Source organism: Phyllostomus discolor, chromosome 7 (genome assembly GCF_004126475.2).
Source record: "Phyllostomus discolor isolate MPI-MPIP mPhyDis1 chromosome 7, mPhyDis1.pri.v3, whole genome shotgun sequence".
In the NCBI taxonomy this organism is placed as follows: Eukaryota; Metazoa; Chordata; class Mammalia; order Chiroptera; family Phyllostomidae; genus Phyllostomus; species Phyllostomus discolor.
The window spans coordinates 64860610-64932698 of NC_040909.2; the positions used below are offsets into that span (position 1 = coordinate 64860610).

General features: G+C 36.8%; 1 pseudogene; it reads right to left on the reverse strand.

The window, feature by feature from the left end:
- Window positions 1–33049: 33049 nt before the first annotated feature.
- LOC114502140 lies at window positions 33050–57384 on the reverse strand (annotated as a pseudogene).
- Between the last annotated feature and the right edge of the window lie 14705 nt (window positions 57385–72089).

A 72089-nucleotide genomic window follows, 5' to 3' on the forward strand; every position in this document is an offset into this window, starting at 1 on the left:
ATTTTAATCAGAGTCATGTTTGTAAAGCAATTTAAAACTAAATTAAAATTTAACCTACAAAAGGGTTGCTTCAGAAATGAATTAACTCTGTCTACCATTTTATTTTTCTCTTGCTCTTTTACCTCAAGGGCCTAAAATAGGCTAAATAACCTAACATAGGCACTTTCTTTCAAATACCAGTTATCCACACCAATTTTTCCCTAAACTGTCATTCCTGCATTAGAGACAAGTTTGATTATTAAACACATTCAGATTCTTGGATTCCACCTCAGATAGGAATCACCAAGGATAGTTCTAAAATTGCATTTTATTTGCACATTGATCCATGTTATAACTGAACACCATTACCCAGTGACTATTCCATGCAAATAGCATGGGACAGCATTGCCACTGACAGTCTCATTATTCAACTAAAGGAGCACTACCCTGGTTTCTGTGATAATGCCCACAACAGCTCCCTCTAACCAAATGGTCAAGAACCTGCCTTATCTGCCTCTTACTCTCTATCTATATTCTCTGAGGCCTCTCACTACCTACTCATTTTCTGTTATGCAGATTTCACAAGAAGATTTTCCATTTTGTATCTTCTTTATTCCATATTCTGAGACATTCAACAATATCTGTATATAGGTCTCACCTTCAAATTTCTCCCCTGGGATGATAGTTTCAGGGAAATGCCTAAAATTGGATATGTCCTTTACCCTTAACTGAAAAACCAATGGCATGTGTTACTTCTGGTATGTGGTCACTGTGGTCAAAGTCAGGTCTTACCAAGGGATAAAACTCAAGGCCTGGAATGAAAAGTTTCCAATGAACCTGCTTAATTTTCATCATTCCTTCAACTCTGGATAATTGAAGGCAAGTGATGATCATTGAGAAGAATAAAGTAAACTCTCTAGACTAGTATCCAAAGTGGCAATTAACAGCAAGGCATTTGCAGTCAAAATGCCTTGATTTAGATTCTCCCTTTATGATCTTAACCAAGTTAACTAAACTTCACCAACCCTCCATTTCTGCATCAATAAATGGGGAAAATAATAATCCATGATCCCTCAAAATATCTTAATAAACTATTTTATTGAAGTATCACACATATAGAAAAGTACACAGATCACAAGCACAAAGCATAATGAGTTATTTACAAAGTGAACACAGCCATGAACCTAGCTCTGAGATTAAAAAACAAAATGTCCTCAGTCCTCCTTTTACCCCCATTTGGTCAATACCATTTCACCAAAGTTTACCACTCTCATGACTTCAAGCATCATAGGTCAGTGTGGCCTGTTTTTTACCTATTTTATATATTCATATAATATGGACTTTTTGGTCTAGTTTCTTTCTCTCAATGCTATGTTTAGAAAGAGCATCCTTGGTGCATGTAGCTGTACTTTTTTTCATCATCATTGTGGCATAGTATTCCTTTTTGTGAATATACCACAATTCATTATTTACTCTATTATTGAAGAGTATTTCTTTTTTTTTCCCAGTTTAGGATTATTTTAAATATTTTGCTATAGATATATTTGTACATATCTTTAGTAAATATATGTACACATTTATGTTGGGTATATACTTAGGAATAGGACTACTAGGTCATAGAGTATGTGTATATTCAACTTTGGTAGATATGTCAAACAACTTTCCAATGTGGTTATACCAACTTATGTTCCCACTAACAACATGTGAGAATGCCAGTTGTTCCACATTGTCATTAACAATGGTCATCATGGTCTTTTTATTTTAGCCATTTCGACATGCTGAGGTACTGTCTTATGCTGTTCTTTTTTCTTTTCTCTAATGGCAAATGCAGTTGAGTGCCTTTCACATGGTGCCATATGACTGTTGGGAGAATTAAGATACTATGTATGTACAGCTCTTTGCACAGTGCCTGGGACATAAAAAGTGCTCAATAAAACAACGTATTCTTATTATACCTTTGCTTATTTGATTACAATGAAGGGCCTGATGTGATGTCAATGGGTACATTCCTACATTTTAATAATTATTTTTCTCCCTCTTTGTCTTGCTACAGAATAAATAACACACACACAGTCTGATAAATCATGAAAGAGAATGTTAGAAAAGAAAGAAAAATAAATACTTTATCACTATATTTTTATTTTAACTAGTATACACAACCAAAGTTTATTTTACTGAGCACCACTGAATTTACACATAAAATATTACCTTGTTAATCACCATTTATTAATTTACACCTTACTAATGCAATCATTTAGGCAAATAGCTATTAAGTAATGGTGTCTCATTATAGTTTTTCTGTAATTTCCAGATAGGAATTATTATCAAGAGTGTCAAATGGAAATCCTGTGCACTGTCTGTGTGATAATACAAGTACTGAAATAGTTATGTAAAATACCACCAAGGATATTTTCAACTAGTCGATAATGAATGGTTTTCTTTTGCTATACTTTAAAGGGAGTTAACATTTGTGTCTTTTATCATTTTGTCTTGAGTTACAAAGGGATGTAGCAACCATTTCTGGCCACATTCTATTCTTTTGACTTCAGTAAGAAAAGCCAAATGAGCATGTATGTTGCCAACAAGGGAAAAAGAGGTTTCTGAACAGAGACTGCACATTCGTGTAAGTGAATGGCAGCTATCGAAAACAGAATGAGGCATGACAAGGCAGAGGCCACAACATGGCCTTGAATTTTGTGCTGTCTAAACAAGGCAGCAAGCTGGTATCAAGCAGTGTCATCCAGTACATGGACATGAAAACTTATCCCAACAAAATAGCTTTTGGGAGGCATTATTTGGTTAACTTGTTGTTTCTTTTGCATGAATACTGAGTAGGGAAGCTCTATAGACACATTCTGGTATAAATATTTAAAACAAACTCACAAACTATATATTTTAAGAAATTAAAGTTTTTCACTTTTTAGATTATTATGTGTTTGGCATATATTGCAGGACACATATACCTTGGGTTGTACAATAAAGCAATAATTTCACCACTTGATAAAGAACTGACTATAAAACCTAAATGCTTTTTGAGTCAACAAATATGTACGTAGTCATGTACTGGTGCCAGGCTGCACCTGGTGCTATGGTGGGTGCTAGGATATATACATAAGTAAACATATATATATAAGTTTATATCAAAGCAATGTTTTGAACATGTGATCATATCCACACCACCCTGAGCATGGGTGCAGTTGACTGTCTGGTTTAGAACAGTGATTCTCAACAGGGATGATTTTGCTCCTCAGGGGAAATTTAGAAATGTCTGGAGACATCATTGATTGTCACATCTACGCAAGAGAACACTGGCATACAGTAGGGGGACGTCAGGAGTGTTGTTCATTTTAGTATATGCAGGGCAGCTCCCACAATGAAGAACCCTCTACCCTAAAATGTTAATAATACTGAAGTTGAAAAGCCCTGATTTATAGCACTAAGTTTTATCCCTAGCACCTAGAATAAGGCCTGTCACATAATAGGCTATCAATAAATAGTATTAAAGAATGAGTATTACTATGAAGTTACTAAACTATTCAACAGTAAATTGTGTTTAGAACATAATAATCAAATGGTAGAATTGTGTGGTATGTGAATGTTATCTCAAAAACATTGTTAAAAACAGAGTAATCATTTCACTTTTTGTGAACATAATATTCACAATTTTAAGCCTTTTTATATAAGGTAGTCTTCTCTTTTAACTTGACAAAGAAGAAAATAGGTTTGCATTTTAATTGAGAATAGTACCTTCAAAACCAGACAGGCAGAAATTCAAGTCCTAAGGGACCTGAATCATCAATTAGGATAAAATTAATAAATAGGTGAAATTATATATGTAAAATATACTCATTTTGTAATAACATGAATTATAGTCTTCTAGCATAAGATATTTTAATGTGGATTTATCTGGTTTTATATTATCCTTTGGAAATATTGGCTGGCTAGCAGGGTTAATTGTTATTTCAGAAAGGAATCACTGTGTTTTTTTCTAGACTACTGCTCTCTAATCTTATTATCATGTACCTAAAAAGTCATTTTGTAGTAAAAGTAGAAGTTACATCAACAACGTCAACCTCTTCAATGCAGAAAATTTCTGTGTCAGGCACTGAATGAAATGCTTCTTATGTACTTCATTCTCCAACCTTCACACAACTTGAGGTTTGGGATATCAAGGTGCAAGGAGGATTGGCCACAAAGGTAGTAGGCAGCTGATCTGGGATTCAACCACATACATATCTAATTCCAAAGCCAAAACTCTTTGTCACTGGGAATGATTGTGGTTTTGAGCAATTAGGAGGAAACTTCATTAAGGATGTATGGAATTTGTATACATAGGAAGGAAATGAGTTCTGATGGAAACTCATGGGAAGATGGGAAGGAAATGAAAATAAACTCATCTCACAAAAAAAGCTTACATAATTTATAATGTACAAGTTGTTCAGTAGAATGCTCTTTAGTGCATCATTGGAATCAATTTTATGACCAAAATTAAGGGATCAGATAAATAATATAGAATAGTATCTAACCATTGCAGTTAATGAAGCAGATCAGTAACCACTGAATTAGAAAGATGTCCCATTTGTTACAAAGACGAAATCAAGTTATATACCAATGGGTACATATATTCACATGCTTGTATGTATCAGACAGAGTCACAAGTATGCACATGACTAAAAGTAGTACCTATAAAGATTATTGGGTGGAATGACAGTCAATGGTACTTTTACTTTATTTTTGTCAAATAGGCTTGTATTATATTTAAGAATTCACTAATTTAACTCACTAATTTAATATATAATTATTGTATGCATACTATGGCCAGGCACCACTCTTTTAAACTTTTGAGTCTCTATATTTAACCTGCAAACATCATATAAGATAGTTCCATTGATAGCCACAATTTGGAGAGTGAGCTATTAACAGCCTGGACTAAGATGTGTTGGGGCTGTAGGGGCAGAAAGGGTAAAGTTCATATAATATACTTCTTGTGGAGTCTACAATATGTGTCCCTCCCATCTGTCCCTTCCATGGCAACATTTGGTGAAGGCCTGGAGGGAAAAATTTAGTCCATATATCCAGTTCACAGAAAAAAATGCCCTTTCCTGATAGAAAAAAGGAGGGCTGAAGAGTCTTTCCAGACCACTGTTCCTGTTTGACTATAATATGACTATTTATTCATATAATACTTTCCACAGATTCTGATTTTTATGATGCCATAAAGTAAGATTTTCAGAAAGTTGATGGTGGGTAACATAATACCATCAATGACAGTATTAATTAATGAAGAATTCTACTTAGTGGGGGTGAGCATCATATTTTTCTGAAAATGAATCTTGAGAGCTTCCTTGATTATACTGTGATTCTGCTTCCATTATCATTTAGAGATTGAGGCATGAGATGGGTCTGGTGATTATAGTGATTTAGGAGGAGAAATAATATGTCAGAATTATGGAAGATTCTATAATTTCATGGTCTATAGCATAAAAAAATACATCACATCACTATATCCAGTGTGTTGTATTTTAATATTGGCTACTGTGGTACCTTATGCAAGATACCTACCTGATTGCAGATTTATACCTGACATCAGTAGCATACACATTGCAGTTTCTAATGAAGAAAAGAGAATATGATACACTTTTATGACAAATTTCTTTAGGGTCTAAATCATAATGGCACATATGAGGGGAAAAGAAATCACTCATTAAGTATTTTCTAGGAATTATTCATAATTTCATTGAACAATATGACAGACCCTAGACCTCATGGATGCTTCAGCCAGTGCTGAGCAAAGCTGTACAGCTCTGTGGTGCTGAGCCATATGGAGCACATTATACCTCCTATCTAAAACCTGCTCCCTGGAGCAACTACAGGTTCTGACAATTAGAACCTTTAACAATTTGGGCCATAACTTCTTTAGAAGCAAGAATTTTTATATATACCAAAATTTCTTTCTGACATTGTGTGGGTCACATGAAGATTCAAGGGTTTTGATACTTGACACATCAACCATTAAAATAAAAACTTTAAAACCAAGATGCTTTCCAATATAGAGAAATGTGGCATCATGAGTAGTAGTCAACCAAGAAGGTAAGTGAATTTTCAGTTTCTATTTTTATGTTTTTTAAATATATTTTATTTATTATGCTTTACAGTTGTCCCATTTCCCCCCTTTATTCCCCTCTGCCCTGCACATCCCCTCCCACTCACATTCCCTCACCCGCCTTTAGTTCATGTCCATGGGTTGTACATATAAGTTCTTTGGCTTCTACACTTTCTGTACTATTTCTAACCTCTCCCTTTCTATTTTCTACCTGCCATTTATGCTACTTATTCTCCATACCTTTTACCCTCTCTCCCCCTCCCATTTTCCCACTGATAACCCTCCATATGATCTTCATTTCTGTGATTCTGTTCCTGTTCTAATTGTTTGCTTAGTTTGTTTTTGTTTTGTTTTGTTTTGGGTTTTTTAGGTTCAGTTATTAATAGCTGTGTTTGTTGTCATTTTATTGTTCATATTTTTTATCTTCTTCTTTTTCTTAGATTAGCCCCTTTAACATTTCATATAATAAGGGCTTGATGATGATGAACTCCTTTAACTTGACCTTATCTGGGAAGCAGTTTATCTGCCCTTCCATTCTAAATGAAAGTTTTGCTGGATAGAGTCATTTTGGATATAACTCCTTGCCTTTCATGCCTTTGAATACTTCTTTGCAGCACCTTCCTGTCAGTAAGGTTTCTTTTGAGAACACAGCCAATAGTCTTATGGGAACCCCTTTGTAGGTAACTCTCTCCTTTTCTCTTGCTGCTTTTAAGATTCTCTCCTTATCTTTAATCTCAGATAGTGTCATTATGATGTGCCTTGGTGTGTGCTTCCTTGGGTCCAACTTCCTTGGGACTCTCTGAGTTTCCTGGACTTCCTGAAAGTCTATTTCCTTTTCCAGATTGGGGAAGTTCTCCTTCATTAATTTTTCAAATTAGGTTTCAGTTTCATGCTCTTCCTTTTCTCCTTCAGGCACCCTATGATTCAGATGTTGGAATGTTTAAAGTTGTCCTGGAAGTTCTTAAGTCTCTCCTCATTTTTTTGAATTCTTGTTTCTCCATTCTGTTCTAGTTGAATGTTTATTTCTTCCTTCTTCTCCAAACTGTCAATTTGAGTCTCAGCTTCCTTCCTGTCACTATTGGATTCCTGTATATTTTCCTTCATTTCCTTTTCATAGCCTTCACTTTTTCCTCTATTTTGAAACCATACTCAACCAATTCTATAGAGCATCCTTATTACCCGTGTTTTGAACTGTGCATCGGATAGGTTGACTATCTCTTTGTTGCTTAGTTGTATTTTTTCTGGAGCTTTGATCTGTTCTTTCATTTGGACTTTTTTTGTCTTGTTACACCTGTTAAGTAGTAAGAGGCAGAGCCTTAGGTATGCGCCAGGGCAGGGCAACCCATGTCTCTGTGTTGTGGTGCTCTATGTGGGGGAGGTTTCCAAGAGGGAACAATGACACTTGCTCAGCTCTCTGCCCAATTTCAGTCATTACCTCCACTATGCACAAGGAAATTGGGCCCTTCTGGTGCTGATTCCCAAGTAGGTAGGCTTGTGTACATTCCAGGACCCTGTGGGTCTCTCCAACAAACTCTCCTGTGAGGCTGGGAGTTTCTTCCACCACCTCAACCCCCACAGGTTTTTCAGTCAGAAGTTTTGAAACTTTATTTCCCTGCACTGGAACCCTGTGTTGCATGGTCTGTCTCACTCCCTAGTTGTTCCCCCTGCTTTATCCACTTGCAAATGTGGGATTCCCAGCTCTACCAGCCACTGTCTTGCCTGGTCACCTAACCACTGCCTCACCTATCCCAGTCCTTCAGCTGCTGCCTTGTCCCAGTCCCACTTTGACTTCCCACCTCCGCCCACCCCACCAGTCTGGATGAGTGTGTCTTCTTTAACTCCTTAGTTGTCAGACTTCCGTACAGTTCAATTTTCTGTCAGTTCTGGGTTATTTTGTTTTTAAATTTGTTGTTGTGCTTCTTTTGATTGTGAGAGGAGGCATAGTGTGTCTACCTATGTCTCCATCTTGGCCTGGTTTTTCTTAATAAATAGATAAATTCTAAGAGACATAACTACCAGATTATTTTCCTCACACATCACATGTCAAAGAAATGAAATAATATATTCTTTTTAAATTTTTTACTTTTAATTTTTTGTGCATTGTTTTTTAAATTTTATTTTAATCATTCTTCAAGTACAGTTTTCTCCCTTTTACTCCCAATCCAGCCCATCCTCCCAAACCTCCCCACTTACCTCCCTACCACCCTCACCCTAGTTTTTGTCCATGTGTCCTTTAAATTTGTTCCTGTGAGCCCTTCCCATTGTCCCCTGAAATTCCCTCTTCTCCCCTGTGGTCACTGTCAGCCTGTCCTCTATTTCGTTGTCTTTGGTTATATTTTGCTTGTTTCTTTCTTTTGTTGTTTAGGTACCTGTTAAAGGTGAGATCATATGCTATTTGTCTTTCACTGCCTGGCTTGTTTAACTTAGCATAATGCTTTCCAGCTCCCTCCAAGCTGTTGCAAAGGGTAGGAGCTTCTCCTTTCTTTCTGCTGCATAGAATTCCTTTGTGTAAATGTACCATACTTTCTTGATCCATTCATTTACTGATGGGCATCTTGGTTGCTTCCAGCACCTAGCTATTGTAAATTGTGCTGCTATGAACATTGGGATACATAGGTTCTTTTGGATTGGTGTTTTAATGTTCTTAGGATAGAGTACCCACAGTGAAATTGCTGGGTCAAAAGGCAGATCCATTTTTTGTTTTCTGAGGAAGTTCCATACTGCTTTCCATAGTGGTTGCATCAGTCTGCAGTCCCAGCAACAGTGCACGAGGGACCCCTTTTCTCCATAATCTCTACAACACTTGTTTGTTGCTTTGTTCATGATGGCCATTCTGACTGGTGTGAAGTGGTATCTCATTGTGGTTTCAATTTGCATCTCTCTGATAGCTAGCGATATTGAACATCGTTTCATGTGTCTTTGGATTTTCTGTATGTCCTCCTTGGAGAAGTGTCTGTTCAAGTCTTTTGCCCATTTTTTAATTGGATTCCTTGTCTTCTTAGAGTATAGTCGTGTAAGTTTTTTATATATTCGGGAGATTAAACCCTTATCTGAGGTATCATTGACAAATATGTTTTCCCATACAGTGGGTTCTCTTTTCATTTTGATACTGTTTCTTTAGCTGTGCAAAAGCTTTTTATTTTGATGAGGTCCCATTTGTTTATTCTTTCCTTTATGTCCCTTGCTCTAGGGGACAAGTCAGTAAAAAAGTTTCTGTGTGAAATATCTGAGATTTTCCTACCTACGTTCTCTTCTAGGACTTTAATGGTGTCAGGTTTTATATTTAAGTCTTTTATCCACTTTGAATTTATTTTCGTATATGGTGTAAGTTGGTGTTCAAGTTTCATTTTTTTGCACGTGGCTGTCCAGTTCTCCCAACACCATTTGCTGAAGAGGCTATTTTTACTCCATTTTATGTTGCTGCCTCCTTTGTCAAATATTAATTGACCACAGAGACTTGGGTTTATTTCTGGGCTCTCTGTTCTGTTCCATTGGTCTATGTGCCTGTTTTTATGCCAGTACCAGGCAGTTTTGATTACAGTGGCCTTGTAGTATAGTTTAGTGTCAGGTATTGTGATCCCTCCTACTTTACTCTTCTTTCTCAAAATTGCAGCAGCTATTCAGGGGCGTTTATGCTTCCATATAATTTTTTGAAGTGTTCTATATCTGTGAAATATGCCATTGGCATTTTGATAGATATTGCATTGAACCTGTAAGTTGCTTTGGGTAGTATGGACATTTTGATGAGGTTAATTATTCTGATCCATGAACATGGTATACATTTCCGTTTGTTTGTGTCTTCCTTGATTTCTTTCTTCAGTGCTTTGTAGTTTTGTGAATACAGGCCTTTTACATCTTTGGTTAGGTTTATTCCTAGATATTTTATTTTTCTTTTTGCTATTTCAAATGGGATTTTTTCCTGATCTCTATTTCTGCTGTTTCATTGTTGGTGTACAGAAATGCCTTTGATTTCTGGATATTGACTTTGTATCCCGCTGTTTTGCCAAATTCATTTATTAGGTCAAGCAGTTTTTTTGGTAGAGTCTATAGGATTTTCTATGTACACTATCATGTCATCTGCAAACAGTGACAGTTTTGTTTCCTCCTTTCTGATTTGGATGCCTTTTATTTCTTTTTCCTGTCTGATTGCTGTGGCTAAAACTTCCAGTACTATGTTGAATAGAAGTGGTGAAAGTGGACAGCCTTGTCTTGTACCTGATCTTAGTGGAAAAGATTTTAATTTTTGCCCATTGAGAAAGATGTTGGCTGTAGGTCTCTCATATATGGCCTTTATTATGTTGAGGAATGCTCCCTCTATTCCCACTTTGCTGAGTGTTTTTATGATAAATGGGTGCTGTACCTTATCAAACGCTTTTTCTGCATCTACTGATATGATCATGTGGTTTTTGTCTTTGCTTTTGTTTATATGATGTATTACATTTACTGATTTGCAAATATTGTACCATCCTTGCATCCCTGGAATGAATCCCACTTGGTCATGGTGTATGATTTTTTTAATGTATTGTTGCATGCGGTTTGCCAGTATTTTGTTGAGAATTTTAGCATCAATGTCCATCAGTTATATTGGCCTGAAATTTTCTTGCTTTGTTGTGTCTTTATCTGGTTTTGGAATTAGGATGATGTTGGCCTCTTAAAAAGAGTTTGGGAGTTTCCCATCTTTTTGGATTTTTTGGATTAGTCTGTGAAGGATAGGGGTTAGCTCTTCCTTAAATGCTTTGTAGAATTCTCCTGTAAAACCATCTGATCCAGGGCTTTTGTGTTTGGGAGTTTTTTGATTACTGCTTTAATTTCTTTTGTTGTTATTGGTCTGTTCAGGCTTTCTGCTTCTTTTTCATTGAGTTTTGGAAGATTATATTTTTCTAGAAATTTGTCCATTTCATCTAGGTTTTCAAATTTCGTGGCATACAGTTCTTTGTAGTAATTTCATACAATCTTTTGTGTTTCTGTGGTATCTGTTGTAATCTCTCCTCTTTCATTTCTGATTGTGTTTATTTGGGTCTTCTCTCTTTTTTTCTTGATGAGTCTGCTTAAAGGTTTGTCGATTTTGTTTATCTTTTCAAAGAACCAGCTCTTGGATTCATTGATCCTTAGAATTGTGCTTTTAGTCTCTATGTTATTTAACTCTGCTCTGATCTTCATTATTTCCTTCCTTCTGCTTGCTCTGGGCTGCCTTTGTTGTTGTTCCTCTGGTCCTTCTAGATGTAGGGTTAGGTTGTTTGTTTGGAATGTTTCTAACTTTTTTAGGTGGGCCTGTATCGCTATGAACTTCCCTGTCAGGACTGCCTTGGCTGTGTCCCATAACTTTTGGGTTGTTGTGAGTTCATTTTCATTTTTTTCCAGAAATCTTTTGATTTCTTTCCTAATATCATTCTTGACCCATTCCTTGTTTAATAGCATGCTATTTAATCTCCATGATTTTGAGTGTTTTGGGTCTTTTTCCTTGGGGTTGGTTTCTAGTTTCAGTCCCTTGTGGTCTGAGAAAATGCTTGGTATGATTTCAATTTTCTTGAAATTCTTGAGGCTTGTTCTGTGTCCTATCATGTGGTCTATATTTGAGAATGCTCCGTGTACATTTGAAAAGAATGTATATTTAGCTTCTTTTGGATGGAGGGCTCTGTATATATCAGTAAAGTCAATTTCATCAAGGTTATTGTTCAATGCCACAATATCTGTGTTGATATTTTGTTTGGAAGATCTGTCCATTTTTGACAGTGGTGTGTTAAAATCTCCCACTATAATTGTGTTGCTGTCCATATCTTTCTTGAAGTCCTCTAAGATTTTCTTTATGTATTTGGGTGCTCCTATATTGGGTGCATATATATTTACAATATTTATGTCTTCTTGGTGGGTTCTTCCCTTGAGTATTATGAAGTGACCTTCTGGGTCTCTCTTTATGGACCTTTTTTTGAAGTCTATTTTGTCTAATATGAGTATTGCTACCCCGGCTTTTTTTTTCCTGTCCATTTGCTTGGAAGATTTGTTTCTAGCCCTTCACTTTCAGCCTGTGTAGGTCTTTTATCCTGAGGTGGGTCTCTTGTAGGCAGTATACATGTAGGTCATTTTTTCTTATTCATTCATCTATTCTATGTCTTTTGATTGGAAAATTTAATCCATTTACGTTTAAGGTTATTATTGTTAGGTACTTATTCATTGTCTTTTATGTTCGCGTGTTTCTCTCTCTCTCTCTTTTCCTTTCCTTCCTTAAAGCAGTCCCTTTAGAATCCCTTGCAGAGATGGTTTGGTCGAGGTGTATTCTTTTAGACTTCTTTTGTCTGGGAAGCTTCTTATTTGGCCTTCTATCTTGATTGAGAGCCTTGCTGGATAAAGTAGCCTTGGTTGCAGACCTCTGGTTCTCATTACCTGGAGTATTTCTTGCCATTCTCTTCTGGCTTGAAGTGTTTCCATTGAGAAGTCAGCTGTGAGCCTTGTTGGGGCTCCTTTGTATGTTTCTTCCTGTTTCTCCCTTGCTGCCTTTAAGATTCTCTCTTTGTCTTGAAATTTTGCCATTTTAATTATGATGTGTCTTGAGGTGGGCCTCTTTGGGTTCCTCTTGATTGGGATTCTCTGTGTTTCCTGGATGTGTGTGACTTTTTCTCTCATCAAATTAGGGAAGTTCTCCTTCATTATTTTTTCAACTAGGTTTTCTGTCCCTTGCTCTTCTTCTTCTCCTTCTGGTATCCCTATTATATGGATATTATTACGTTTCATATTGTCTTGCATTTTTCTTAATCCCACTTCATTTTTTTCTGAGCCTCTTTTCCTTTTCTTGCTCTTTCTGGGTGTTGTTTTCTACTTTGTCCTCCAGCTCACTAATCTGATCTTCTGCTTCATCAATCCTGCTTTTCATTCTTTCTACTGTGTTCCCCAGTTCAGAAATGGCATTCTTCATTCCCTCTTTGCCCTTGTTGAAAGTTTCTATTTCCTTTTTCATGTTTATATATTTTGCAGTGAGATTTTTGTATCTTCCCTCTAGTTTCTGATAGCTCATTGTGAGTTCATTGAACTTCCTGATAATCATTGTTTTGAACTCACTATCTGATAGTTGAGTTGTCTCTATTTCATTTAGAATTTTTCCTGAGGCTTCCTCTTTTCTCTTCATTTGGGGGTTGTTTCTTTGTTTCTCATTGTTCATGGGTTTCTTCCTGTTAGCCTATGTTTCTTAAATTGATCTGTCCATAATTGATGTAATTACATAATTGATCTGTAATTATGGTGTGAACTTCTGTGGTAGGATACTTGTGACATTCATTGGTGCAGTCTCCTTCGTGTATCCTGGTGTTCACAACTTCCCCCTACTCTTTTTTGTGATCAGTTGGAGGAGTAAGGTAAAATGGCTTAAGATAGCAAGACAGTATACTATGCTATTCACATTAGCAGCCAGTAGAGAAGAGATGGGTTTTCCTTTGGCTCCTTATAGTGTTAACCGTGATCCTCCACCCCACTATCCATGTTTTAGAAAGGATGGAAAGAAGGTAAGACTCTTATTGGGGACAAAAGGATTGTTAGTTGGGTCTAGAAAGCTGTGAGGCTGTGGGAGGTCAGATTCTAAGGTAGGGTTGGAATAAATATTAGTAAATAGGAGTAGTGTGTAAAAGAATAGAGACAACCCCCACAATAGTATAGTTCAGAAAATTGCAAAGTGGGCTGAGATCAGGTAGGGGTGTTGAGTAGTATTTACAATTGTATGAACTAGGTCTTATTAACAGTAATAGTAAAGTGACAGTCTTGTGGCAGAATTGATGAGATCTAGATAACAAGAATAAGGAGTATAGAACCTTGAGAGGTATATTAATGGAACACAGATGAAGTATAGTAAATTATCAACACACTGTTACTGAGATACCAGGGGGAGCCTATCAAATGACAGTATAACCAGCCAAGCAAAGAAGATTATACAGAATGAAAAAGACTACCAAAATACTATTAAAATAAAAAATGTTGGAAAAGTGTGAAAAAGATAATACAAATTTACAGTATGTTGCAAGATAAAAAAAAGGCAAAAAAGCAGAAGATGGAATGCAGGACAGATAAAGTTGGAGTGGAAGGAATAGTACTAGGATGAATGGAAGAAAAACATAAGGGATTGAGAGATATAAAAATAATAAGATTTGAAAAATAAAATGTCACTTAAAACACAAGATAAAATCAATCAGCCAACAACAGCCACAAAAAAAAACAAAACAAAACAAAACAAAACAACAAAAAAAAAAACCTCTTGTTGGTTTCTAATTGGCCAGACCAGTTTTTCTGATCTTGCTGGCTTCGGCTGGCTGAGGGATGTTTGAAATGCGTATCACTCTTCCCAGCCAAATCGCAGTAAGTCTCTAAGGTATTATTCCCAGGGCCAATCTGACTTTCCCCTACAGGACCCTCAGTGCTCCCAAGCACACTTGCTCTCCTCTCCAGAGCTCACTGCCTTGTTCTCCCAGGCTCCGGGGTCCCCACAGGGTTCCTGCGACTTTTCAGTTTCAGGATCCAAGCTCCCGGAATTGCATGGAGACTTGCCCTTCCACCAAATTATGCCACAGAGAGCTCTAAGATCTCAGGAAGCACCCGAGACATTTTGGGATTCCCTGTGCCATTTTTGGGGATCGTAAAAGGGTGCATCAATCCACCAAATTTTTGAGTTTCGACCTCTAGGAATGCACTAAGCACCTCATCCCTTCCGGGTTCACAGTGAAAGAGTCAGGATTCCCAATGGGGTGCGCACTTCCACAGTTCAGCACCACAGGCTCCAGAACCTGAGAACGCTGGAGCCCTTTCCTGGATCTGGGTTGCGATGTCTGGGTTTTCCACTGATTAAAATTCCCACCGGGCTAGGGGTGCGGGCGGACTTCCAGGCCACCCCTTGTCCTGCAGGCTGGAGGCACTCACTTATCCCATGGCTAAGGGTGGGTGTTCACAGTCCCTGGGTGATTTTTTTCCCCAGACCCACCGGCCTCTCTGTGCCTTCAAGCAACAAGGTCTCCCCTGGAGTTGCTCAACCCCCATATTCCGGGGAGGGAGCAGTGACTCCCCTCTCCTGGGAGCCCTGAGGCAGACCCGGGAGCACCGGGCCTGGGGACTGCAACCCCGCCGGTCCCCAAGCTGATTCCTGGGTCCCATTTGTCCTGAAGCAGTCTTCTTACCATCTGGTTTTTCAATGATCGCTATAATTTTTGATGTCCTGTTTTCAAAAATGTTTCAGTAACCTAGGCCACTTGCTCTGTTCCTCCACCTATCCTCAAGTCTCCCTCCTCTTCACAGAAGCCGAGAATCGCGCTGCCTAGAGTAAAGCCGCCATCTTCCCTCTCCTATTTTTAATTTTTTAAATATTACATTGAATCTAAGATGCATTGATTATATACCATTATTTTGTGTACTGATATGAATTGTAATTGTAAGCTTTATCTCAAATTTTAGAGAGATTTTATTTATTTAGTTTTAGAAAGAGGGGAAAGAAGGGAGAAAGAGAAGGAGAAAAATATCGATGAGCAAGAGAAACATGGATCAATTGCTTCTTGCATGCCTCCAACTGGCTACTGGGCCCACAACACAGGCATGTGCCTTGACCTCAGAATCAAACAGGTGAAACTTTGGTTCACAGGCCAGCTTTCAATCCACATAGCTGCATCAACCAGGGTTGCCTCAACTCAATTTTGAGAAAGGTAGAAAAATATATCTTAGAATCAATGAAATTTGGTAATCACAAGTGACACGGGTTGGAAAAAAGCAAACAGCACGCATGTATGTAGTCATGATCCATCCCCAAGCCTCAATAAATAATTTATTATATATCTCCCATAATTGCGTATGCTGTATTTTTACAACATGGAACCATGCAATATATTTTGAATTGCAAATGACTTTTTTTCATTCAACAATATATTATGGACATTTACCCTATGTTTTTTAATGACTAAAATGTTGTCCAGAAATGTCTTTTTTAATCTTCAAGTCAGAAGTTATAAACTATGACCCAGAACCCATTGCCTTAAATATCAAGACATTTTGTATACATTCCTGCTTTTCAGCTTCTCTTAAAAATCAGGTGAAGTTCATGCTTTTGCATGTGGGCAGTCTTCAGTCAGTTAGTGACTGACTCAACTGAAGGGTGCATTCCTTTACTGTTCAGCATGTTCCTGGCAGTTTCCTGTTCTTATATACATAGCCTGCACCTCTTGCTTACATTCTACTTGACCCCCTTTGGGTTTTGGGTTTGTAACGCTTACTTTAAACATTTAGAACAAAACTTATTGCACAAGCACAGAAAGGGCTCTTGGTTGCATTCCAATACACTTAGAAAATTACACAATTTCTCACTGTCTACCACCTTCAGTACCTAATCTTCCCTCCTGCCAACAGTTAGATATCTGATGTAAAACGTTTCAAATTTCCCACTTCCTTAAAGCTACAATTGAGGAGTTATCAGTTCCAATTATAACCCCAGATATTTTCACTATTCTTTTTCTATCATGTGCATCTCATTTGATTATCATAGACACAACACTTTCACACTGGGATTTCATCATTAAATCTCATTCATAATGATCTGCCATTGTTCATCCAAAATGGAAATGTTTCCTTTGTACTGTTAGCTCTACTTCATTCCTGCAGTCCAACCTGACCATTGTTTTTGTTGTTGCATGCCTAGAGTTTGGGAGCTAAACTCACCCTTTTATCCTCACCATTTTCTTAGTTGGCAAAGAACATTGTGGAAATGTTTGAGTGAGCCTCAAGAATAGGAAGAAATCTAGTGTGCCATTAGCTAATGTAGCCCATTGTCCAGTGTTATGTTTTGTATAGAGTATATATTGAGTAGTAACATTAAGCAAGATGACTCTGTTCTTCTTACTATACTTCTTGGAATTATTTTATCGCTTGAAGAGTTTTATTGAAGAGATTCTTAGTATGACCAATGAACCACTATTTTTTAAATATTATATCACAGAACAGACAACAAAATAATATAAATGTAATTCCATTTCTGGAAGACATGCATGCACATTTCTAGTCTGCTTCAAGCCTAAAATAGAAAAATAAAATACATAGCACTGAATTTAGTGAAATTGTTTGACTACCAAACAATGAATAACATGAAGAATTTAGTACTACTTTAGAGTGCTAGTTTACATATGTCACAATGAAATAAAAGACCTCTCCCCCCATGTCAGCTGGGGGAGCCAGCAAGTGTTATTCCCCTAAAGAATGATATGGTAGAGCTGAAATGGAAACTTGTACTAAGACCTGGGTTATATAGTGTTATCTTTTAAAAACACCTATGTCTTATAAATAAACCTCTTCCCATGGGGATACATGAGAGCATAGAGCTTCCCAGGTGGCTTGCTGTTAGATTGTGTCCTCTGCAATATAAATTAGGTGCAAAGATGTATAAACCAGGAACTTTTCCAGATTTACTTTTAAAGAAATAATGACATTCCCCAAGACTTTAATGACAGCAAAATGCTTTGTACTATCCCAAAGTTCAATACCAGTGAGAAAATTCTATATGCTATTTAAAGGTGTTGAGTATTGGACAGTCAGGAGTAGAACCAATTTTGAAGAAGCTGGTTGGATGCATCTACATTTAAATAAATCTTTAAACCATTTTTTTAAAGTAAGCCCCCCCAAAAAGCAATATATCCTAATCCTGATGGCTATTTATAAATTTCTGATTAAAAAATAGATGCTAATATAGAAATTTAAAAATATATAAAGAAAAATAAAATAAAACTCCCATGATGCCAATATCCAGAAGCTACCTCTGTTAATATTTTTATATGTTTTAGGAGAAGTAAGGTGTGGTTTTTCTTAACACATTTAAAATTTTTGAAATTATTCCATATATAAATATCCTGCTCTTTTCAATTAATTTATAACATATACACAAATACACATAATGTATAACACAGCAAATAATATATATCAGAGCTATTTTCCCTGGTTTGTTGAAAATTCCTAAAAGCATAATTTAATGGTATTGTGTGGCTTTCCATTGTGTCAACCTAATAAAATCTGATGAACTATTTTATTGTTGGCTATTTAGTTTGTTTTCTTTTTGCAAACATAAATAATCATTTTGGGAAGCCTTTATATTGATTCTGGGTGAATGAAATAAGTGGATAAAAAGTATTAAATGAAATACCTAGGAATAAACCTAACCAAAGAGGTAAAAGACCTGTATTCAGAAAACTACATAACACTGAGGAGAGAAATCAAGGAAGACACAAATGGAAACATATACCGTGTTCATGGATTGGAAGAATTAATATCGTTAAAATGTCCATACTACCAAAAGCAATTTACACATTCAATGCAATACCTATTAAAGTACCAATGGCATATTTCACAGACATAGAACAAACAATTCAACAATTTATATGGAACCATAAACGACCCTGAATAGCTGCTGCAATTTTGAGAAAGAAGAGTAAAGTAGGAGGGATCACAATACCTGACACTAAACTATACTACAAGGCCACTGTAATCAAAACTGCCTGGTACTGGCATAAAAACAGGCACATGGACCAATGGAACAGAACAGAGAGCCCAGAAATAAACCCAAGTCTCTATGGTCAATTAATATTTGACAAAGGAGGCAGCAACATAAAATGGAATAAAAATAGCCTCTTCAACAAATGGTGTTGGGAGAACTGGACAGCCACGTGCAAAAAAAAGAAACTCGAGCACCAACTTACACCTTATACAAAAATAGATTCAAGGTGGATAAAAGACTTAAATATAAACCGTGACACCATTAAAGTCCTAGAAGAGAACAAAGGTAGGAAAATCTCAGATATTTCACACAGAAACTTTTTTACTGACATGTCTCCTAGAGCAAGGGACATAAAGGAAAGAATAAACAAATGGGACCTCATCAAAATAAAAAGCTTTTGCACAGCTAAAGAAAACAGTATCAAAATGAAAAGAGAACCAACTGTATGGAAAAACATATTTGCCAATGATACCTCAGACAAGGGTTTAATCTCCAAAATATATAAAGAACTTACACGACTCCACTCTAAGAAGACAAGTAACCCAATTAAAAAATGGGCAAAGGACTTGAACAGACACTTCTCCAAGGAGGACATACAGAAAATCCAAAGACACATGAAACGATGTTCAATATCACTAGCTATCAGAGAGATGCAGATTAAAACCACAATGAGATACCACTTCACACCAGTCAGAATGGCCATCATAAACAAAGCAACAAACGACAAGTGTTGGAGAGGTTGTGGAGAAAAGGGGACACTAGTGCACTGTTGGTGGGACTGCAGACTGGTACAACCACTATGGAAAGCAGTATGGAACTTCCTCAGAAAACTAAAAATGGATCTGCCTTTTGACCCTGCAATTCCACTGCTGGGACTATATCCTAAGAACACTGAAACACCAATTCAAAAGAACCTATGCATCCCAATGTTCATAGCAGCACAATTTACAATAGCTAGGTGCTGGAAGCAACCAAGATGCCCATCAATAAATGAATGGATCAAAAAACTATGGTACATTTACACAATGGAATTCTATGCAGCAGAAGGAAAGGAGCTCCTACCCTTTGCAACAGCTTGGATGGAGCTGGAAAGCATTATGCTTAGCAAAACAAGCCAGGCAGTGAAAGACAAATACCACATGATATCACCTTTAACAGGAACCTAAACAACAAAACAAAGAAACAAGCAAAATATAAGCAAAGACACTGAAATAGGGGACAGGCTGATGGTGACCAGAGGGGAGAGAAGAGGGAATTTCAGGGGGGAATGGGTAGGGTTTACAGGAACAAATTTGGAGGACACATGGACGAAAACTAAGGGGAGGGTGGTAATGGGAGGGAAGAGGGGAGGGTTGTGTGGGTGGGCTGGAATGGGAGTAAATGTGAGAAAACTGTACTTGAACAATGATTAAAATAAAATTTAAAAAAAAGAATTGTTGAAAAAAAGTATTAAATGTTTATTTTTTAAAATTTTTATTTATTTATTTTAGGCAGAGGGGAAGGGAGGGAGAAAGAAAGGGAGAGAAACATCAGTTCAAGGTTTCCTCTTGTGTGCCCCGTATAGGGGACCTGGCCAGCAACACAGGCATTTGCCATGACTGGGAATTGAACCAGTGACCCTTAGGGTCACAGGCTGGCACTCAATCCACTGAGCCACACCAGCCAGAGCTAAATGTTTGATACTCAACAGATGTATTGCCAAACTGTATGACAAAGGTACTATTGCCATGTTATTTATATTGAATGAGTCCCCATTTCAACACAATCTCATTGGCACAAAGTAACCTTATTTTTAAACTATTTTTCATAAATAAAAAGGGTATCTCTTTGTCACTTGGAAATGCATTTCTTTTATTCCTGGTGAGGATGAATATTATTTCACATAAACATTTTCTTTTGTGGAAATTAATAAATTGCTACAGGTAAGGGTGGCCTTACACAGAAAATGTAGTCTATGCCTATTTGAACATCAGCTTTATTTTAAAATATGCTTTTAATTTATAAAGTCATGTCATATACATAATTAACCTTATAGATATGAAAGATCAGGTATTAATTATCTATTAAAAACTGAGATAAGTGAGGCTCAGAAAAAAATAGTAATTAACCCAACTTAATTCAGTGAGCAAGCAGAAGAGTCGTTTTTGTTTGTTCTACTTTTTACTGTTGAATCAGCGAGTTTCAACAAAAACTACTGTTTGAGCAAGTAATGTCCAGTACTTACAAAATACAAGAAAGCAAAGTAAGAATTACTATTTAACAACCTTACGGCCTAAAATAGAGTATAAGACATCAAGAAAAATGCTGGTATCATTTTTTACATGATGCTAAGACACTCTAATTTTGAACAAGAACATAAATGTTAAATAAGAGAGAAAAGGAAAAAAAGATGAGTTGAAGGGCTCTTTCTCTAGCTGTTTTCTCAGAAAACATTAAGTACTCATGAGCTTAAACATAAGGTGATAGAGACCCAAGATGGCAGAAGAGTAAATAGAATCTCCACTAACCTACTCTGAGGACAAATCTGGAATTACAACTAAATCATGGAGAAATCATCCTGAATAATCAACTGAACACTAGCTGGAAGAAGTTTTATAACCATAGACAGAAAAAAGTACTTCACCACAGCATTACTGGTAAGGTGTGTGGATGAGGCCTAACAGGGCTGACTGGGCTTCCACAGCAGCAGCTAAAGTCCTGGAGGGATATGTCAGTGCCTGGAGGGTTTCCCCTGGGAAGTGTTTGGTCTAAACCCTAATCTGGGCTCCCTGGGCTACAGCACCAAAACCAGGAGAAAACTGACATAACATATGGCTATGAAAAGCAATGGAGTTTCTTTCCATTAGGGAGAGAAGGCCAGAGATACAGACAGCCTCTTAGAGGACCAACATACAAAAATTCATTTGCAGCCACTTACCCTGGGCACCATCAGAAGGAAGGCAAAGTGGACTAGAGACACATGAGGAGAGTTTGGAGCTGGTGGCTCTGGGGAGAGAATTGAAGGAATACACACCAGGATCCCTGTGCTAAGTCATTCACCATACTTCAGGGGTCACCTTTCTCAGACAGAGCAATACTTTTTAAATGGTATCAGCCTATGGAGAAGCAATAGCCTAACCCACAGGAATTACTCTTCCTCACCATGTGGTTCTTCAGCCCTACTACTGAAGAATATACCTAGAAGACTTTCACTCTTTAAGTCTAATAGAAAGCCTGTAGGAAGAGGTGGATCTCTGGGAGCTCTGAGATTTTAGCTGACCCTCCACAAGTCCCACTGCTAGTAAAAAGGAGCCTTTGTGTTTAGTATGATTCTTTCTGAGCCATACTAACAGGCTCAAACAGGCTCAGCACAGGAGCTGAGCACAAACAGGCTCAGCACAGGAGCCATAATTTGTGTATTTCTGATAACTCCAAACAGATGTCGCAGGCCCTGTCACATGTAGGGTTTGACTTAGGCCTGCACTAGAATCCTTGCAGATCTACTTATTACATAGAAACAAATACAAAGAGGCAGCCAAAATGAGAACATAAAGAAACAGTCACCAAATGAAAGAACAAGAGCATTCTCGAGAAGAACTAGATGAAATTGAGGTGAGCACTTTATCAAATAAAGAGGTTAGAGTAAAGATTATAAGGGCTACTCAACATCATAAAACAACATAAAGACCATAAAAAAGGACCAGTCAAAATAAAGAATACAATATGTGAAATAAATAATACACCAGAAAGAAAAAACAGTAGGTTAGATGAAGCAGAGGACTGAATCATTTCAGAGAGCAATTTGGAAGACAAGGCGGAAAAAAACACACAATAAGCAACAAAAAGAAAAAAGAATTTTTAAAAATGAGGAGAGCTTAAGAAACATTTGGGACAATAAAGCATAACGACATCCTCATCATGACAATACCATAAGGAGAAGAGACTAATCAAGGGATCAGGAACCTATTTGAATATATAATGACCCCAAACCTCCCTAATCTGGTGAAGGAAAAAGACCACAACTTCAAGAAGCATAGAGAACCCCATACAAGTAGGACCTAAAGAGGCCTACACCAAGACACATCATACTTAAAATGGCAAATCTTAAACTCAAGGAGAGAATCCTAAAAGCCACAAGAGAAAAGAATGTTATTTATACAGGGAGCCCCAATTACACTGTCATCTGACTTCTCAATAGAAACATTTCAGGCTAGAAAGGTGTGCATAAAATATTTAAAGTGATGAAAGTGAAGACCTACAACCAAGGCTACATTATCCAGCAAGGCTATCATTTTAAATCAGAGGAGTAAGGAGCTTCCCAGACAAGCAAATGCTAAAGGAGTTTGTTAACACCAAAACAAATCTTTAAAGTTCTTGCTTTAAGACGAAGAAAAAGAAGGAAAGAAAAAGAAAAGGGAAGAGGGAGGAGGAAGAAGAGGATGAGGAGAAGAAGAAAAGAAGAGAAAAGAAGAAGAAAGAAAAATAGTTAAAAATAAAATGTCAAAAAATACATTTTTTTCAATAATCACTTTAACTGTAAATCGTGTAAAGTCTCCAACCAAAAGACATAGATTGGTTAGCTGAATAGATAAGAAAACAAGACTAATATATATGTTGCTTGCAAGTGACCCACCTCAGATCAAAAGATATACAAGATACACACTGACTGAAAGTAAAAGGATAGAAATATATTTCATGAAAATAGAAAGAAGAAAACTGCTGGGGCCGCAATACTTTTATCTGACAAAATAGACTTAACACCAAGTCTATAGTAACAGACAAAGAAGGACACTACATAATGATAAAGGGAATAATCCAACAAGAGTATATAACCTTAATAAACATTATGTACTCAACATAGGAGCACCTATATATGTAAAGCAAGTCTTGATGGACATAAAGGGAGAGATCAACAGAAATACAGTCCAGTCAAGGATTTTCACACCCCACTGATTTCAATGGATAGATCTTCCATATAGAAAATCAACATGGAGACAGCAGCCTTAAATGATAGTCTAGGTCAAATAGATTTAATTGATATCTTTGGAGTATTTAACCCCAAAGCAGCAGAGTATACATAATTTTCAAATGCACATAGAATGTTTTCTAGGATAGACCACATGTCAGGACACAAAACAAATCTCAATAAATTTAAGAACATTGGATTCATATCATACATACTTTCTGACAGCAATGCCATGAAACTAGAAATCAATCAAAGGAACACTGAAAAATACTCAAGACACAGAAGCTAAATAAGTTATTAAAAAATGAATGGGTCAACAAAAAGATCAAGGAAGAAATCAAGACACCTTGAAACAAATGAAAATGAGAATACAACAATGCAAAATCTGTGGCACACAGGGAAATCAATCCTAGGAGCATAATTCATGGCATTTTCATGCCTATCTCAAAAATGAAACAGAAAGGAAAGAAAGAAAGAAAGAAAGAAAGAAAGAAAGAAAGAAAGAAAGAAAGAAAGAAAGAAAGAAAGAAAGAAAGGAAGAAAGAAAAAGAAAGAGTTCAGATAAACAATCTAACTTTACACTTATAGGAATTTGAAAAAGAACAACAAAGCCCAAAATGAGTAGAAAGAAGGAAATAATAAAGATCTGAGCAGAAATAAATGAAATAGACTATAAAAATGATACAAAAGATCAATGAATCCAAGAACTCATTCTTTGAAAAGATAAATAAATTGATAAATCTTCAACCAGACTCACTAAGAAAAAGGAGGACCCAAATAAATAAAATCAGAAATGAAAGAGGAGAAATAACAACTGACACCAAGAAATACAAAGGGCTGTAAGAAAATATGAAAAACAATGCCAACAAACTGGACAACATGAAAGAAATACATAAATTTCTAGAAACACACAATCTTCCAAAATTAAATCAGGAAGAATCAGAGAATATGAATGGACAGACTATACCTAGTAAAACTGAAGCAATAATCAAAAAACTCCTGACAAACAAAAGTCCTGGACTGGGCAGCTTCACAAGGGAATTTTACCAATCATTCTGAGAATAACACCTCTCCTCAAACTATTTCAAAAAATTCAAGAGAAGGGAATGCTCCCAAACTCATTTTATGAGACCAGCATTATCTTAATTCCAAAACCAGATAAAGACTATATAGAGAAAGAAAATTATAGGTCAATATCCCTGGTCAGCATAGGTGCTAAAATCCTCAACAAACTATTAGCAAATTGAATACAGCAATGAATCAAAAAATCATACACCATGATCAAGTGGGATTTATTCCAGGAATGCAAGGTTGGTACAACATTTAAAAATCAAAAAATGTGATTCATCACATACACAAAATGAAGAATAAACACCGCATGATCATATCAATAGATGCAGAAAAAGAATTTGATGTGATCCAGCACCCATTCATGATAAAAAAAAACTCTCAGCAAAGTCGGAATAGAGGCAGCATATCTAATTATGACATATGACAAACCCACTGTCAGCATCATTCTCAACAGGCAAAAACTACAAGTGTTTCCCTTAAGATCAGGAATAAAACAGTGATGTTCCCTTTCATCTCTCTTTTTCAACATAGTACAGGAAGTCCTAGGCACAGCAATCAGACAAGAAGAAATAAAAGGCATCCATATTGGAAAGGAAGAAGTAAAACACTATTTGCAGGTAACATGATATTATACATGGATAACCCCAAAGATTCCACCAAGAAACTACTAGATCTGATAAATAAATTCAGCAAAGTAGCAGAATGCAAGTTAATATGCAGAAATTAGTTGCATTCTATATACCAATAGCAATCTAAAAGAAAGGGAAATTGAGAAAACAATCCCATTCACAATTGCTTCAAAAAGAATAAAATACTTAGGAATAAATCCTAACCAGGGATGTAAAAAAGCCTGTACTTGGTAAATTATGACACTCAAAAACATTTGAAGATGACACAAATAAGTGGAAAGACAGACCATATTCATGAATAGAAAGAATTAACATCAACACAATGTCCATGCTAAGCATGCAGTCTGTAGATTCAACACACTTCCTATTAAGATTCCAATGGTGTATTTCACAGAACTAGAATAAATATTTCAAAAATTTATATGGAATCACAAAAGGTGATCCTGAGACAAAAGAACAAAGTTGGAGGAATCACACTACCTGTATCAAACTATACTATAAGTCCAGAGTAATCAAAAGATCATAATACTGGCATAAAAACAGACAGGTCAATGGAACAGAATAGTGAACTGAGAAATAAACCAACACCATTATAGTTAATTAATATTCAAAGCAGGAAGCAAGCACAAATAATGGGCAAAAGGTAGTTTATTCAGTAAATGGTGTTGGGAGAATTGGACAGATACATGCAGAAAAATGAAACTAGACAGCTTTCTTATGCCACAAAAAATTCAGGAAAAATTCAGAATGGATTAAAGAGTTAAGTTTTAAACCTGAAACAATAAATATTGTAGAAGAAAACATGGGCAACAAAATCTCAAATTTTGGTCATAGCAATATCTTGTCAGATATACCTCCCCAGGCAAGGGAAACAAAAGAAAAAAATAAACAAATGGGAATACATCAAACAAAAAAGGTTTTGCACATAATGGGAAAACATCAACAAACTAAAAAGATAACCCACAGAATTCAAGAACATACTTGTCACTACATGTGATAAGGAGTTAATATTCAAAATTTATAAAGAATTTACATAACTCAACACCAAACAAACAAAAAAACAACCCAATTTAAAAATAGGCCAAGGACCTGAATATAAACACTTATCCAAATAGGACATACAGAGGGCCAATAAACATGTGAAAAATGTTCAACATTAGTAATCATTACAGAAATACAAATGTAAACCACAATGAGATATCATCTCACACCTGTCAAAATGGTCATCGTCAATAAATCAATAAAAACAAGTGCAAACCAGGATGTGGAGAAACAAGAACACTTTTGCACTGTTGGTGGGAATGTAGATTGGTGCGGCCACTGTGGAAAGCAATGTGAAGATACCTCAAATAATTAAAAATGGATCTGCCTTTTGACCCAGCAGTCCCACTTCTCAGAATATGTCTGAAGGAACCCAAAACACTAATTTGAAAGAACACAAGCACCCCTATATTTATTGCAATGTTATTTATTATTGCCAAGATGTAGCAGCAGCCCAAGTGTCCATCAATGGATGAGTGGATAAAGCATCTCTGGGATAGTTACACAATGGAATACTACTCGGACATAACAAATAGAAAATTTTATCCTTTGCCAAATATGGGTGGGCCTAGAGAACATTATCCTATGTAAAGTTAGCCAGTCAGAGAAAGACAAATACCATATGACTTCACTCACCTGTGGAATCTAATGAACAAACTGAAATAACAAGCAAAATAGAGACAGATTCATAGATAGAAAGCAGGATGATAGTTAAGGGTGGGCTAGTGGGTGGAGGGACTGATCATAAAAGGAAAAGGAGTCATGGACATTGACAACAGCGTGGTGATTGCAGGTATGGGGAGGAGAACGTAAGGGAATGAAACTGTAGTGGAAAAAATAAATAAAAACCTGGAAAATAAAAGAAAAAAATAAACATAAGAAATATTTGAAAAGTATGCAGAGAACTGGAAATACTTTTGAGGCAATATTTTTCAAGGTACCACAAGGCAAACAAACAGAATAATGAGTGTATATTCAGAATAAAAATTTTGTTTCTCCTTCATATTTACAGAAAAGTGTTTACTAATTGCAAAAAGGTGACTACTTTTCTAAGTTAATCATCTAAAGGAAATAAAGTCATAAAAATATCTAAAGTGACTGAGTAGCTCATTTATTATATAAGCTTACAAAAATTTTTGGATTTGAAATCCTTTAGGCTGATCTTCCCACTGAAAAAAATTCACACAACTTTCTGAAAAGCATATCTCTGAGAATTTATTTTTAATTAGTTTTATCAATTTTATTGACTATAAAATTTGTTTAGGCACCATATAATTTTTAAACCAATTGTACATGTATTTGAGTGAAATATGACCACATAAAAACCTTCAATAATCATGTGGAACTTAGGCACCATGAAACTTCAGATGTAGCTGCTGTGTTAGTTACAGTTTCTTGGTTACAAGCAACAGAAACTGATCTGGTAATCTCAGGCAAAAAGAGAATTTATTGGCAGTCTCTAAGAGGCTCACAAAAAATTAATGTTAGCCTGGAGGACCATTTTTGGAATGCAGGCATAAATCTGAAACTGTCTAAGTAGCCCTAAAGGGAGAACAAGAGAAAATATTCACACCAAAGAACAATTAGACTTGTGCAACACTATTCATAAATGTACCTCGAGATCCTCACATTCTGCATCACTAGTTGAGAATTCCTTCAGGCGAGCCTCTGGTTAGATGAATTTGTGTGCATATTCCATGGCAAGAGGGAAAAGAAACCCATTCCATTTTTGTGGTCAGCAGCAGCCAGTAATGTCTAAAACTCTTACATAACTTGGAATTTTAAAAAAAAAGATTATAAAACAAAGGGATTTTGGCTCAGGAGGTGAATTTCTGCATTAAAATTATAGAAATTAAGGGTCTTTACAGCTATTAATGTTGAGATTAACCACTCCACAAGTCCTCTTCATCCAATTGGTCAGCAGAAACCTTAAAGGCTGGAGATGCAGTATTTCTTCCCCAGCGAACCTGACTAGTCCAAGAGCAAATCCCTAAGAACAGTGACACTGCAGTTTTCTCAATGAACCAGCCTAGATATATCAGTCCATAGTGACTGATTGTCAGTAGATGACTATTCAGGTACACAAAGCTTTCAATCCACTTTTTAGTCTCTTGCTCTTAAAATATGAGCAGATGGGTAAAGATTGCCCCATATCTTACTTAGCAAATCCTCCAATATGAAGGGTACTAGCCTAAACATGCAAACAGAAATAAGCAAGTTGTTGGGAGCAGGAATACAATTTTTTTAAAATTATATTTTATTGATTATGCTATTACAATTGTCCCAATTTTCCCCCTTTGCACCCTTCCACCCAGCAGCCCCCACTTCCTCAGGCAACCCCTCCAGCATTATTCATGTCCATGGGTCATGCATATAATGTCTTTGGCTACTCCATTTCCTATACTGTTATGTTATTGGACATAACCATGGTTATGTCCCATGATTATTTTGTAACTACCTATTTGTACTTCTTAACCCCCTCACCACTTCACCAATTCTCCCTCTCCCCAATCCCATCTGGCAACCTTCCGGTAAATAACTTCTTTTCTCTTGCTTTTAAGAGTCTTTATCTTTAACGTTTGGCCTTTTAATAATAATGTGTCTTGGAGTGGGCCTCTTTGCAACCATCATAACTGGGATTCTCTGTGCTTTCTGGACTTGCACATCTATTTCCTTCACCAAATTACAAAAGTTTTCTTTCACTATTTTTTTAGATAAATTTCCCATATCTTGCTCTTTATCCTCTCCTTCTCACACCCATATGAGGCAAATGTTGGACTCTTAAAGTTGTCCCAGAGGCTGCTTATACTATCTTAATTTTTTTGGATTCTTTTTTCTTCTTATAATACTGTGTGGTTGTTTTATGGTTCCTTATGTTCCAAATCATTGATTGGACTCTTGACTTCATCCATTCTACTATTGTTTCTCTGTTAATTCTTATTTATTTCAATTAGTGCATTCATTGTTTCTCACTGGGTCTTTTTTATGCTGCTGAGGTCCTCACAAAGTTCCTTGAGCATCCTTATAACCAGCGTTTTGAACTCTGCATCTGATACATTGTTTTTATCCCTTTTGTTTAGCTCTTTCTCTGGAGTTTTGATCTGTTCTTTCATTTGGGCCATATTTCTTTGTCTTCTCATTTTGACAGGCTCCCTGTGTTTCTATGTATTAAGTAGAGCTGTTTTGACTCTGTATCTTGATAGTATGGCTTAATGTAGTAAGTGCCCTATAGGGTCCAGTGGCACAGCCTCCCCTTTCACCCAAGCTGGATACTTGAGGTGCGCCCTTCACAAGGTCTGAATACAGCCTCCTCTTGTAGTTGAGACTTGGTTGCTGTTGGGAGATCAATGGGAAGGATTTACCCAAGCCAGTCACCTGCAAGGACTGGCTATGACCACTGTCCAGCAACCTCCACCTTTTGTGGATGATCATCTATGCAAGGATAAGGTGCTGGTGCTCTGGTGTGGTCTATAGCTGTCTACTGGGTGCACTGGCCTTGAAGTTTCTGGGGTGGTGCAGGCCAAGGTCAGCCCCCACCTGTGTTTTGTCTGGGGCATCCTTCCTGGGCTATAAATCAATCTGCAATGGCTGCTACTTGTGCTGGGCTTGGAGATTCCCAGGTGAGGCGAAGCTATGACACTAATCTGACTGCTGCTATGGCTCACTATAGCCAGTTGTTTGTTTGATAGGATTTAGGAGTGAAGACCAGCCATTCACATGGAAAAGCAGCTTGGGTGGGCCCATAAGTTGGGTAGGGCAGAGACTCTGTGGATCTCCAAGGTGGGTCACACAGTGTCAGCCAATTGATGGAGCCTCACATATAGTACCAGCCTACCAGCTCTGTGGGGAGAGGGCTCAGCAAAGAACAATGGCCTCTGCTTGCCCCTATGGCAGACACTTCAGTCTCTCCCTATATACCACTGGTGCTCTTCAAGTTGCCACCCCAGTACTGGAGCTCAGAGGGAGCAAGTCTTATAGCTAAGTCTTACATGTGTTCCCCAAGAGGAACTGCTTAGGGCTCCAGCAGCCTCCTCCACCAACTCAATCCCTGCTGGTTTTCAGAACAAGAAGTTGTGGGGACTTGTCTTCCTGGAACTGGAATCCTGGGCTGCATGTCCTGGTATAGATCTGGGACTCCTCACTCCTGAGATATCCCTCCCAAGTTTTTATCTACTTAGGTGTATGGTCATCCTGTTCTGTATCCATGTCCCTCCTACCAGATGGATGAATGTGGTTTCTTCAATTCCATAGTTGTCAGACCTCCATTAAACTTGATTTCTGATGTCCCTGAGTGATGGTTGTTCTATATTTTAGTTGTAATTTTGATACATTTGTGCAAAATGTGAGCCATGTCTGCTTACATCACCATCTTGATTGGAAACCCATCCCAAAATCTTAAAATTAAAGAAAAATCTGTCATTAGTATCTACAGAGGTAGGAGACAATATTAAACCTATAAAACAAAAAGAGAAATTTATAGAACAAAAGTAAAGGTGTTAGAAATTGAAATTAAAGTAGAAGAAATAAAATTCTCAGTAGAAGGATGAGATTATAGAATTGATGAAAATCTCACAGAAACTGAGAAAATGCCTCTGAAATTAATGAAAAGTCATGGAGCTGGAAAGTGGGAGGGAAAGGGTGAGATAATTAGAATATCTCACCAGGAAGTCCCACACTCAAATGTTCTTTATAGAAATAAACATTATGAAATACAAAATTTGAAAAGCCTGCTTATTTTTCAGTGCAATGTATGAAGTAGAACCATACCATAACACATCATTACAAAATGACAGAACCCTATAGACAAAAAGAGGGATCTAAAAACCTCCAGAGATTTATGATACATCAGATCAAAGGAAAGATAAAAAACAGAGTCCCAGTGGATGTATCAAAAATAACTATAATATAGAATGAAACAATAGATCAAAAGGTAAAATCATATGTTTATTTTTAGAGACTTGGAGGTAAATACAAAAATAAATAGCTAGGAGTTATTGCCTCAGGAAATTGAAAAAGTGATGTACATGCACATGGAAGCTTTTCTTAAAATAATAAAACTTACAGAAATTATTATTTTTAAGTATGTTATATAGAGAGAAATTAAAGAGAGAGAGAGAGAGAGATTGATTCACTATTGTAGGACATATACCCTGTACTGGAGTACCCAAGAATGATTTTGTGACTAATCTGATGAAAGTGTTTGAAAACCAACTCAAATTTGTTTAAAAGCAACAAGTTGAAGTTGGAATATTTTGGTTCTCATTAGTTAGGAAGGATTCTGGGACATACCAGAATATCAAAGGCAGGGTTGCAAGAATCTAGACTCCATGTCTTTGCTCGGCTGCATCACAAAGACAAGGATTCTACATAAACCATATAAAAAGGCCATTGGAAGTCCCACATTTGCAGTTTTCCACCTTAGCAATCAAGTGGAATGAGAGCTTCTTTGTCCCAGTGTTCTGTTCATATACCAGTTAGTTAGGACAGACCTCTAAGAGTGGCTGAGCCTGGGTCAGATATCCTTCCCTGGCTAAATTGGACAAGGGTACAGGCATGGTGTTGTGATTGACTTTATCCTTCCTTGTCCCCCACCTCATGTCTTCTTCACCTACCTTTTACTACAGATAACACTGAAGTAACTACTTGTGTGTACTTAAAACCTGCCACTCCTTTGCCTCAACTGATCCAGGTCTTCTGCAATGCCATCAGAAAAATTCCTGCTGCAAAGCCTGGTTGTGTAACAGAGTGAACATCCTATGAGGCACCTCTTGATCAGTGGAATCTGGGAACCTGTGGATAAAAGTTTCTCTCTTCTGTCCCTCTGTCCAGCCTTCTAACATACATTCTTCATGGATCCCCAGAAGATGTAGTGGTATTAAATACCAGTTGCCCTCAATAGTGACTAACTTAAGAACATACAATTAGTTTGTTTATCCTTCCTTGTATGCTTCTCTCACCTACTTCCACTCCTCTTTCCCTCTTCCCTAAGATTATGTCCATAATCTAGACTCATGTTTCAGGTTCTTCTTTCTGGGGAGAATTCAGAAGTCTACTTTAGATGCCCTGAGCTATAGATTTCAGATACATCATCAGTGTCTTCTGACTGTCACCTGAGAAGGTGTAAAATATAGATTTTACCTTCATAACCATTCATTTTTATATGGACTAATTTTCCAGTAAATCCTAATGAAATGTAAGCTGATTCTTATGTAGGAGACAATTAGGCAAACAAATGTAAAAATTACTTTCATATATATTGTAAAGCAACAGATGATATAGAGTGTCATTAGACACTCTAGCTACTGGGAATATGATGTGAGATGTTCTTAGGGTAAAGCATGTTAAAGTGATGGTAAATATGAGTGTTAATTTATAAGCTCATTAATAACTGAGTGATTTTTAAAGGAACTTTTTAATTACACCCAGAATCAAAATATAAGATATTTTGTCCTTGGGTATTTCTAAAGTTAGCCCATTTAGACAGTCTTTTTAAAAGAAATTGTTTAAATTATTATCTTTTACTTTATTTTTTTAAAGATTTCATTTATTTCTAGAGAGAGGGCAAAGGAAGGAGAAAGAGAGGGAGAGAAACATTGATGTGGAAGAGAAACATTAATTGGTTGCCCAACCCCCTCCATGTGTCCCAACTGGGGACTGAATTGCAAACCTAGGTATATGCCCTGACTGGGACTCAAACCTTTTGCTTTTCATGACAAGTCCCAACCAACTCAGCCACACTGACCAGGGCTATTTTTTTTATTGTTGTCCTACTTTAAGTGTTTTTTTTTTTCAGTCAATGATAGGGAAACCTTACTGAGGCCCCAGGGTCACAGGGTTTAGGCAGAAGACTGCCTTATAAGCCAGAGGAGGTGATGGAGGGGCTTTATTTAACCTTCTTCTTGGGGTGCAGGTTGTTGGTGTGGCCACATTTCTTCATACCGCAGTTGACAGCGTGGGGGTGCAGGTGGGCATAACACTTGTGTCAGATCATTTTGTTGCAGTTGTACTTCTGGGTGAGCTGGTGGAGGGAAGGCTGGATGATACCACCATGCAGATGAAGCACCAAGTGCAGGGTGGACTCTTTCTGAACATTGTAGTCTAAGAAAGTGCTGCCATCCTGCAGCTGTTTGCCCACAAAAATCAGTCACTGCTGGTCAGGTGGGATGTCCTCCTGTCTTGGATTTTAGCTTTGACATTCTCAGTGGTGTCACTGGGCTCAACCTCTAGGGTGATGGTCTTGCCAGTCAGGGTCTTCTCAAAGATCTGCATCTCTGTCTGCTTGGAAGGCCACACGGTCGCCACAACCAATGCAGTCTGCCACCTCGTTGAGAAGAAAGAGCTAAGTAGTTTTGAAATTGCCTTAGTTCTCTTATTACCTAAACAAATTCAGTTTGGGTTGTTATTTTTTGAAATATTCAGATTGTACATGGATCAAATAATTTAACCTTTATGTTTTACAAAAATGGTAGTATTAACATGACAAATCCATATCCTTAAAAAGGTGTGCAATGATTATTCTGAACTGCTGTAGAATCATCATTTATATTCTTTATACCATGTGTTATAATTTTTCATACTTACATAATTTCTCCATTAAATTATAATGATCTTGAAGACAGAAACTCTTTCTTCTTTGCATCTAACAATGAGTATTGGTGTCTAACAATGAGTATTACACATAGAATGTAAGCAACAAATGTTTTATTCTCTTATTTTTATTGAATTTGACAATTACTTGTTAATAAATAATTAAATTATTTTCATTGCAAACAGTACAAATAAGTAAAAAGACTAAAATAAAGAAATAATTGCACTATCCAGGCATAATCAACAGTAATGATTTAGTGTACATTCTTCTAGTCTATTTTTTAATTTTATGCACTTAAACATAACACACACTGATATGCACTGATATATATGATACATATAGAATAAAACAACATTATATTAAACATATTTTCATTCCCTGATTTTTAATGATATTGCAATGATTTTTAGTATTTTATTGGATTTTGTACTTAAAGTTAATTAAACTTAACTGTAATTAAATCAATTTTAAAAATGTGTAAAGAAAGATTATTTCCCCATTCAACCCAGTCCATATCTCTGAAGTAAACTATATTAATAATTTAATGTCTAGTCTTCCACACCTTCCCCTATATGTTCCTACAAACATAAACAGAAGCACATAAACATGTATAAGATTTTAACTCATTAAAGGCATTTTCATATGCCCTTTGGATTACAGTATGGAGAAGTGAACTTAAAAATATCAGCATTTTGTTTTCAGGAGTTTGATTGATAAGATATACACAATTTTTACTCATATTAGACTACTTTTATTAGTACTTAGATTATGAATCTACACTGTCAGTGTGTCTTAGAAAACATCTCTGGTAAATATGGTTTCTATATAGACAAAAGATAAGTACATGGCTTCTTTTGCAAATATTAACGTTAAAGACCCAAAGATAAATATCTGTTAAATTTAAATACCATTCAACATTGAGTAAAATTATTTCCTCTCAAGTGCCAAAGAAATATTTGTTGTCATCTTATCTAGAATGTGGAAAATTAGACTTCCATTCTCTCCAACCTTTTTTTAAAGGAGCCATGGGAAAATAACTTGAAGGTTAAAGCAATAGTCCTTGAGTTTACAGAAAGAGACACCTACAAAATTATTAAAAACACTTAAATTCACTAAGCTGCTTGTCAAACTTACATTAGTCTAATTAAATGGTTGTTTTCATCACTTCCTATAATTTATTTTACCCTAGATAAGAGGCAAATATATCAGCCTCTGAATAGTATTAAATATTTCTCTCATAATATACCATCGTCAAAGTCCTGCTGAATTAATGAATTGTGTGCATGTTTGAAAATGGGATTGTACTTGTCTAATTGTGGCATCAGTTGTCATGGTAACTATCAGCCAATCAGTGAATAAGTGCCTTTACTTGGAAGTGTTTCGTTGAAGAAAGCTTTGTGCAGTTGTCAGCCTGAGATTTATGATGGTAAAACTATATTTGGCAGGCAAATCAATGTGTTGTCCACTCTTTTTGTTTCTGCCCTCATTTTAAGTCAACTCCTTGATATTAAAGTAGAATATTAAGAGGCCTTAGGTCTTTGGAGCAGTTTTGTTATTAACAGATAACTTTTTATAAACTGTGTATGGGGTGACTAGCTCTTTGTATACATATCCAATGAAGGCATCCTTTGGTATTTCTTTGTATTTGTAACTGCAAATTTCAGATCTTGAAAGCAAGTGGGTATTAGAGGATATCTTTTTATGTGTACTATTAAAACATGTCGAGTGATCTATAAATTACCCTACATAGATAAACAGTGGATTAAAATTAGGCACTCTCATCCTGTCATCACTATAATATTAATCACTGGAGTTTGGGTCTTTAATGTTAATATGTACCTTTTAACAGTATATGTCACTACATATTAAATTACATGATAGCTGACAGATTTTTAAATCAAAACATTTTTTCTCTCCTTATGTCATAACATGATAAGAAAGAGTAATTTTGCTTATATAGAATATTGTTTAATTTTGCACATTTTTCACAGTTTATATTTGCAATGAACTGAGATGTTTTTATCAGTACCTATTCTTGCTGACATGCATACAAAAACAGGTGAGAAACATTTTCATTTATTGTACATAGAGCTAAACAAAGTAATTCCCATAAAATCAATACTATTTCATTAATGTTTAGTAAAGCAAAATTGGGATAAAATACCAAGACTTCTAAGTTATTTATTTTCTTTCACCTGGAATGAATTTTGTTATCCAAAACACATTTTTTAAATGGTGAGGAAACACATGGCTTTTATGTCCTAATCAATCCAAAATAGAAAGACTTATTACATGTCTTAGAGTTTAGAATGAGTCATTTACTTTCACTCCTCATAAATTTTTAATATTCAGAGATTTATGGATAAATTGCATATAGCTAGTTGACATAAAATATTATATATCCATTGAAGAATGAGCAGGTGAGGTTGTTTGTGTATTAGTTAATGCTAAAAACAAAACCCCTTCTACAAATCCTCAGTCATCTTAATTTTGTTATCTGCTACTGCACAAATCCATTCTAGAAGTGAAAATTGTGTGGAGTAGGCATGTAGCAAGATGATACTTTGTCTAGAGTAAGCAAATAAATCAACTAACCTTTCTTTAGCTCACTGGATTAAATGTAAAGTAAATCTTTCTTCACTAGACTGTGTTTCTATTATAATTTGTATAGTTATTGTGATGATACATTTATCTCCTCTATTAGACTATAAGATCCACAAAAGTAGAAACCATATCCTATACATCATTGTGTGGTTAGCATTTTGAACGATCAACGTTGAGTCACAAAAAATTTAAGTGAATATGGGTGAAGCTGCTTATTGAGAATATATTTATGGAAGTTGAAAATGTAGAGATTTTTGTCCTGGCTGAATAGCTCAGTTGATTGAAACATCATCCCACGCACCAAAAAGTTTCGGTTTTGATCCCCAGTCAGGGCCCATACCATACCTAGGTTGCGGTTCCATGTCCTTTCAGGAGGCAATCACGAAACAATTAATCAATGTTTCTACCTCTCTCTTTCTCTATCTCCCTCTCCTCCTTCCTCTCTCTCTAGAATGAATTAAAACATATCCTTAGGTGAGGATTAAAAAAAAAGAAAGAATGAATATGTAGGGCTTTATTAGGTTTCTTTAACCTCTCTTAAAATCTTTTTTAAATTATTTTATTGTTGTTCAATTACAATTGTTTCCATTTTCCCCCACCACTCATCCCCCACCTCAACCAAACCTCCCTCCCTTCCTTCTTTCCACCCTCTGCCTTTGTTTTTGTCCACAAGTCCTTTATAGTAGTTCCTAAAAGCTCTTCCACCCACTCTCCCCTCCCCCCTCCTCTCTGGCTATTGCTAGATTGTTCTTAATATCAATGTCTCTGGGTATTTTTTTTGCTTTTTTCTTTTGTTGATTGTGTTCCAGTTAAAGGTGAGATGATATGGTATTTGTCCCTTACTGTCCAGCTTATTTCACTTAACATAATGCTCTCCAATTCCATCCATGCTGTTGCAAATGTTAGGAGCTCCTTCTTTCTCTCTGCTGTGTAGTATTCCATTGTGTAAATGTCCATTGTTTTTTGATCTACTCATTTACTGATGGGCACTTAGGTTGCTTCCTGCATTTGGCTATTGTAAATTGTGCTGCTATGAACATTGGGGTACATAGGTTCTTTTGGATTGGTGTTTCAGGGGACTTAGGATATAATCTTAGCAGTGGAGTTGCTGGGACAAAAGGCAATTCCATTTTTGGTTGTCTGAGGAAAAATTCCATACTGCTTTCCACAATTGTTGCACCAATCTGCATTCCCATTAACAATGAACTAGGGTTCCCTTTTCACCAGTAGGTCACCAACACTTGTTTCTTGATTTGGTTATGATGGCAATTCTGACTGGTGAGAAGAGGTATCTCATTGTGATTTTAATTTGCACCTCCCTGATGGCTAGTGATGCTGAGCAACCTTTCATATGTCTCTGTGCCTTCCATATGTCCTCCTTGGAGAAGTGTCTGTTCAGGTCCTTTGCCCGTTTTTTGATTGCGTTATTTGTCTTCCTAGAGTAAAGTCATGTGAGTTCTTTATATATTTTGGACATCAAGCCCTTGTCTGAGGTATCGTCGGCAAATATGTTTTCCCATATAACTGGTTCTCTTTTAATTTTAATGTTGTTTTCTTTGGCCCTGCAGAAGAATTTAAATTTGATAAAATCCCACTTGTTTATTCTTTATGTCCTTTGCTTTAAGGGACATATCAGTGAACATGTTGCAGTGTGGAATGTCTAAGATTTTCCTGCCAATGTTTTCCTCTAGGACTTTTATGGTCTTACAACTTATATTTAAGTCTTTTATCCATCTTGAATTTATTTTTCGTGTATGGTGTAAGCTGGAGATTGAGTTTCACTATTTTGCATGTAGTTGTCCAGCTGTCCCAACACCATTTGTTGAAGAGGCTATTTTTACTCCATCTTATGCTGCTGTCCCCTTTATCAAATATTAATTGACTGTAGAGACTGGGGTTTATTTCTGGGCTCTATGTTCTATTCCATTGGTCTATGTGTCTCTTCTAATGCCAGTACCAGGCTGTTTTGATTATAGTGGCCTTGTAATACAGTTTGATATCAGGTATTGTGATCCCTCTTACTTTGGTCTTCTTTCTCAAAATTGCTGCCAGCTATTTTGGGGTCCTTTATGGTTCCATATAAATTTCTGAAATGTTTGTTCTATATCTGTGAAATATGTCATTGGTACTTTAATAAGGATTGCATTGAATCTATAAATTGCTTTGGGTAGTCTGGACTATTTGATGATGTTAATTCTTCCAATCCATGAACATGGTACATGCTTCCATTTGTTTGTGTCTTCCTTAATTTCTTTCTTCAGTGTTGAATAGTTTTCTGAGGACAGGTCTTTTACCTCCTTGGTTAGATTTATTCCTAGGTACTTTACTCTCCTTGTTGCTATATCTAATGGGATTTTTTTCTTGATTTCTGTTTCTGATATTTCATTGTAGGGGTACAAAAATGACTTTGATTTCTGAATATTGAATTTGTATTTCACTGTTTTGCCAAATTCATTTATAAGGTCGAATAGGTTTTTGGCAGAGTCTATAGGATTTTCTATGTACACTGTCATGTCATCTGCAAATAATGACAGTTTTAATTCCTCCTTTCTGATTTATATGCTTTTTATTTCTATTTCTTCCTGTCCTAGGACTTCCAATACTATATTGAATAGAAGTGGTGAAAGTGGGAATCCTTGTCTTGTTCCTGATCTTAGTGGGAAAGCTCTAAGTTTTTTCCCATTGAATATGATGTTGACTGTAGGTCTTTCACATATGGCCTTTATTATGCTGAAGAATGCTCCCTCTATTCACCCTTTCTAAGTGTTTTTATCATAAATGGGTGTTGTACCTTACCAAATGCTTTTTCCTCATCTATTGATATGATCATGTACTTTTTGTCTTTTGTTTTGTTTATGTGATGTATTATGTTTACTAATTTGCAAATATTGTACCACCCTTGCATTCCTAGGATGAATCCTACTTGAACATGATGTACGATCTTCTTAATGTATTGCAGGATGTGGTTTGCCAATATTTTGTTGAGAATTTTAGTGTGTATGTTCATCAGTGATAATGGCCTGAAGTTTTCTTTCTTTGTTATGTCTTGATTTGGTTTTGGGAATAGGACGATGCTGGCTTCATAAAGAGAGTTTGGGAGTCAACCATCTTCCTGAATTTTTTAGAATACTCTGTAAAGGACATGGATTGGTGCTTCCTTAAATGCTTTGTAAAACTCTCCTTTGAAACTGTATGATCCAGGGCTTTTTTTGTGTTGGAAGCTTTCTGATTACCACTTCAATTTCATCAGCTGTAATTGGTCTGTTCAGGCTTTCTGCTTCTTTTTCATTGAGTTTTGGGAGATTATATTTTTCTAGAAATTTGTCCATTTCACCTAGGTTTTCAAATTTCTTGGGATACAGTTCTTCATAGTAATTCTTACAATCCTTTGTATCTCTGTCGTATCAGTTCTAATCTCCCCTTTTTTCATTTATGATTGTGTTTATTTGGTTCCTCTCTCTTTTTTTCTTGATGAGCCTCCTTACAAGCTTGTCATTTTGTTTATCTTTTCAAAGAACCAGCTTCTGATTTATTGATCTTTTGAATTGTGCTTTTAGTCTCTATGTCACTTAATTCTGCTCTGATCTTAGTTATTTCCTTCCTTCTCCTTCCTCTGGTCTGTCTTTGTTGTTGTTCCTCAAGTTCTTGTAGGCATAGGGTTAGCTTGTTTGTTTGAAATGTTTCTGGGTTGGGTTTTTTTTTTTTTGTATTTTTTTTGGTAGTCCTGTATTGCTATGAACTTCCCTTTCAGGACTTCCTCGCTGTGTCCTGTAAGTTTTGGATTGTTGTGAGTTCTTTTTCATTTCCTTCCAGAACTTTTTGATTTCTCCCCTAATCTCATTCTTGACCAATTCATTGTTTAATAGCATGGTATTCAATCTCCATGAGGTTGAGTGTTCTTAAAATTTTTTTCTTGAGGTTGGTTTCTAGTTTGACTCCCTTGTGGTCAAAGAAAATGCTTGATATGATTTCAGTTTTCTTGAATTTTTTGAGGCTTATTTTGTGTCCTATCACGTGGTCTATCTTTGAAAATGTTCCATGTGTATTTGAAAAGACTGTGTATTTAGCTTCTTTGGGATGGAGGGCTCTATATATATCAGTTAAGTCCATTTCATCTAGGGCATTGTTCAATGCCACAATATCTTTCTTGATATTTTGTTTGGAAGATCAATCCAGTTTTTACTGTGGTTTGTTAAAATCCCCTACTATAATTGTGTTGCTGTAAATATTTTCTTGAAGTCCTCCAAGATTTTCTTTATGTATTTGTGTACTCCTATGTTGGGTGCATATATAATTACAATGTTTATGTCTTCCTGATGGATTGTTCCCTTGAGTATTATTAAGTGACTTTCTGAATCTTTTTTTATGGCTCTTTTTTTGAGATCTTTTTGTCTCATGTGAGTATTGCTACCCCAGCTTTTTTTCCTGCCCATTTACTTCAAATATTTGTTTCCAGCCCTTCACTATCAGTCTGTGTAGGTCTTTTGTCCTGAGGTGGGTCTCCTGTAGGCAGCATAAGTGTGGGTCATGTTTTCTTATCCATTCAGATATTGCGTGTTTTGATTGGAACATTTAACCCATTTACATTTAAGGTTATTATTGATAGGTACTTATTCATTAACATTTTTTCGTACCTGTGTTTCTCTCTCTCTCACTGTTTTTCTTCCTGTTCTTAAAACAGACCCTTCAGCATCTCTTGCAGAGCTGGTTTGGTGGAAGTGTATTCTTTGAGGCTTCTTTTGTCTGTAAAGCTTCTTATTTGGCCTTCCATTTTAATTGAGAGCCTTGCTGGATAAAGTAGTCTTGATTGCAGGCCTTTGTTAATCATTACTTGGAACATTTCTTGCCATCCCCTTCTTGATTGGAGCCTTTCCATTGAGAAGTCAGCCTCTAGTGTTATCAGAGCTCCCTTGTATATTACTTCCTGTTTCTCCCTTGCTGCCTTTAAGATTCTCTCTTTGTCTTGGAATTTTGCCATTTTAGTTTTGATGTGTCTTGAAGGGGGCCTCTTTGTGTTCCTTTTGATTGGGACTGCCTGTGTTTCCTGGATTTATGTGACATTTTCTCTCATCCAATTAAGGAACTTTTCCATCATTCATTTTTCAAATAGGTTTTCTATCTCTTGCTCTTCTTCTTCTCCTTCAGGTATTCCTATTATATGGATATGATTACATTTCACATTGTCCTGCCTTTCCATTAATCCCTCTTCATTCTTTCTGAGCCTCTTTTCCCTCTATTGCTCTTTCTGAGTGTTATTTTCTACCTTGTCCTCCAGCTCACTGATCCAATCTTCTGCTTCATCGATCCTGCTTTTGATTCGTTCTACTATTTTCTTCCATTCAGAAATTGTATTCTTTATTTCCTCTTGGCCCTTGTTGATAGTTTCTATTTTCTTCTTTATGTTGATATAGTTTGCAGTGAGTTAATTGTAGTTTCCCTGTAGTTTCTGGTAATTTTCTGGGAGCTCATTGAGATTCCTGATAACCATTGGATTGAAATCAATATCTGATAGTTTATTTCCTTTAGCATTCTTTCTGAGGCTTCCTTCTTTCCTTTCATTTGGAGATTGTTTCTTTGTCTTCACATTGTTTCTGAGACTCTTTTGTTAGCCTCAGCTTCTTAAATTGATGTGTTCTGGCTCCCTGGGTTTATGGTTTGAACTTCTATGGTAGATTACCTGTGACAGTCAGTGGTGTAGTCTCCTTGATCTCCTGAGATCACTGGTCTTGGGCTGTTGTTTAAGTTGTCTCTGTGTTTGTCTTTGCGTTTTGATGATTGTTGGGTCTTTCTTTGGTGGGTCCTTTCCACCAGCTGGTTAACTGAGGTTCACTCTGTCCACCACCTCTTGTATTTTGTTTTGCTGATATGGGCAGGTTGTGTTGAAGCTGGTTCTTCTATGTGTACAAGGTTTTGAGTCTTCTCTCTCACTCTTGTTCAGTTGTTTGTTCTGGCTAATTTCTCCTCTATTTAGTTGTATTTCCAGATAGGTCCTAGGTTGAGGTTAGTGTGGCTCCCTCTCTCTCTTTCACCTTCTTCTGTTGTTATCTGTTGGTGGTTCCTTTGTTGTTGGATTTCCTCTTCCAGTGGGTATCCTGCTGTTCACAGCTTCCACCTATTCTTTCTTTGTGATCACTTGGAGCAGGAAGGCAAAATGGTTTAGGACAGCAAGAGTATATTCTATGATATTTACAGTAGCAGATGGTAGAGAAGAGATAGGAGATCTTTTGGCTATGTATAGTGTTATCAGTGATACTGCACTCAATTATGTACTTTTTTGAAAGGGTGGAAAAAAGATAAGACTCTTGTTGGGGAGGTAAGAATTTTTATTTGGATTTGAAAGCAGTGAGGTTGTGGGAGGTCAGATTTTGAGGTAAGGTGAGAGTAAAGGAGAGTAAATAGGTGTAGTATGTGAGAGAATAGAGTTAAGCACTATGGTAATAGAGTTTAGGAAACTGTGAAGTGGGCTAAGATCTGGGAGGGGTGTTGTGTGGTATTGTAATTGTATAGAACAGCTGTATTTACAATAATATTAGAGCAACAATCATATGACAGAATCTATGTGTTCTGGATATCAAGAGTAGGGAATATATTACCTTGAGTAGTGTTCTGATGGAACACAAGTATAGTGAAGGACAGTAAATTAGCAATACACTATGAAAGAGAGAACAGGGGAAACCTGTGAAATGATACAAATTAACTAGCCAAGCAAAGAAGACTAAACAGAAAGAAGAGGAATACAAAAATACTATTAAAATAAAAGATGTAAGAATAATGAAAAAATAATAATACAAATATGCAATAACTTGCAGGTTCTCTGTAATAGTAAAGTGAAATTTGTCTCACTGTGTTAGCTTTTGGAATGACCTTTTTTGGGTCCAACTCTGAAATTTTCACAGTTCCAGGTTTTTTTGTCTCACTTGTGGGAATTGAAGAGGAAGAAGAAGAGGAAGAAGAAGAAGAAGAAGAAGAAGAAGAAGAAGAAGAAGAAGAATGGAAGAAGAGATAGATAAAATTTGAAAGAAAGGAAGAAGGAATAAAACAAAAAAGGGAGGAAAAAGGAATGAGAGATAAAAATAATAGAAATTTAGAAAATAAAGAATTACTTAAAAAAAAAAAAAACCTCTTGCTAGTTTCTAACTGGCCAAACCGGTTTTGCTTGTCTTCCTGGATGCAGCAGGCTGAGGGGCAATCGGTTTTGCTTTTCTCCCTTCCTGATCTGCACTCAGTCAGCCTGGGGTGCACACTCTCCCTGGGGCTAGTTGGGCACCTCTACCCAGGGCCTTAGGTGTGAGATCCAGGTCTTCCACAGAACACACTCTCCCTGGGCTGTGGCCACACACTCAGCCAAGCCACCTCTGGTCTCTCAGGTTCTGGTGTACACCCTTCCCAGGGCTATGGGAATGTGTAGGGCCTTCCAGGCCACCTTGGGAGCAGTGCCTGGCTAGGTGGGGAGGAAGCCAGAGCTGCTGCTGTAGGAGAATTCCCCAAATGGTGTCTCTTTTTTCACTTTTTGTGTTTGAAAAATTCCTCCTACTCAAGCCTGCCTCTCTGTACAGAGGCCTGGTCTCTCACACAGCCCAATTCTCCAACCAGATGAGGGACTATTGGGGTCAGGGTCTGTCATGGCCCAACTCTCAACTCTCCCCAGCTGATGTCCACAGACTCTTTGGGTGCTCACAGCCCCTGTGTGTTTTCCATTTAGTCTTTATTCCCCTCTCTGTGACCTCAAGCAACCAGGTCTCTCCCGGTGCTGCTCAAACCTTGTTAGGCTGGGGAGGGAGCAGTTGACCCAGCTTTCTCCCAAGAACCCTGTGGCAGACCTGCCAGGCACTGGGCCTGGGGCTGCAGCCACTCTGGGCCCTTTGCTGGTCCTTGGAATCTTATTGTTCTGAGGCACCCTCTTTACCATCTGGTTTTTCAATGTCAATTACAATTTTCGGTCTACTGTCTTAATATATGCTGGGGTACTGTTGGCTGTTTGCTCTATTCCTCTGTAGATTGTCTAGGTTTTTCTCCCATGTGTAGGGAGAAGTAGATTCCACTCCCTTCTACCTAGCCACCATCTTCCTCTCCTCTTCTTAACCAAATTTAATTAACTTATTCTGTAATAATACTCTTCTCTAATAGAAAATGTCTTATTTCACCTGCATTTATAGTTTTTAGCTTAATTTTGAACCTGTCTACTTATTAATCTAATTAGCTATTATGAACAAGTTTCTGTTATTCAACGCAAACTTTTTAGAATACTACAGGTTATTGGGCTCCACTCTTCAGAATTTTGATTTTAGCAGAATTAAGACTAGGCCCAAGAAATTGCATTGCTAAACTCCTAGGTGATGCTAATGCTGCTAGTCCAGGGAATGACTTTGAAAAGTCCTTAGTTACACAATATATGCTAGATCATCAGAGAGAGAGAGAGCAGCAGTCTCAAGGAATTTGAAAAAAATAATAACTGAAAACAAAAGCAAGAGAGAGGAGAACAAAGCTAAGAGCAGAAATAAACTGAAATAGAAAAGAAATATAAAACAGAAAGGATCAATGTGCCCAAAGATGTAGAAAACTTGATAAAGTCTCAATAAATTTGAACAACAAAAAGAGCAAAGACACAAATGATATCAGAAATGAAAGAAACATCACTATACATTCCAGGGAAACAATATTTTGAAAAGTTACTATATGCTAAAAAACTTGAAACATTAAACAAAATACTTAGGTTCTCAAAGTAATAGAGCTATTTTGTTGATACACAAAAAGAAATTGAAAGTCATATACTCATAAAGACTGAATATGTAAATAAAATCTTTGAACAAAGAAAACTCCAGACTGAAATGAAGCCACCAGTTTTATATAAGAAGCAATATAATTTTAAAAAGACTCACTCAGAAAATTATTCTTATTCTGCCCTTTTTATCAAAAGATAGTTTTGCTGGGTTCATAATTTTATTTTAACAATAATTTTCTCTCCTAACTGAATATATTTTACCTTCTTTCTTCCATTGTTGCTTCCCAGACCTCTGCTAATTTCCTTCCTCTTTAGCAACTTTTAAGAATGTTTCTTTTGAGTTGGATGTTCTGTAGTTTCATTATAGTTGTCTAGCTTTCTTAATCCCTGTACTTTATATGTTGTCCTTTTATATTTGTAAGCTCATATCCTTAATAAAATGTACAAAAGTTTCAGACATTTTTTCTTCTTCACTATTATCTGTAGTGTGTTTTTCTGGAACTTCCACTGAGAGTATATTAGACATTTTTCTTCTCTTCTCCATATAACTTAATTTTTTGCACTTCGCATCTCTGTCTCACTACACTATACTTGAGTACTTTCTTTGGATTTGTCCTCTAGTTTCACCATTCTCACTTCAACAGTGTCCAATATATTATAAATATAATCCACCCATTAAGTTTAATTTTTAACAGTTACATTTCTTATTTCTAAAAATTCAATTTGATCAATCACTCTTTTGGTAATTTTTCTTTGCTTGTTCATATTTAGTCTAGTTTTTATTTATTTAAACCTATACTACATTAGTATTTTATAGTCTACATCTGATAATTCCATTATCTATAAATTCAAGTATAGATTTAAACCTTCATTGTGTGTGCCGACTCTCACTCATTGTGCCTTATTTCATTTTATGTTTGGTGATTTCCTTTCTATTGTGAGCCCAAATTTTGTTGTTCTTGACCTGTAGAAATATGAATGAAACACATTTGAGATTCATTCACCTAGAAAGGATTTGTAGTTTTAATGTTGGACTGCTTTAGAGCTTTTCAAGTTTTCAGTTTAATGCAGGAACCCAAGGTTTAGTCTCCATAGACATGTAGCCATCCACAGTTAAGCCTCCTTGTTCCAGCACTGGTGTTGACATTTTACTTCTAGGACTTCTATGACCCAGGGGGCATCAGATAGTTTAATTACTTTATTCCCTTAATTTTACTGAGAGCCCAACAGTGCATTAAAAGTGCACTAGGCTTATTTTCATCTTGGATCTTGGCTGGATTGTGGTATAAAGACCCTTCTGAGTATCTAGTCTACCAACTACTAGAAGCAAAAAACCTGAAAATACCATCTTTTTCTTGTAGGACATTTGGAAAATCCATAAAAGCCAAAATAAAATCTCATCATTGTGCCATCCAGAACACCCCTGTTAATAATCAGATATCTTTCAAAAATAAGCACACCCTCACATGATATAAATATAAATACTTATAGATAGAACTTTTTTGTATTATTTGGATAAAGAGTGTCAGATATGCCATCTGAATGTTACCATCACTACTTTCTTCACCTAGCATGACAAACAATATCAATTACTGCTTCCCAACCCTGGAACTAAAAACTTCTTATGGTGTCATCAGTTTCACATCATCAAAATTATGGGCTGCAAGTATCAGTCATTTGCAGTTAGTTGTGACTTAGTCATATAAGTTAATGGTCTTTTGTTCCTTTTTTAAAATTAATAAAGAATGTTTATTTATTTTTCAGTCTTTAAAAATTAAAATCAGCTGAAACAATTTTATGAGACTCAAATAAAAAGAATTATATTATTTTAACTAATTAAACATTCATAAAATGTATTGAAGAGAACAGAATTAGGAAGTAAAACTGTCAATCCCAAAATAGTAAATGTCAACACACATATGGAATGGGAGTAAAACATTCCAGGTATCAGCATGAATTAACATCTATATTATAAATAAGATGTGTTATGCCACAAATAATCTTCACTCTTAATGAATAATACATCTTTATTGAATACCTATAATATATCAGAACTATACTGGAATTAAACGTGCAGAAGGGAGACCTCTCTTCAAAAGTCTATATTTTGTTTATAAAGATTTTAGTTCAAGGGTTCAGCACACTACAACCTGTATCCATCATGCCTCCAGCATGTGAGTAAAGTTTTATTGGAACACAGCCATTCCTACTTGTTTATATGTTGTCTATGACTGTTTCTATGCTAAAACTCTGGAGCTGAGAAGTTGACACATAGAAAGTATGGCTGAAAATATTTAATTTCTGGATTTTTACAGAACATGTTTGCTGACCCCTGTGAGTTATTCAGGTATTAATTACACAAGAAACAAAGGTTAGAAGTTGGTAAGATCTAGGCAGTCCTCATTTCCCCCAGCCTTTCTTTAAGGCTTCACTCCTGCTATAAACTGCTAAGATATACTTGAAGGTAAATAACTCCCAGGCACCTAGTGAACTGTGGTTAATCTCACCCTATACAATTCAAACCTATCTGCTATCTTTTATCCAAATTTAGGCTGTCTATTTCTATCTCCACACACCTCCAATTTGTTTCTATTAACAGAAACTGGAAAAGAGATAAATAACATAGAAGTACTAAATTTATGGTTCCAAAATTATGACCTCTACAATTAAGATAGGAGTCTTAGAGAAGGTGTTATTGGAGATGGACCTTCAGAAACAAGAGGAATTCTGATACACATGAAGAGCAGAGAAGTTATTATGGTCTAGGAGAAAGGCACAAGCAGAAAGGAAGGGCAGAAAGGAACATAGGGTGGTCAGAAGCAACACCAAAACCAAACAAAATCAGTAGGCCTGGGTAAGTGAAAGAGAATTTAAAAAAGCTGATTTGAACATGGAAGACCTTAAAACAATAAACTGATTCATTTTTTCCATTTTGTGGGCATCATTGGTGTAAGAGCTTTGACTAGGAAGATTTAAATGCATGCGAGGTCATTTTTCTTAGCCTTTGCAATGAGTTATCATCTTAAAAATAATTGTTATATATAATTTATATATATATAATGTATATAATGTGTATATTATATATAATGTATATAATATGTGTGTGTTATATATGATGTGTATATAATGTGCATTATGTATATAATTTTTATATGTATATAATGTATATATTCTGTGTGTATGTTCACATATCCTTATTCATTCTTTCTAACACCCATTGTTATTTCCATGAAGAAACTGAAGTTCATTCATACAAAGAGGTTTAGCAGATTATGCAAGATCATACAGCAGACTAAACACATTCCTGGACTTAAATCCTCTTATTCTAGGTCTCTACTCTTATTCTAGGTCCCAACTCTTAATTCTAGGTCCCCGCTCTTAATCCCATGTTTATATGGCCTTTGATCAGTTGTTAAAGTTATGTGCATTGACTATGACCATTTTTGCCTGATAGCAAATTTAGGGAAACTAGAAACACTTCACCAAAAAGAAAAAAAATAATAGAGGATGAATGAAAGGAAAATATTTGGCAAGGAGAACTTATAAATATGCTTCAAAAATCCCTAACTTCAATAAAAGGGAAATGAACTATGAAATTACTGAGGGAGGCAGTATATGAAAATGAAGGCATTGATACTTCATTCAAACCTCTTAATATATAAAGTTAAATATTCACTTCATTTTAAGTGAATGATTCTGTCAAAAGAATTAATTTTCTGAGCAATGAGGATATTCATTTAGCATGATTCTACCATCTGCACTTTATGAACCAGATTATACTCTTTCAGAAAAAGGAAGTTCACACAATGCATTTAAACTACATCAATACCAAATCAAAAATGTTTCCCTAAAATTGAGGAAATCACCAAGTAAAAGTTAATCATCTGCCCCCTTAGTGGATAGTGACCATTACAGCATAATAGATAACAAATGCTTTTCCCAGATGGTTTTTAAAACTTTAGCACTTTATTCACGCTATGTGAATGCAGAAATCAATTCTCAACCAAAAGGAAAACTCTCACAGCAACATAGGTTTCCACAGTCCTAGTCTCCCAGGAAAGTTCTTTTAAATGCACTTTCATTTTCTAAAGAATTTACAGGGATTTTAGACAAAAATGCCCACCAGAGCCTAGCAGTTCACTTAAGTGGGGAAAGCAGGCTTGTGGATACTTTAATAAAGGAAGAACTTCCTCCATATATGAGAAGAAGCAGCACCTCAGAGCCAGTGAATTGTTTCCGCTTGAAAATCGTGCCTCATTGTAGTACACTGTTTCAGCTTTTCAATGCAAGGTAGAACTCTAGATACTTGGGTAAAATTAACTATATTTTTTTAATATAGGTAATGTATTTTGGTAATTAAATAAAAAATGTTTAAGTTGCTGAGTGAACTAAAACCACATTTGCATGTTAGGCACACAAGCAGGCTGCACCATATCCATTTTTCATTGGAGCATATGTTATTTACCAAAGATCAAAACAAAACATGAAACATGAATAAACACAAAATAAAAAGTTATTAGGAGAAAACCATGGTACTCTTTTATAACCGAGATGACTACCTAATAATCAGATTTATCTTTCACTTTTGCCTTTTTTACTCATTCATTCATTTAACAAATATTCACTTAGGGTTTCCTTGGTGTCAGGCTCAGCAGCTGGTGATAGGAAAAAAAGTGTGTAATCAAATAATTACACATTTAACATGTGCTAGTTAAGGTATACACCAAAATCCTATGAGAGCACAGAGTGGGAAATGTTAACTGTCCTCCAGGAGTTCAGGAAGCCTCACTGGATTTAATGGCAGCTGTTGGTTTTGCTTGCTTACCATCAATTTCCCATTTTGCTGATGACATTGCCTCAGTTTTAGTGTGAGGAAGGTTTTAGTCTTTGTAGATTAATCAAATCTACCTCCAATTTGTATTTCTTATTCAAGTTGGATGCCCTACACAGAATAAAGAGGACTTCACTGGTCCACAAGATTTGACCTCCATTAGCTACACAGTTAGGAATCAAGATTCAACCTCCATCAGCTACAAGATCAGAAAACGTGGCAATGCAGCTAGGGGTTCTTGCCCTGGGTGTACTTTGTCTTAGTTTAGACATGATAGCTTGGAAATATCACTCCCTGTCATATCTCATTGGCCCAAATTAGCCACATGGTCTCATCTCAGAATCTAAAAACAGAACCAATTCATTTTAAGACCCCCATCTAAAAAAGCTATCCACTTGTTCCTGGTGTCTAGATCCTTGAATTTTTCTTTTCTGTCGCTTGAAAGTTCAATATATTCTATCATTATGTGAGCCATTCAATGTTCTTCCAAGAAAGTTTCATTTTATTTCCCAAGCTAGTTAGAGTCATTTTTGCAAGTGAACAATGATAACTGATATGCTAGAAGAGATACTATGCCTTTCTATTTTACTGTTAGGGGATAGGCCAGGACATCTCTAAAGCCAATGTGAGGCAGGAACTAATGGCATATATCCACATTTACAAGACCATTCTTTTATAATTTTCTCCCACTGTCATTTCAGACCCTCATTCCAACTCCTTGCTGACAGTTTCTCTGCCACCTGTTTCTATCAGAATCACACTATATTTGGTTGCAAATTAATCCCCTTAAAATACAATTTCAATGATATGACCACCACACATATGCACACATGTATACACAAACACAGAAACTTAGGAAACCAATTCTTATTCCCTACTGAACTGAATCCTATAGGCCTCCAAAATATCTATCTTACTTTCTTAGTTCTATCCTATGACCCAATAAACAATTCTCATTCCTCAAGGTCTGCTTGTACAAGATCCAGCAAAAGTAATGCCTGCTTGAGTGTGGTTGGTAGGATAATAATAATAATATGGGTGTCAGGGGATGGAAGATGGAAGCTTTACTCTAGGCAGCATTTTTCTCAGCTTCTGTGAAGAGGAGGGTAACTCATGGATCGGTGGAGAAACAGAGCAAGTGGACTAGGTTTCCAAATCACTTTTGAAAGCAGGACATCAAAAATTATTGCAATCACTGGAAAACCAGACGGTAAGGAGACTGCTTCAGGACAAAAGGGGCCCAGGGATCAGCGCAGGGTCTAGGGGTGTGCAGTCCCCAGGCCCAGCACTCACGGGTCTGCCTCAGGGCTCCCGGGAGAGGGGAGTCGCTGCTCCCTCTCCCGAATAGGGGGGTGAGCAACTCCAGGGGAGAACATGTTGCTAGAAGGAACAGATTGGCCAGTTGGACTGGGAAAAAATCGCCCAGGGACTATGAACACCCGCCCAGAGACCTGGGAGAAGTGAGGGCCTCTAGCTGACTTGACCAGGGGCAGCCTGGAAGAGCGCCTGCACCCCTAGCCCAGTGGAAGTGCAGATCGGTGGAGAGCACAGAGCCGGGCTGGGCTTGGCTCGTGCCCCATAGGGAGGCCTGAATAGCGCACTGTGATCCCTGGAGGGACGTGGCACTTGGTGCGTTCCTAGGGTATTGGCTCAGAAATTTCCAGCCAGCCCCATCGGGGGAGCAGGGAAAACCACCAACACCCCTAGCCTGGTTGGAGTGCTGTTTCACAGGGAACACGGAGTCGGAAAGTGCCTCAGCTCATGCACCATTGGGAAGACTGACTCTCCCACCCTGTGAACCCCGGAGGGTCGCGGCGAGGTGCTTAGGGCGATCCTAGACCCCGAATCCCAAAAGTTTGGGGAAGGGGTGCACCCTTTTACAATTCCCAGGGAGGGCGCAGTGAATCCCAAAACATCGCGGGTGACTCCTGAGATCATAGAGCTGGAACCCTGCAGTACCCCAGAGTCTGGAAGAACTTGGAAGTGAGATCCAGAGAGCCAGTGTGCTCAGGAGCACCCAGGGTACCTGACAGACTTGCTGAGATCTGGCTAAGAGAGAGAAGTATTTCAAAGGTCCCTCAGCCAGCTGAAGCCAGCAAGATCAGAAACACTGGTTTGGCCACTTAGAAACCAACAAGAGGTTTTTTTTTTTTATTATTTTGTTTGGTTTGGTTTGGTTTGGTTTGGTTTTTCTGGCTGTTGTTGGTTGATTGATTTTATCTTGTGTTTTACGTGACATTTATTTTTCAATTCGTATTATTTTTATCTCGCAATCCCTTATGTTTCTCTTCCATTCATCCTAATATTATTCTTTCCACACCAAATTTATCTCTCCTGCACTCCATCTTCTGCTTTTCTTTCCTTTTTTTTTAATCTTGCAAGTTACTGTAGATTTGTATTATCTTTTTCTTACTTTTCCGACATTTTTTAAATAATATTTTGGTATTCTTTTTCTTTCTGTATAATCTTCTTTGCTTGGCTGCTTATACTGTCATTAGATAGGTTCCCCCTGGTATCTCAGTCACAAGGTGTTGATAAGTTACTATGCTTCACCTGTGTTCCATTAATACACCTCTCAAGGTTCTGTACTCTTTATTCTTGTTATCTAGACCTCATCGATTCTGCCACAAGACTGTCACTTTACCATTACTGTTAGTAAGACCTAGTTCATACAATTGTAAATACTACTCAATACCCCTACCTGATCTCATCCCACTTTGCAATTTTCTGAACCATACTATTGTGGGGGTTGTCTCTCTTCTTCTACACACTACTTCTATATACTAATCTTTAATCCAACCCTACCTTAGAATCTGAACTCCCACAGCCTCACAGCTTTCTAGATCTGACTAACAATCCTCTCATCCCCAATGAGAGTCTTACCCTCTTTCCATCCTTTATAAAACGTGGATAGTAGGGTGGAGGATCACGGTTAACACTATAAGGAGCCAAAGGATAACCCATCTCTTCTCTACTGTCTGCTAATGTAAATATCATAGTAGATTGTCTTGCTGTCTTAAACCATTTTGCCTTACTCCTCCAACTGATCACAAAAAAGAGTAGGGAGGAGCTGTGAACACCAGGATGCACGAAGGAGATTGCACCACTGAATCTCACAAATATTCTACCACAGAAGTTCACACCATAATACAGGAAATCAGAACAGATCAATTTAACAAACAAGAAGAAAAAAGAAGAAACCCACGAACAATGAGCAAACAAAGAAACAACCCCCAAGTGAAGGGGAAATGAGGAAGCCTCAGGAAAAATGCCAAATGAAATAGAGGCAACTCAACTATCAGATAGTGAGTTCAAAACAATGATTATCAGAAAGTTCAATGAACTAAAAATGAGCTTTCAGAAATTAGAGGGAAACTACATCAATCTCACTGCAAACTATATAAACAGGAAAAAAATAGAAACTTTCAACAAAGGTCAAGAGGAAATGAATACAATTTCTGAACTCAAGAACACAGTAGAAGAAATGAAAAGCAGGATTGATGAAGCAGAAGATCAGATTAGTGAGCTGGAGGACAAAGTAGAAAACAACACCCAGAAAGAGCAAGAAAAGGAAAAGAGGCTCAGAAAGATTGAAGAGGGATTAAGAGAAATGCAAGAAAATATGAAACGTAATAATATCCTTATAATATGGATCCCAGAAGGAGAAGAAGAAGAGCAAGGGATCGAAAACCTACTTGAACAAGTAATGAAGGAGAACTTCCCTAATTTGATGAGAGAAAAAGACACACAAATCCAGGAAACACAGAGAATCCCAATCAAGAGGAACCCAAAGAGGCCCACCTCAAGACACATCATAATTAAAATGGCAAAATTTCAAGACAAAGAGAGAATCTTAAAGGCAGCAAGGGAGAAACAGGAAGAAACATACAAGGGGACCCCAATAAGGCTAACAGCTGACTTCTCAATGGAAACACTTCAAGCCAGAAGAGAATGGCAAGAAATACTCCAGGTAATGAGAACCAGAGGTCTGCAACCAAGGCTACTTTATCCAGCAAGGCTCTCAATCAAGATAGAAGGCTAAATAAGAAGCTTCCCAGACAAAAGAAGTCTAAAAGAATACACCTCGACCAAACCATCTCTGCAAAGGATTCTAAAGGGGCTGCTTTAAGGAAGGGAAGGAAAAGAGAGAGAGAGAGAAACACGCGCACATAAAAGACAATGAATAAGTACCTAACAATAATAACCTTAAACGTAAATGGATTAAATTTTCCAATCAAAAGACATAGAATAGCTGAATGAATAAGAAAAAATGACCCACATATATACTGCCTACAAGAGACCCACCTCAGGATAAAAGACCTACACAGGCTGAAAGTGAAGGGCTGGAAATAAATCTTCCAAGCAAATGGACAGGAAAAAAAAAGCCGGGGTAGCAATACTCATATTAGACAAAATAGACTTCAAAAAAAGGTCCATAAAGAGAGACCCAGAAGGTCACTTCATAATACTCAAGGGAAGAACCCACCAAGAAGACATAAATATTGTAAATATATATGCACCCAATATAGGAGCACCCAAATACATAAAGAAAATCTTAGAGGACTTCAAGAAAGATATGGACAGCAACACAATTATAGTGGGAGATTTTAACACACCACTGTCAAAAATGGACAGATCTTCCCAACAAAATATCAACACAGATATTGTGCCATTGAACAATACCCCTGATGAAATGGACTTTACTGATATATACAGAGCCCTCCATCCAAAAGAAGCTAAATATACATTCTTTTCAAATGTACATGGAGCATTCTCAAATATAGACCACATGATAGAACACAGAACAAGCCTCAAGAATTTCAAGAAAATTGAAATCATACCAAGCATTTTCTCAGACCACAAGGGACTGAAACTAGAAACTAACCCCAAGGAAAAAAAACAAAAGAACAAAAACACTCAAAATCATGGAGATTAAATAGCATGCTATTAAACAAGGAATGGGTCAAGAAAGATATTAGGGAAGAAATCAAAAGATTTCTGGAAACAAATGAAAATGAACTCACAACAACCCAAAACTTATGGGACACAGCCAAGGCAGTCCTGAGAGGGAAATTCATAAGGATACAGGCCCACCTAAAAAGGTTAGAAACATTCCAAACAAACAACCTAACCCCACGTCTACAAGAACTCCAGGACAACAACAAAGGCAGCCCAGAGCAAGCAGAAGGAAGGAAATAACCAAGATCAGAGCAGAATTAAATGACATAGAGACTAAAAGCACAATTCTAAGGATCAATGAATCCAAGAGCTGGTTCTTTGAAAAGATAAACAAAATCGACAAACCTTTAAGCAGACTCATCAAGAAAAAAAGAGAGAAGACCCAAATAAACACAATCAGAAATGAAAGAGGAGAGATTACAACAGATACCACAGAAATACAAAGGATTGTAAGAAATTACTACAAAGACCTGTATGCCACGAAATTTGAAAACCTAGATGAAATGGACAAATTTCTAGAAAAATATAATCTTCCAAAACTCAATGAAAAAGAAGCAGAAAGCCTGAACAGACCAATAACAGCAGATGGAATTGAAGCAGTAATCAAAAAACTCCCAACACACAAAAGCCCTGGGCCAGATGGTTTCACAGAAGAATTCTACAAAGCATTTAAGGAAGAGCTAACCCCTATCCTTCACAGACTAATCCAAAAAATCCAAAAAGATGGGAAACTCCCAAACTCTTTTTATGAGGCCAACATCATCCTAATTCCAAAACCAAATAAAGACACAACAAAGAAAGAAAACTTCAGGCCAATATCACTGATGAACATTGACGCTAAAATCCCCAACAAAATACTGGCAAACCACATCCAACAATACATTAAAAAGATCATACACCATGACCAAGCGGGATTCATTCCAGGGATGAAAGGATGGTTCAATATTCGCAAGTCAGTAAATGTAATACATCACATAAACAAAAGCAAAGACAAAAACCACATGATCATATCAATTGATGCAGAAAAAGCATTTGATAAGGTACAGCACCCATTGATGATAAAAACACTCGGCAAAGTGGGAAGAGAGGGAGCATTCCTCAACATAATAAAGGCCATATATGAGAGACCTACGGCCAACATCATACTCAGTGGACAAAAATTAAAATCTTTTCCACTAAGATCAGGAACAAGACAAGGCTGTCCACTTACACCACTTCTATTCAATATAGTACTGGAAGTTTTAGCCACAGCAATCAGACAAGAAAAAGAAATAAAAGGCATCCAAATCGGAAAGGAGAAAACAAAACTGTCACTGTTTGCAGATGACATGATAGTCTACATAGAAAATCCTATAGACTCTACCAAAAAATGGCTTCACCTAATAAATGAATTTGACAAAACAGCGGGATACAAAGTCAAATCCAGAAATCAAAGGCATTTCTCTACACCAACAATGAAACAGCAGACACAGAAATCAACAAAAAAATCCCATTTGAAATAGCAAAAAGAAAAATAAAATATCTAGGAATAAACCTAACCAAAGAGGTAAAAGGTCTGTATTCAGAAAACTACATAACACTGAGGAGAGAAATCAAGGAAGACACAAACAAATGGAAACATATACCGTGTTCACGGATTGGAAGAATTAATATCATCAAAATGTCCATACTACCCAAAGCAATTTACACATTCAGTGCAATTCCTATTAAAGCATCAATGGCATATTTCACAGACATAAAACACACTTCAAAAATTTATATGGAAGCATAAACTACCCTGAATATCTGCTGCCATTTTGAGAAAGAAGAGTAAAGTAGGAGGGATCACAATACCCGACACTAAACTATACTACAAGGCAACTGTAATCAAAACAGCCTGGTACTGGCATGAAAATAGGCACATAGACCAATGGAACAGAACAGAGAGCCCAGAAATAAACCCAAGTCTCTATGGTCAATTAATATTTGACAAAGGAGGCAGCAACATAAAATGGAATAAAAATAGCCTCTTCAACAAATGATGTTGGGAGAACTGGACAGCCATGTGCAAAAAAATGAAACTTGAGCACCAACTTACACCATATACAAAAATAAATTCAAGGTGGATAAAAGACTTAAATATAAAACGTGACACCATTAAAGTCCTAGAGGAGAACATAGGTATGAAAATCTCTGATATTTCACGCAGAAACTTTTTTACTGACTTGTCTCCTAGAGCAAGGGACATAAAGGAAAGAATAAACAAATGGGACCCCATCAAAATTAAAAGCTTCTTCACAGCTAAAGAAAACAGTATCAAACTTAAAACTGAACCAACCACATGGGAAAACATATTTGCCAATGATACCTCAGACAAGGGTTTAATCTCCAAAATATATAAAGAACTTACACGACTCCACTCTAAGAAGACAAGGAATCCAATTAAAAAGTGGGCAAAGGACTTGAACAGACACTTCTCCAAGGAGGACATACAGAAAATCCAAAGACACATGAAACGATGTTCAATATTGCTAGCTATCAGAGAGATGCAAATTAAAACCACAATGAGATACCACTTCACACCAGACAGAATGGCCATCATAAACAAAGCAACAAACAACAAGTGTTGGAGAGGTTGTGGAGAAAAGGGAACCCTAGTGCACTTTTGGTGGGACCGCAGACTGGTACAACCACTATGGAAAGCAGTATGGAACTTCCTCAGATAACTAAAAATGGATCTGCCTTTTGACCCTGGAATTCCACTGCTGGGACTCTATATTAAGAATACTAAAACACCAATTCAAAAGAACCTATGCATCCCAATGTTCATAGCACCACAATTTACAATAGCTAGATGCTGGAAGCAACCAAGATGCCCATCAGTAAATGAATGGACCAAAAACTATGGTACATTTACACAATGGAATTCTATGCAGCAGAAAGAAAGAAGGAGCTCCTACCCTTTGCAACAGCATGGATGGAGCTGGGAAACATTATTCTAAGTGAAACAAGCCAGGCAGTGAAAGACAAATACCATAGGATCTCACCTTTAACAGGAACCTAAATAAAACAAAGAAACAAGCAAAATATAACCAAAGACATTGAAATAGAGGCCAGGCTGACAGTGCTCACAGAAGAGAGTAGAGGGAATTTAAGGGGACAGTGGGAAGGGTTCACGGAACAAAGTTAAAGGACACATGGTCATAAACTAACGGGAGGATGCTAAGGGGAGGGAAGTGGGGAGGGGTGGGAGGGGGATCTGGATTGGGAGTAAAAAGGAGAAAACTATTTGAACAATGATTAAAATTAAAAAAAATGCTTAATTATACTAAATCAAAGTCTACCACCCTCATATTCATCAATATGCTACAGATTCTGCTCTCTATAAAATCACCTTACTCAAATACATGCTCCATAAAATAGTTTATCATATATTTGAAGATATTTGTTATCTTTCTAAAAACTTCATTTTCTTTGATCTAATGGTAGAGTTGTACTTGGACTTTATTCATCATTCATTGCTTGCTAGTCACTCTTTGAATCAGGTTTACTTACAAACAAATTATTCTTCATTTCTCAGGAAAATCTTTCCAGTTTTCTACTGTTCCATGTATCTGAAAACATAAAAATAGGAAACAGATGGGATACTCAAAATAAGGCAATTTAAGAAAGGTTGATTTACAAAGGAAATTTTCAAAGGCGCATGTGTGGAATTTAACTGGGGCTGCTAGCATCCTGGTTTGTACTACCCTGGGCCTGAAGAAACAGGCAGAGAAACTGGTTCTCAGAATGTGGACATGAGAATTACACAGAATGAAACACCTGGAGGAAACAAATGCCTCTGTGCAGGTATACTGCCCACTCAAGGTGACTCACAGGAAAGGAACCAGGAAATCTGAAACCCATACCTGACCTCACACTCCTCACTCCCACCATGCTCCTGATGAGGGTTCAGATTGATTCAACTAAAAAGTAAAAGATAAGTTTCCCAGAGCAGAAAGCAGGTGCACAAATATGGAAATAGAGGGTCTAGAGAGGGAAATAAAAGGTATCTGCTACATTCCATAATATCCACCGGAACAAAATCAGCTGTTCTGCTGTGAGGTGATCAGAATCTTTCAGACAGTTCTGTCACTCAGAAAGATTTATGGTGTATGCTTCCTGAGAAGCAACAAACACATTTCTCCTTCCACTTAATAGAACCCCAGTCACGTAGGAAGACTCACTAAAAGTAATAATAATACAGGACCCACATATGTATTGTTATGATGTTTCTGACATTTCACATGCCTAAAGTTCTTGGTTGTCCTATATTGAAATTTTGGCGAAAAGTGTCAATGTAGAAGCTGATCATGGTGAGCTATTGCAGCCACACAACACTAACTATTACAACAAACAATAAATAAAAAATAAAAACTCCTAATAGAAGTAGGTGGCTTTGTTCTTTCTACAAATGAAAGGGAGGAATGGATAGGTTTCAAGACAGGAAAAAAAACAGCTAGGGAATTGATGGTATAATTGACTGCATGCCATTAGTCTTGTAGCTTATCTTTAGGAAGCTTTTAAACCAGTATGGAGCACAATAGACCCCATCACATACCTGATGCTCTGCTGGATAATGGCCCAAGACTTAAGAAATCTATACTGTAAACATAAAAACACTGAAATATTTATATTTACTAAAAAACATCTCTGTGAATAATGGTTTTTATACATTCAAGGTCATTATTTATGAGTTCACTTATTTATAAGAAAATTTACTCTGACCATTCACTTGCCTTAAAAGAGCATAAATAAAGAAAACTGAAATAATCCAATGAACCTCATGTACCTATTAGAGTACTTTCAAAAGTGAATAAAGATATTCCATCATAGAAAATGAGATTGCTTTGCATGTAGGATCCAATTTACTTAAAGTTTTAGAGATACAGCTGGAATAGTTGTCACCATTCCTGAGGTGATTTGATGGTGCTGCCTAGTAAATTGCAAGCACTTCTTGGCCTAAATAAATACTTCCATTGTAGTTCCACTCTGTTCAAGTGTAGGGTTCAGTAGCTCATGATGTTCCCTCAGGTCAAGTGTATCTTATTTTTTCTTACACTTTTCCCCTGAGGCCCATTTCAAACTTGTAGTATTCATTTATGTTAACAATGATGAAAGACCTAAGAACTGGTAGGCTTTAACGCTAAAGAGAAATTTGGCAGCTATTTACATGACTGGCTTGGGAGTGGTATTCTCAGTTACCCTTCACAAGACCTTGCTCTCCTTCTGTTCAGATTCAAGTTACAACATAAAATAGGAAAAATGTCATCAAGTGTAAAAAGAAAGTCAAATAGGTCGATACCCAAAAATGCAGTCTACTAGAAAGCATAGCAGGTATGGGACACCAGTCACCAACTTTCATTAGAGTATGAAAATAAGTTATTTTAATGTTAAGCATTGCTGGAAAGGTGTGGGAAACTGATGTGGATGTGTCAACATAAAATCATGGTTGATAGACACAGACAAATGGGAGTATAAACTTCAGTTAGCTCCTATCACCCAAGGAGCCCACAATACCTACATGGAACTTAAAGCTTAACAATAAAATTCCAAATTGAATCTTCATTTTCAATGTAAGCCAATCTGTTATAAAACAGTGAATTAGCATGAAACATACCAAGGCCAATGAGTTCAGTTAAGCAAGAGCTTGTCAGCATACCCATACTTTATCATCCATGCAGATAGTAACTCTCCATGATGTTAAGGATGCTCATTTTGATGGAATGTCAGTTAGTTGACACTGGCTTTCTCCTAGGTCATAGATTCTCTGTCACATCCTGCCAGTTTAAAGCAAGGCCAGATGATTACAGTGTTTTACCTTACAAGCCCCAATGGGAAAACAAAGCTGAGTTTAGCTATATAAACTGCTGCATAGCATCAGAGATGCTATTTGAAAGAGATTGCTACAGGAGATGACCAGCCTTAGGGGAGAACAGAGAGTGACAAGTATTATGCTCTGATATCAAGTAGAAAAGCTTACACTCTCATAAAACCAAAGGAAAATAATTAATAAGAACATCAAAGAATTTTGAGGATGCAGTTCATTTCATTCTTTGGTGACTTGAATAAAACAGAAAATCCATGTCCTCAGTGGTCACAGGGCAGATAAGTGCCCACAAATATACAGAATTTTGGACAGATCATGTTTAAAGCACATAATTCCATAATTATTTATGGTATATTATATTTCAGACATTGATAACCTAGAGACAAACCTAGAGAAGAAAAAGGCCAAACAAGCACATGAATTATTATGAAGTTTATTCATAAAATAAATTTATTTTATCAGTGGGGGACATCTTCCCTGAATGGAAGCTCAGAAAGTTTCAAGCCTTTTCTAATGACGGTTAAACCATGCATAAAATGTAATAATTTGAATGTCCATTGATATATAATAGTTACATAACAATTGCTCTAAATTTGAAGCTTCTTTAGTTTGTTCATGCTGCAGAAGAGAAGCCTGCAGCTGGGGAAGGCATTATGGTCCACCTCATTCTTTACCAGTCTTGAACTTTCTATTCATCATAAGCCAGATCACTCACTTCAGATTCAATGTAGCAGAACTGGAAGGAGAAGGAAAGGATGCAGAATGTTCTCACCTGAGGGATACTGTCGTGATGACCCAGCATGAGTGTTCTGTGGGCTTGGCAGGGGTTTAAAGTTGACCCTTCCTCTAATGAGTATTCTTGTGAGTTCTTAACAGATTCCCCATTCAGTAGGTGTCTCTTTTCTCAAACTCATTTAATATGGTGAATGGAGCTCAGTTCCAGTTGGTTGCTTTGGAGACCTTCTCCACATCATTGACATTCAGAGGTCCACCCTCAACTTTCTTCTACTAAAGCACTCTTATGCCCCTTGGAGGGTCCAAGCCAGCTGCCTCATGCAAAAGTCCTATATCAGGTTGACAGAAAACCTTTATACCTCCTTTGATCTAATGACATTTTGGAGTACAGTTATTTCTCAAACCATAGATTCCTTCTCCCAGACTCTTAACTTTTATTATTTTTCATTTTAATTTTTATTTTTTAATTCTCACCTGAGGGCATGCTTATTCATTTTAGAGAGAGGGGAAGTGAGGCAAACAGAGAGGGAGAGAAACAATGATGTGAGAGAGAAACATCAATCACCTGCCTCTCGCATGCACTCCTACTGGGGACTGAACTAGCAACCCAAGCAAATGCCCTGCCCAGGGATCAAACCCACAACCTTTCAGTTTACTGGTGATGCTCCAACCAACTGAGCAACACCAGCCAAGGCTAGACTCTTAACTTTTAGATTTCTCAGTTGTGTTTCAGACATCAATCCCCCACGCCATCTAAGGAATGCAAATCTAAGTAGAGGAGTCAGAAAATCTGCAGGACTAAACTGTCCCCTCAATGTCCTAACATGGTGGTTCTCAACCAGGGTTAACTTTGCCCCATAAGAGACATTTGGCAATGTCTGGAGACATTGTTAGTGGTCATAACTGAAAAGAAGGTGCCACTGGCATCTAGTGGGTAGAGGCCAGGGAAGCTGCTCAATATTTTACAGTGTACAGCCAGCCCCCAACAACAAAGAATTGTCGAGCCCAAAATGTCAGTACCTCTGAGGTTAAAAATCCCATCCTAGAAAATATTTATTTTAAATTTATTTTTTATTCTTAAGTATAACAAAATTGTAAAGATGAAAATATAATATTTCTGACACTTCCTCAATTTCTTATGTTAATTAGCTCATGAACCATCTATATTAAGTCAAGCACAATTATCAGGGCTGGGATTCAGTGGCTCTCATGCAGCTTACTTACTATTTAGTAAAGAGGAAGGGAGATAGACAACATACAAGGAAACAAATACATTAGCAGTTATTTTATACAATAATAGTTTTCTAAAGATGATTAAGCAGAATGGTGTGATAAGGAAAGGGTGCCATCATTTTGTGTTAAAGTAGTCAAGGGATGCTTTTCTGAAGAAGTGGAAACTGCCGACAGCCAAGTGGAATGCAGCCATTCTTGAGAAAGGACATTCTAGATGTAAGACTAGCTAAGTCAAGGGCTGTAGGCAGGACCAAGCATGTAATGTTGCAGGAAAATCAAGAAATTTGTGAGTGCTGATGAGTACCATATAAAATGGGGACAGAGAAGAATGCAATAGGTAGGTCTTTTGGGACAGTAAACAGTTATTCTTAACCAAAACCTTTGGAGGGACTGTGGTCCTGGGTGGTGAAGATATATATAAATCCCTTTAAAAATTCAAAAACTTTTATGCATATGTCTATGTATATACATTTCATTGATCCTCAAAAATGACACTTGTTTTGGAACACACCCCTCCTGTGTCTCTCCTTTATGCACACACTCACAACATCTCTGACATCTGCTTTTCCAGAAGTTAAGCAATTCTTTGTGACATCATCTAGGTGTCCCATAATTTAATTCAATTCTGACACTAACTGGAGTTAGTTCAGACCCCACAGATTATAAACTCAGTCCCGTAAGACTGAATCCCACTTCAAACACTAATCACAAAGTCCCCAAATTACAAATCACATGCTCCCATGATCTTCCTTCTTGGAGCTGACCACTTGCTAGAACAGCTGACAGAATTCAGGGAAACACATTTATCAATTTATTATATAATAAAGGATGTGTAAAGTATTACAGATGAACATACAGATGAAGAGATAGAAAGAGTGAGGTCCAGAGGGGTCCTAAGTACAGGAGCTTCTGTCCCAGTGGAATTGGGGTGTGCCACCCTCCTTACAAGTAAATGTGTTCACCAGCCCAGAAGCCCTCTGAACACCATACTTTTGGGATTTTTTATGAAGGCTTCACCACATAGGCATCTATGGTCATTAACTTGATTTCTAGTCTCTCTCCCCTCCTCAGAGAGTGTGAGATGGATTTGAAAGTTTCCAGCCTCTAATTAATTCTGGTGACCAGCCCCCATCCTGAAGCCCTCCAGTAGCCAACCCAGAGCCACCTTGTTAGACCAGAAACATTCTTATCACCCAGGACATTCTAAGAGATTTAGGAGCTCTGTCTCAAACAGTTGTATCCTAGCCCTGAGGAAAATACAAACATCTTAGGAGCTCTGTGTCAAGAACCAGAGTCAAATAGGAAAAATGTTAGAACAAAAGACTCCCCTACACCCCTATTTTCAAGGGGTTTCAGGAGCTCTAGGTAGAAACTGGAGGCAGAGACATACATGCACACTTCTTGTTATTTTACAACCCTAAATGATATCTAATCATTAGAAACCTGTTATTTGCAGAGAGTAGAAAGAAATTTGTGTCTGGTTTAGGATCTTTACTATTCCTCTCAATGTGCACCCAAGTCCATATGGAAGTGAGGCCTGTTTTAGGGGTTTTCTGAAATTTGGGAGCATTCCAGGTTGTGGAAGCAGCAGTTAATTGGACTTCAACTCCTCCTCTTTTTGTGATTCTGAAAACAGTGTCTGTTTTCAGACAGACAAACTAGGGACAAACCCCAACAAATTAGGGACCACAATTCTGCCCCTAAGAGACCATCCAAGAGGCTAATGAAATGTCTCTTCTGGTCCCTGAGAAATAACAATGCAGTGTCATGCTGGGGTGTCCCAGAGCTGTATAGAAAGAAAAGAGAAATACTTCCTTCTCCTCCTCTTTATGGCTAAATGGTCACCCACTCTCTGACTGAAAGTTCTCCAAAGAATATATTACTTATCTACCTACCACACAGCCTTCTCTGGCTGAACAAAGAAGTGTCGTGGATAGCTTGAGTAGCATTACCTAATGGCAAAGGGAATACATTAAATTAACAGGACTGAATACTAGCAGCCCAAAACCTAGGAGGCAAGTAGGCACTTCACAGAAAACCTCAGGAGGGCAGTGGCTGGGTACAAGGTCAGGGACAATGCCAGAATGAGTGACAATATTCAGGGAGCAGAGCCAGTTTACTTATGGCAGCTAAGCAATTTCAAACTACAAAAGGAATTTCAAGCTTCAAAACTTCAGCTCCCAAATAGTGTTATAATTAGTATTATTTTCAGATTAAAGAAAACACCACTTTTGTGTAACAAATTACCTCCATTTTAAAAGCAAAAATAACATATTTCACTTCATAAAAAATGCCCAAATGGAAGCATTCTTACATTAATTATTTCACTCTATTCAAAGAGCATATCCCTGCTTGCTTTTTATTATGCCTTCCAGCCTCTACTTTGAAAAACATGTTAAGAAGCTGGAAGGTATTTTTTTAAATGAAAGGAAAAAAAGAAAAATAAACAATCTTTGAAGCAAGTAGAGCCAAAATACAGAACACATAGATATACATGCACATGTTTCTTTTTTTGCCCCCTGTATGGAACTCCCATTTTCTTCTATCTCCCTTATTGGCACCAGAACATGAAGCATCTTTCTTTCCTTGAACATCAACAGCAGCCAAATGTTGCCCAAGAATTGAATCAGATTCTGTTCTGTGGATTGATTGGCAAGAGTTTTCATAAAGGGGGTGGGGTCCCCAGAGGGCAAATACATAATTTTTCTAATGCATTTCACCTAAGTCTGTTTCTGAACCATTTTTTCTGAGGGTAATAATTAGCAACACATTGCAAAAGACAAAACGTCGTCATCATCGCTTGTGGGGTCTGTAGTGGCTCTTGTAAAATTACCAAGAAAAATTATTTTACTGTGGGAACAAAGGGCGTATGTGAAGTAAGTATTGTTACAGATTTTAGATTTGGGGGAAGAAATTTTTAAACCTGAGTGTTGCATGAAACCATGAAAAATAGAATTTAAAATGGATTCAATCAGCACTTCCCTTCACTAAGTTTTCGGTGGCTGAGATAAATGTTATCACTTTGTGTGAGGAATCACCAAACACAGGCCTTTCTAAATGCAGAAAATTGAAAAACTGAAGCATTTAAGTTGAAAACATCTAAATAATTAAAATGTCCCCCTCAATTTAGCTTCAGTGTCTAGAAATTAATCTCCAAATGAAAAACAAATATACTCCCATCATTAGGAGATTTTAATATTGAAATATTAAAATTATATTAATATTAAAATCATCTTTGACTATTTGTATGGAAAACCAGTAATAAGAAGGTGATGTGTGATGATATTATTTGTACTTGAATTGAAATGTTGACTATACCCTGTATATGTTAGTAGAGGCTGGGTGATTTTTACCAGATCTGGAATTGTGTGCTGCTTTGATCATGGCATTCAGCCATACACAAAGGCAGGATTGGTGCAGCAATATCTAGTTTTTCTGGAGCCCAGGTTTCTGACAGTATCACCTATCCAAAAACATGGCTATGAGCCAGAAAGCCTCAGCTCTATGCCTTAGCCAGTGGGTTCCAGATACTCTTGTTAGGTGCCATGCAAAGCTTCCTGATGCAGATTTTCCTCCCAATCCTGACAGTGCCAGCAATCTGATTAATCATACCACATAACATTAGTCAGTGCAAATTAGGAATGGGGGTGGGGATATCCCAGAGGAAGGGACAAAACTGCAGATGTGAGAGACAGCAACAAGACAAAGCAGTTAAAACTACTAATTGATGGTCATTAAGATGAGCCTGAGTCATCAGGGAAAGCTAAATTATACTCGTATGCTCCACTTAAGAGAGAAGGATAATGCACAGAAATCCCCAAACCTGGCTAAATATCATATTGGCCTACAAAACTCTGGTTCAGTAGATCAGGAGTTGGTGTGCCCAAGAATGTGAATTTTAACATATGTCTCAGGGAATACAGATTTAGCTGAAATACAGAATACTATTTGGGAGCTTCTAATGTAATAGATAAGGAATCTATGGCACATAGAGAACTTTTCCAAGGTCCCCTAACTAGTATTAAGTAAAAAATCCATTCTAATGCAGGCCAACTCTAGCAGTTTCTTCCAGGGTTCTTCTGCATCTTGTAGCTCATTAGAGCCTTAGGTTGGCTTGATTCTGGGTTTCTGAGTGTACTAAACTAGTGGTTCTCAAAGTGCATCACCTGGAAACTTGTTAGAAATTCAAATTCTCAGGCACCACCCTAAACTTGGGAATCAGAAACTCTAGGAGTAAAGCTTAGGGATTTTTTTTAAGCAAACTCTCAAAGAGACCCTGAAATTCACTGCACTAAATCATTTCAGATGGAATTTAAATAAAGTTAAAACAACAGGAAGCATAAAGTGTCTCACTTGGCAACTCTCAGAATTACTCAGTCTTCTTGGTTACTAGATGTGTTTCCAGAGCTGTCTTTCTGTGCATTTGAACCTTTGGGTAGAAGTCCCTTTTTCCAAGTCTGAGGCACCTGTTGTTTTTATGTCTCTTTCTTTAGGACATTTATTGAAAAATCTTTCTCAGGAAATAATCTCTCAAGGAAACTTTATCAATTAGGGTTCTTAATTTAAAAAAAAAAAACACAAACCAACTCTGGAGTGACTTGATCAGAAAAAAATGTTCATTGGAAGGATACCATATAGCTCACAGAGTCAACCAGAATTCTGGAAAAGAAACCAGTAACTCTAATCAAGGAACTAAGGGAACCTGTTTAGCAAAGAACACATCTGAAGTCACAGCCCATGACATTCCCACAACCTCTCACTCTGCAAGATCCCCCACACACAATGGAATACTACATAGCCATACAAAAGAAGGCTATCTTACCTTTTGCAACAGCATGAATGGACCTGGAGATTATTATACTAAGTGAAATAAACCAGTCACAGAAAGACAAATGCCATATGATCTCACTTATACATAGAATGTAATGAACAAAATAAACTGATAAACAAAATAGAAACAGAGGAATGGATACATGGAACAGACTGACAGCTATCAGAGGGGACTGGATGAAAGAAGGTGAATGGATTAGCCAAAAAACATTATATATATATTGCATATATATTATATATATTATATATTTGTGTATAATATATATATTATGTATTAATATATATCCCATGGACATAGACAACAGTGTGGTGATGGCCAGAAGGTAGGAAGAGTCTGGACTGGGAGTAGGGGGGCAAAGGGGAAGAAATTGAGGACATCTGCAATAGGATCAACAGTAAAAGTAAAAAAAAAATCCCATTCATAATCTCTAAGTATCCACACCTTTTGGCATCACTCACTCAAGATTCAATATTTTGAGAGAAAGTATTCAAGTTCCAGCAGCTAAAGAAGAGGGACCCAGACTCTGTATATAGTAGAGTGGTCAATTGCAGTCACCTAGTGCCTCACCTAGATGCCCAGGAAACAGTTCATGTAGACCAAAAGACCATGTAAAACTAGATTTTTTGGTTTCTTAGCATTCTATTCCTGTTTTTTTCTAGTGGAAGTGAATTAAAATAAAGAAGTTTCTGAAAACTTTGGGATGGTAACGGATATTCTATATTTTTTCCTTTCAGTTAGTCGCTAAGTTTCTTACCCCATAATCTTTTAACGATGGAAAGGCAAACTAATTCTCAGCTCTGAGAATCTATGCATGCCTTAGAATAAACTAAAGCCTATCTCTGTCATTTGTGTTTTAGAAAACCAAGATCATTTTTATCACAGTTGGTAACTCTACTTAATTTTAAGTCTGTAAATGAATAATTTGAGCATACCATCTTCATCTTTCCTATTTATTTATTGATTGATTGATTGAGCAAGTGTTTATTGAGAGCCTATTTGGGACCAGAAATGGTACCAGATGGTGAAAATATAACAGTGCTCAAGTATACCTTGCCCTCAAGATGCTTCTGGTATGTATTAAGTGTTCTTAATTTGGGGTCCATAAATGAATTTCAAGAGTTTTGTATCTATTGATAGATGAATAAATAAAAAAGATATGGTATAGATGCACCATGGAATATTACACAGCTGTAAAAAATAAATTTCCTTTTGCCACAACATGGATGAACCTAGGGTATATTCTGCTAAATGAAATAAGTCAGATAGAGAAAGACAAACACCATATATGATTTCACTTGTGAAATATAAAGAAAATGATAAGCAAAACAAACCAGAAACACACTCATAGAAAACTAATGATTGCCATTATGGAGGGAGTAGTGAGCTAAGTGAAATATGAAAGGGATTAAGAAGTATAAACTTCTAGTTATAAAATTAAAAAGTCACAGGGATGTATGTATAGCACAGGAAATACAATCAATAGTATCATAATAACTGTACAGTGAAGGATGATTACTAGATTTATCACAATGATCACTTTGTTATATGGTATATAAATGTTGGATAACAATGTTGTACACCTAAAACTCAGATATTCTTAACATTGTATGTCAACTATATTTTAATCAAAAAAGTATACTATCAATACAACTATAACCACTACTGAAATGAAATATCTAGCTGCTAAAATTACTTACAGATACTGAGCAATATCAATTTTCACTTATTTTTTTTCAATCAATATATGTTGGAAAGGGAGGGGTGGATAGAGATCTTCCACATTTCAATTAGTTACTGGAGTTGATCTTGGTTCCCACTCTCCTTCATACCCCCTGAGTTTTCACCTCTCTGCCCCCATGTATGGCAAGCAGGAAGTGAAAATTCATGCCTTCCCCACAGAACAGCCATTAATCAATAATGATGTGAAGAAAGGTATAGCCTACCTTCCTCTCTCAACTGGTGAGGCAGCTCTGAGGCCTCAGTTCTGCAGTGACCCCAAGAGTAGCCCACTGGGGTTAAACTCCTTTATCCAGAGTAGTAATTGCTTGATAAGACCCCCTCTGCTTCTTTCTCCCCTTCCCTGTCTCTCTCTTTTGCCTATACCACACCATGTTTCCTGGGAATAGTTCCCAAATGAACTACTCTCACTGGAATCCTGTCTCAGGTTCTGTTTCTGAGGAAACCCAAACTAAGACAGAATCCACAAGCCAATGAGATTTTTAAAAAAATCACTAGTCTAGCCCTGGCCAGCGTGGCTCAGTTGGTTGGAGCATCATTTCATAACCGAAGGGTTGCGGGTTCGATTCTGGTCTGGGCACACATATCTAGGTTAGGGGTTCCATCTCAGGTCTGGGCACATACAGAAGGCAAACAATTGATGCTTCTCTCTCATATTGATGTTTCTGTCTCTCCCTTCTCTCCCTCCCTCTCTAAAAACAATGAAAACATGTCCTCAGGTGATTATAAAAATTTTTTTAAATTAAAAATCACTAGTCTAGTGGCAGACAAAAAGTCAGAAACTTCAATTCAATGACAGCTGGGGAAGGAAAGGGAATTTGTAAGGAAAGAGGAAATGACATAAAATCAGTACCATATAAAAACCTTAAGAACTTCACTACATAAAACACAGAAAAGCACTTAATCCAAATATTTTTAATGTTTTCAGTCTTTTATCTTAATATAATGTTATTTCCTAAAGTCAAACCCTCAGCTTGGAAGACAGACAAAATTTGCAAGCATTTTTTCTGCTTGATGAGGGAGAAAGTCGCATCAGCCTCAACAATATCAAAAGGCAGTGCCTCATCCAAAGCTCCACTTTGTGAGACACTGGGGAGCTGTCCTGCCTTGCCGAGACAAACCAGCCAGCAGAGCAGGAACCTGAACATTACAGATTTGCCTGTCTGCCTGCTCTGTGCTGAGTGGAATTTAATGTAATAGGAACTGTTTGTTATATTATTTACTATGTGTCTCTAGTCTAACCTTTTTATGTGTATGGGGTTCTTACTGAGTGAAGAGACAAATCTACTCCCAAAAGAGACGTTACAAGAATGTTAGCTGAAATGTTGAATAACGACAAATTCCTTTGAGTTCCTTGCATGTTCTAATCCACCATGCTGAAACTTTCATGTTTTGTCAGCTATCGTAATTTTGCTTTCACAAATGCAATACAAAATCTTCCTATATAAGTGACTTTCACATTTAGCAAAAACTTTCAGGGAAATTCTACACTTGTGATTTTAGATGGCATGTGTTTTAGGAGCTTTATAAAACACACACTCACCTAAGAGGTTTATATTTAAATTCCTTTCATTTTAGTGAGCTGTAGACAAGTTTTAGTCTATGTTTTTAAATAATTTACTCCATTATATTTGATAAAATACAGGTTAGTTCTGAAGGCAATAGCACTTACATAAAGAGCTTTTTTTTTTAATTTTCCAAAAGCTTGTAAACCTAAAATAATTTCTTGCCCCTATAAGGCAAGTAAGAAGTTCCAGGATTTCCAGCTTTTATAAAAGAAAATTGAGACAGAGAATTGGGTAGGATCATATTGAGGAAATAAAGGGGCAAATGTCTTCTGTTCAACTGAGCAAGTTGTTACATCTTGCACACTTGTCATCAGCAGCTATTGACATAAGGAGAAATATCCAGGCTTGTAATAATTGCCGAGGTTAGAAGCTATAGTTAAAACTACATAAAATTAATGGATGAACTTAGAAAGATTCATGTGCCTTGAAATAAAAGTACTCTCAACTACTTGAGATTTATGTCTGTGACTTGTCAACTTTGTGTGTGGTTGTGTCCTTTTTAAAATGATGTAAGTATGCAATTATTCAAGTGTGCAAATGTGCCCAATTTCTCTGAGCTACTGGTTTACACCAAAGAAGGACAAAAGAGGGCCATTTGGGCCACTAAACTGTAAGTCTATATAATGCATCATGGTCATTTTTAAATGACTATATCATACCTATGACAAACCACAGATGCTCTGCCAAATTAGTACCTTAGTATTGTACAGATTGCTCTGCCATTTTTAATACAAGAATCCATTACTTAATTTTCTTAAACTGAATTCTCTTAGTTTCAGAGACCTATCCAGAAAAGAAGATAAAAGTGACCACATGGGTAGTATACTTAAAATAAAAGATTTCCCCCCAAGACAAGGGTGTTGTGAGTAAAGGAGGGTGTGAATACAGGGCAGAAAAGGTAGATCTCACACCCCAGGTAGGAACTATGAGTGTTGGGCCCAAAAAGAAAAGAAGGTAATAATGCACATTTCTAACAATAATAATTATTGCCCAATAATTTTCTAACCAGATATAATTTTTCCAGCTTTTCTCTACCTTTGATCTCATTATTGTCTGATTTACCAATCTTACTAATTTTCTTGGCCCTTAGGAATCTTAGACATTCTCTATATAGTGGTTTCTTTAAAGGATTTATAAAAGAATATCTTAAAAGATGGATCAGTCGTATT